This window comes from Aegilops tauschii, chromosome 2 (assembly GCF_002575655.3).
Source record: "Aegilops tauschii subsp. strangulata cultivar AL8/78 chromosome 2, Aet v6.0, whole genome shotgun sequence".
NCBI classification, from domain to species: domain Eukaryota; kingdom Viridiplantae; phylum Streptophyta; class Magnoliopsida; order Poales; family Poaceae; genus Aegilops; species Aegilops tauschii.
In genome coordinates this window covers 588187730-588259818 of record NC_053036.3, presented here as the reverse complement: position 1 = coordinate 588259818, position 72089 = coordinate 588187730, and the positions used below count along the sequence as shown (strand labels likewise).

Sequence of the window (72089 nt, the reverse complement as noted above, 5' to 3'; positions counted from 1 at the left end):
AATCAAGTCAAACAGTAAAAGTTTTCAAACATTAAAACTAAAATGTTTGGGTTGTGCCAAATAATGCATAGGTATTTATGGTGGAGAAATCACATTTTTATAAAATGTTAGACTACTCTAAAATGATTTAAACACTAGCAAAAACAATTATTTAAACGCTTTAAAAAATTTAAAACAAATGAAAACTACTTTATTTAAAGTTCCCAACTTAATGTGGTTGTGGTATAATTAGAACTACCAATTTAGGATCTATTGCACTAATTAATAAAACTAAATAAACTTAAGAGATAAGTGAAAACAGAAAAGAAAGAAATAAAAAGAAGATTAACAGGAAAAGTAAACAAAAGATAAAACGGAAAACAAAGAACCCCCCACCCCCCGGGCCACGGCCCAGTTGGCCTAGCGACCAGGTCGGCCCACCCCGCGCCCCAGCCTACTAACCCCCCAGTCCACCCGACCGAAACCCTAACCGTCCCACTTCTCCTCCTGATCCCCCACTCTCCCCTCGCGCCCCCTCCTCCTGGTCCCGATCTGGATCGGGAGCGTGCCGTCGCCGTCGCCACAGCAACCGACGCCGCCTGTCCCTACCTCGTCGCTGGACCTAATCGCGCCTCCCGTCGCTGGAGCCACGTCGCCACGCCGATCTTCGCCGCTGCCTGGACATCGCCGGAGCTGCCCCGCCGTCGTCCCCGTCCTCCTCCTCAACCCCCGCTGTTGTTTCCCTACAGCCCCACGGTGAGGCCCTCGGCCTCCTCTCCCCCCCCCCTCCGCCGCGACTTTGCCCCGCAGCTCCCTGCTCCGATCGTCGCCGCAACACCCGCCCGCGCCTCCCCGGTGCCCCTCTGCCCCCTTCGGCCACCGGCCCACACCACGCATGTCGCTCCCTCGCCGCGCCACCCTGCTCCGGCCACGACCGCGGCCGCCGGCGTCGCATCGCGCGCCTCCCCCCTCTGCTCGCTGGTCGGAGCGCCCGCTCGGGTGCCCAGCCGGGCTCCGCCCGTTAACCCGGCGCCCAGCGCCCACACCCGTCTGCCCACGCGCCCGCTAAGGCCCCCTGGGCCAATGACAGGGGGGCCCCAGCCCCCTGAACGTTTTTAAAAAAAAGATAAAAAATTAGTAACTAATTAATTAACTTAATTAATCCCGCTTAGTTAAACTAATTAAACTTAATTAACCTAAATATCTAATTAAACTAACTAATCTGTTAGTTAGGGCAATGTGTCAATGACAGATGGGACCCACATGTCAGCTTGACCCAGTCAACACCTCTGTTGACTGATGACATCATGATGATGACATGCTGATACAGTAATGCCATTTTTGGATTAAATTAATAATAATAATTTGTAAATTGATTTAAATCTTTAAAAATGAATATAAAATAAACCATAACTCGGATGAAAATGTTTTGTACATGAAAGTTGCTCAGAACGACGACGAATCCGAATACGCAACCCGTTCGTCAGCCACATGTCCCTAGCATAGCAAACGTGCAACATTTCACCTCTGGTTCATTTGTCCGAAAACGTGAAACGCCGGGGATACTTTCCTGGATGTTTCCCCCCTTCGTCGGTATCACCTACTACCGCGTTAGGGCACACCTAGCACCGTGTATTGCCATGTTACGCTTTGTGATGCTTTGATTGCTCTGTTATTTATTGTGTTCCCCCTCCGTTACTTCTTTCTGGTAGACCCCGAGACTGTCGGCGACCCCCAGCTCGACTACGGAGTTGACGACCCCTCCTTCTTGCCAGAGCAACCAGGCAAGCCCCCCCCTTGATCACCAGATATCGCCTATTCTTCTCTCTACTGCTTGCATTAGATTAGTGTAGCTTGTTACTGCTTTCGGTTAATCCTATTCTGCTGCATAGCCTGTCATTGTTGCTACAGTTGTTACCCTTACCTGCAATCCTAAATGCTTAGTATAGGATGCTAGTATTCCATCAGTGGCCCTACACTCTTGTCTGTCTGCCATGCTATACTACTGGGCCGTGATCACTTCGGGAGGTGATCACGGGCATATGCTATATACTTTATACTGTTACATTATTTATGATACTGTTCGGAGATGGGGGCTGAAGGGGCAGGTGGCTCCATCCCGGTAGAGGTGGGCCTGGGTTCCCGATGACCCCCGACTGTTACTTTGTGGCAAAGCGACAGGGCAGGTTGAGACCACCTAGGAGAGAGGTGGGCCTGGCCCTGGTCGGCGTTCGCTGATACTTTAATTAACACGCTTAACGAGATCTTGGTATTTGATCTGAGTCTGGCCACTGGCCTATACGCACTAACCAACTACGCGGGAACAGTTATGGGCACTCGACGTCGTGGTATCAGCCGAAGCCTTCTTGACGTCAGCGACTGAGCGGCGCGCGCCGGGTTGGACCGCGTAACGCAACTTCCTTTGTAATGGAGGTTGCTAGGTCTGCTCTCCGGCCGCCCACGCAACATGCACGTGTGCAATGGGCGATGGGCCCAGACCCCTGCGCGCATAGGATTTAGACCGGCGTGTTGACCTCTCTGTTGTGCCTAGGTGGGGCTGCGACGTGTTGATCTTCCAAGGCCGGGCATGACCCAGGAAAGTGTGTCCGGCCAAATGGGATCGAGCATGTTGGGTAATGTGGTGCACCCCTGTAGGGAAGTTTATCTATTCGAATAGCCGTGTCCCTTGGTAAAAGGATGACCCGGAGTTGTACCTTGACCTTATGACAACGAGAACCGGATACTTAATAAAACACACCCTTCCAAATGCCAGATATAACTCGGTGATCGTTCTCACACAGGGCGACAAGGAGAGGATCGTCGGGTAGGATTATGCTATGCGATGCTACTTGGAGGACTTCAATCTACTCTCTTCTACATGCTACAAGACGGAGGCTGCCAGAAGCGTAGTCTTCGACAGGACTATCTATCCCCCTCTTATTCTGGCATTCTGCAGTTCAGTCCCCCGATATTGCCTCTTTACACATATACCCATGCATATGTAGTGTAGATCCTTGCTTGCGAGTACTTTGGATGAGTACTCACGGTTGCTTTTCTCCCTCTTTCCCCCCTTTCCATTCTACCTGGTTGTCGCAACCAGATACTGGAGCCCAGGAGCCAGACGCCACCGTCGACGATGACCCCTACTACACCGTAGGTGCCTACTACTACGTGCAGGCCGCTGACGATGACCAAGAGTAGTTTAGGAGGATCCCAGGCAGGAGGCCCGCGCCTCTTTCGATCTATATCCTAGTTTGTGCTAGCCTTCTTAAGGCAAACTTGTTTAACTTATGTGTGTACTCAGATATTGTTGCTTCAGCTGACTCGTCTATGATCGAGCACTTGTATTCGAGCCCTCGAGGCCCCTGACTTGTATCATGATGCTTGTATGACTTATTTTATTTTTAGAGTTGTGTTGTGATATCTTCCCGTGAGTCCCTGATCTTGATCGTACACGTTTGCGTGTATGATTAGTGTACGATTGAATTGGGGGCGTCACATATCTTTTGAGTATGACCTTATAGAATGCTCTTTGCGCTTCACTTAAATCCTTTGAGTATGGTTTTATAGAATGCTTCGTGTGCTTCACTTATATATTTTGAGCTTGGATATTGGTTAGTCTATATTAATTGTAGAATGCTCCATGAACTTCACTTAGATCGTTTGGAGTATGAATAATACTATCATCTAAAGCGGATTTGGAAGAGTGTCGACTTTACTTAGTAATGATTCCACTATTTCGGAAGAGGTTCCAATTGATTATGAGAACAAAGTTGCTATCTATGATGATTATTGTGATGACATGTATGCTATAAAGAATAATGTTAACCATGAAAATTGTCATCATGATTTTAATTATCAAATGGATTATGCCTCACATGACAGTTATTTTGTTGATTTTGCACCCACTATTCCAAAGAAGAAGAATTTTGCTTATGTGGAGAGTAGTAAAATTTCTATGCTCGTAGATCATGAAAAGAATGCTTTATGTGATGGTTATATTATTGAACTCATTCATGATGCTACTGAAAATTATTATTTGGGAGGAATGTTGGGGAACGTAGTAATTTCAAAAAAATTCCAACGCACACGCAAGATCATGGTGATGCATAGCAACGAGAAGGGAGAGTATTGTCCACGTACCCTCGTAGACCATAAGCGGAAGCGTTATGGCAACGCGGTTGATGTAGTTGTCCGTCTTCACGATCGACCGATCCTAGCACCGAAGGTACGACACCTCCGCGATCTGCACACGTTCGGCTCGGTTACGTCCCACGAACTCACGATCTAGTAGACTGTCGGGGAAGAGCTTCGTCAGCACGACGGCGTGATGACGATGATGATGAAGCTACCGGCGTAGGGCTTCGCCTAAGCACTACGACGATATGACCGAGGTGGATTATGGTGGAGGGGGCACCGCACACGGCTAAAAGATCAATGATCAACTTGTGTGTCTATGGGGTGCCCCCTCCCCCGTATATAAAGGAGTCGAGGAGGGGGAGGGGCCCAGCCTCCTAGGCGCGCCCCAAGGGGAGTCCTACTCCCACCGGGAGTAGGATTCCCCCCCCCCTTCCCTAGTTGGATTAGGAGAGAAGGAAGGGGAAGGAAGGAGGAAGGAAAGGGGGGGCCGGTGCCCCTCCCAATTTGGATTGGGCTTGGGGGGCGCGCCCCCTCCTTTGCTCCCTTCTCCTCTCACCCACTATGGCCCAATAAGGCCCATATACCTCCTGGGGGGTTCCGGTAACCTCCCGGTACACCGGTAAATGCCCAATCTCACCCGGAACCATTCCGATGTCCAAATATAGTCATCCAATATATCGATCTTTATGTCTCGACAATTTCGAGACTCCTCGTCATGTCCGTGATCATATCCGGGACTCCGAACAACCTTCGGTACATCAAAACACATAAACTCATAATATGATAGTCACCGAACGTTAAGCGTGCGGACCCTACGGGTTCGAGAACTATGTAGACATGACCGAGACACGTCTCTGGTCAGTAACCAATAGTGGAACCTGGATGCTCATATTGGCTCCTACATATTCTACGAAGATCTTTATCGGTCAAACCGCATAACAACATACGTTGTTCCCTTTGTCATCAGTATGTTACTTGCCCGAGATTCGATCGTCGGTATCTCAATACCTAGTTCAATCTCGTTGCCGGCAAGTCTCTTTACTCGTTCCGTAATGCATCATCCCACAACTAACTCATTAGTCACATTGCTTGCAAGGCTTATAGTGATGTGCATTACCGAGAGGGCCCAGAGATACCTCTCCGATAATCGGAGTGACAAATCCTAATCTTGATCTATGCCAACTCAACAAGTACCATCGGAGGCACCTGTAGAGCACCTTTATAATCGCCCAGTTACATTGTCACGTTTGGTAGCACACAAAGTGTTCCTCCAGTATTTGGGAGTTGCATAATCTCATAGTCATAGGAACATGTATAAGTCATGAAGAAAGCAATAGCAATATACTAAGCGATCAAGTGCTAAGCTAACGGAATGGGTCAAGTCAATCACATCATTCTCCAATGATCTGATCCCGTTAATCAAATGACAACTCATGTCTATGGCTAGGAAACTTAACCATCTTTTATTCAACGAGCTAGTCAAGTAGAGGCATACTAGTGACACTCTGTTTGTCTATGTATTCACACATGTACTAAGTTTTCGGTTAATACAATTCTAGCGTGAATAATAAACATTTATCATGAAATAAGGAAATAAATAATAACTTTATTATTGCCTCTAGGGCATATTTCCTTCAGTCTCCCACTTGCACTAGAGTCAATAATCTAGTTCACATCGCCATGTGATTTAACACCAATAGTTCACATCACCATGTGATTAACACCCATAGTTCACATCGTCATGTGACCAACACTCAAAGGATTTACTAGAGTCAGTAATCTAGTTCACATCGCCATGTGATTAACACCCAAAGAGTACTAAGGTGTGATCATGTTTTGCTTGTGAGAGAAGTTTAGTCAACGGGTCTGCCAAATTCAGATCTGTATGTATTTTGCAAATTTCTATGTCTACAATGCTCTGCACGGAGCTATTTTAGATAATTGCTCCCACTTTTAATATGTATCCAGATTGTGACTTAGAGTCATCCAGATCGGTGTCAAAGCTTGCATCGACGTAACTGTTTACGACGAACTCTTTATCACCTCCATAACCGAGAAATATTTCCTTAGTCCTCTAAGGATAATTTTGACCGCTGTCCAGTGATCTACTCCTAGATAAAAATTGTACTCCCTTGCCAAACTCAGGGCAGGGTATACAATAGGTCTGGTACACGGCATGGCATACTTTATAGAACCTATGGCTGAGGCATAGGGAATGAATTTCATTCTCTTTCTATCTTCTGCCGTGGTCGGGCTTTGAGTCTTACTCAATTTCACACCTTGCAACACAGGCAAGAACTCTTTCTTTGACTGTTCCATTTTGAACTACTTCAAAATCTTGTCAAGGTATGTACTCATTGAAAAAACTTATCAAGCGTCTTGATCTATCTCTATAGATCTTGATGCTCAATATGTAAGCAGCTTCACCGAGGTATTTCTTTGAAAAACTCCTTTCAAATACTCCTTTATGCTTTCCAGAAAATTCTACATTATTTCTGATCAACAATATGTCATTCACATATACTTATCAGAAATGTTGTAGTGCTCCCACTCACTTTCTTGTAAATACAGGCTTCACCGCAAGTCTGTATAAAACTATATGCTTTGATCAACTCATCAAAGTGTATATTCCAACTCTGAGATGCTTGCACCAGTCCATAGATGGATCGCTGGAGCTTGCACATTTTGTTAGCACCTTTAGGATCGACAAAATCTTTTGGTTGCATCATATACAACTCTTCTTTAAGAAATCCATTAAGGAATGTAGTTTTGACATCCATTTAACAGATTTCATAAAATGTGGCAATTTGCTAATATGATTTGGACAGACTTAAGCATCGCTACGGGTGAGAAAATCTCATCGTAGTCAACACCTTGAACTTTCTCAAAAACCTTTTTCGACAAGTCTAGCTTTGTAGATAGTAACACTACTATCAGCGTCCGTCTTCCTCTTGAAGATCCATTTATTTTCTATGGCTTGCCGATCATCGAGCAAGTCAACCAAAGTCCACACTTTGTTCTCATACATGGATCCCATCTCATATTTCATGGCCTCAAGCCATTTCGCGGAAGCTGGGCTCATCATCGCTTCCTCATAGTTCGTAGGTTCGTCATGGTCAAGTAACATGACCTCCAGAACAGGATTACCATACCACTCTAGTGCGGATCTCACTCTGGTTGACCTACGAGGTTCGGTAGTAACTTGATCTGAAGTTACATGATCATCATCATTAGCTTCCTCACTAATTGGTGTAGGAGTCATAGGAACAGATTTCTGTGATGAACTACTTTCCAATAAGGGAGCAGGTACAGTTACCTGATCAAGTTCTACTTTCCTCCCACTCACTTCTTTCGAGAGAAACTCCTTCTCTAGAAAGGATCCATTCTTAGCAACGAATGCCTTGCCTTCGGATCTGTGATAGAAGGTGTACCCAACTGTCTCCTTTGGGTATCCTATGAAGACACATTTCTCCGATTTGGGTTTGAGCTTATCAGGATGAAACTTTTCACATAAGCATCGCAACCCCAAACTTTAAGAAACGACAACTCTGGTTTCTTGCAAACCACAGTTCATATGGTGACGTCTCAACGGATTTAGATGGTGCCCTATTTAATGTGAATGCAGCTGTCTCTAATGCATAACCCCAAAACAATAGTGGTAAATCGGTAAGAGACATCATATATTGCACCATATCTAATAAAGTACGGTTACGATGTTCGGACACACCATTACGCTGTGGTGTTCCAGGTTGCGTGAGTTGCGAAACTATTCCGCATTGTTTCAAATGAAGACCAGACTTCTAACTCAAATATTCTCCTCCACGATCAGATCGTAGAAACTTTATTTTCTTGTTACGATGATTTTCCACTTCATTCTGAAATTATTTGAACTTTTCAAATGTTTCAGATTTATGTTTCATCAAGTAGATATACCCATATCTGCTCAAATCATCTGTGAAGGTCAGAAAATAACGATACCTGTCGCGAGCCTCAACACTCATCGGACTGCATACATCAGTATGTATTATTTCCAACAAGTCTGTTGCTTGCTCCATTGTTCCGGAGAACGGAGTCTTAGACATCTTGCCCATGAGGCATGGTTCGCAAGCATCAACTGATTCATAATCAAGTGATTCCAAAAGCCCATCAGCATGGATTTTCTTCATGCGCTTTACACCAATATGACCTAAACGGCAGTGCCACAAATAAGTTGCACTATCATTATTAAATTTGCATCTTTAGGCTTTAATATTATGAATATGTGTATCACTACGATCGAGATTCAGTAAACAATTCACCTTGGGTGTATGACCATTGAAGGTTTTATTCATGTAAACAGAACAACAATTATTCTCTGAATTTAAATGAATAAATGTATTGCAATAAACATGATCAAATCATATTCATGCTTAACGCAAACACCAAATAACATTTATTTAGGTTCAACACTAATCCCGAAAGCATAGGGAGTGTGCGATGATGATCACATCAATCTTGGAACCACTTCCAACACACATCGTCACTTCACCCTTAACTAGTCTCTGTTCATTCTGCAACTCCCGTTTTGAGTTACTAATCTTAGCAACTGAACTAGTATCAAATACTGAGGGGTTGCTATAAACACTAGTAAAGTACACATCAATAACATGTATATCAAATATACCTTTGTTCACTTTGCCATCCTTCTTATCCGCCAAATACTTGGGGCAGTTCTGCTTCCAGTGACCAGTCCCTTTGCAGTAGAAGCACTTAGTCTCAAGCTTAGGTCCAGACTTGGGCTTCTTCACTTGAGCAGCAACATGCTTGCCGTTCTTCTCGAAGTTCCCCTTCTTCCCTTTGCCCTTTTCTTGAAACTAGTGATCTTTTCAACCATCAACACTTGATGCTTTTCTTGATTTCTACCTTCGTCGATTTCAGCATCACGAAGAGCTTGGGAATCATTTCCGTTATCCCTTGCATATTATAGTTCATCACGAAGTTCTAGTAACTTGGTGATAGTGACCAGAGAACTCTGTCAATCACTATCTTATCTGGAAGATTAACTCCCACTTGATTCAAGTGATTGTAGTACTCAGACATTCTTAGCACATGCTCACTAGTTGAGCAATTCTCCTCCATCTTGTAGCCAAAGTGCTTGTCAAAGGTCTCATACCTTTCGACATAGGCATGAGTCTGAAATACTAATTTCAACTCTTGGAACATCTCATATGCTCTGTGGCGTTCAAAACGTCTTTGAAGCCCCGATTCTAAGCCGTAAAGCATGCTGCACTAAACTATCAAGTAGTCATCATATCGAGCTTGCCAAACGTTCATAACGTCTGCATCTGCTCCTACAATCGGTCTGTCACCTAGCGGTGCATCAAGGACATAATTTTTTTGTGCAACAATTGTTGGGGAACGTAGTAATTTCAACAAAAATCCTACGCACACGCAAGATCATGGTGATGCATAGGAACGAGAGGGGAGAGTGATGTCCACGTACCCTCGTAGACCGAAAGCGGAAGCGTTATGACAACGCGGTTGATGTAGTCGTACGTCTTCACGATCCGACCGATCCAAGTACCGAACGCACGGCACCTCTGAGTTCAGCACACGCTCAGCTCGATGACGTCCCGCGAGCTTCGATCCAGCAAAGCTTCGCCGGAGAGTTTCGTCAGCACGACGGCGTGATGACAGTGATGATGATGCTACCGATGCAGGGCTTCGCCTAAGCACCGCTACGATATGACCGAGGTGGATTATGGTGGAGGGGCACCGCACACGGCTAAAAGATCAATGATCAATTGTAGTGTCTATGGGGTGCCCCCTGGCCACGTATATAAAGGATGGAGGGAGGAGGAGGCCGGCCCTCATAGGGCGCGCCCAAGTGTGGAGTCCTACTAGGACTCCCTAGTCCTAGTAGGATTCCAACTCCCACATGGAATAGGAAAAAGGGAAGGGAGAAGGAGAAGGAAGGAAGGGGGCGCCCCCCCCCTCCCTAGTCAGATTCAAACCAGTGCATGGGGAGGGGTGCGGCCACCCTTTGAGGCCTTTCTCTCCTTTCCCGTATGGCCCATTAAGGCCCAATACGAATTCCCGTAATTCTCCGGTACTCCGAAAAATACCCGAATCACTCGGAATCTTTCCGATGTCCGAATATAGTCGTCCAATATATCGATCTTTACGTCTCGACCATTTTGAGACTCCTCAGCATGTCCTCGATCTCATCCGGGACTCCGAACTACCTTCGGTACATCAAAACACATAAACTCATAATACAAATCGTCACCGAACGTTAAGCGTGCGGACGCTACGGGTTCGAGAACTATGTAGACATGACTGAGACACGTCTCCGGTCAATAACCAATAGCGGAACCTGGATGCTCATATTGGCTCCTACATATTCTACGAAGATCTTTATCGGTCAAACTGCATAACAACATACGTTGTTCCCTTTGTCATCGGTATGTTACTTGCCCGAGATTCGATCGTCGGTATCTCAATACCTAGCTCAATCTTGTTACCGCAAGTCTCTTTACTTGTTCCGTAATGCATCATCCCGCAACTAACTCATTAGTCACATTGCTTGCAAGGCTTATAGTGATGTGCATTACCGAGAGAGCCCAGAGATACCTCTCCGACAATCGGAGTGACAAATCCTAATCTTGATCTATGCCAACTCAACAAGTACCATCGGAGACACCTGTAGAGCACCTTTATAATCACCCAGTTACGTTGTGACGTTTGGTAGCACACAAAGTGTTCCTCCGGTAATCGGGAGTTGCATAATCTCATAGTTATAGGAACATGTATAAGTCATGAAGAAAGCAATAGCAGTAAACTAAAACGATCAAGTGCTAATCTAACGGCATGGGTCAAGTCAATCACATCATTCTCCTAATGATGTGATCCCCTTTATCAAATGACAACTCTTGTCTACGGCTAGGAAACTTAACCATCTTTGATCAACGAGCTAGTCAAGTGGAGGCATACTAGTAACACTCTGGTTTGTCTATGTATTCACACATGTATTATGTTTCCGGTTAATACAATTCTAGCATGAATAATAAACATTTATCAGTAAATAAGGAAATAAATAATAACTTTATTATTGCCTCTAGGGCATATTTCCTTCAGTCTCCCACTTGCACTAGAGTCAATAATCTAGTTCACATCGCCATGTGGTTTAACACCAATAGTTCACATCATCATGTGATTAACACCCATAGTTCACATCGTCATGTGAACAATACCCAAAGGGTTTACTAGAGTCAATAATCTAGTTCACATCGCTATGTGATTAATTAAGGTGTGATCATGTTTTGCTTGTGAGAGAAGTTTAGTCAACGGGTCTGCCAAATTCAGATCTGTATGTATTTTGCAAATTTCTATGTCTACAATGCTCTGCACGGAGCTACTTTAGCTAATTACTCCCACTTTCAATATGTATCCAGATTGAGACTTAGAGTCATCTGGATCAGTGTCAAAACTTGCATCGACATAACCCTTTACGACGAACCTTTTGTCACCTCCATAATCGAGAAAATATCCTTATTCCACTAAGGATAATTTTGACCGCTGTTCAGTGATCTACTCCTAGATCACTATTGTACTCCCTTGCCAAACTCAGTGTAGGGTATACAATAGATCTGGTACACAACATGGCATACTTTATAGAACCTATGGCTGAGGCATAGGGAATGACTTTTTTATTCTCTTTCTATCTTCTGCCGTAGTCGGGCTTTGAGTCTTACTCAACTTCACACCTTGGAACACAGGCAAGAACTCTTTCTTTTACTGTTCCATTTTGAACTACTTCAAAAACATTTCAAGGTATGTATTATTAACAAAACTAATCAAGCATCTTGATCTATCTCTATAGATCTTGATGCTCAATATGTAAGTAGCTTCACCGAGGTCTTTCTTTGAAAAAACTCCTTTCAAATACTCCTTTATGCTTTCCCCGAAAATATACATTATTTCCGATCAACAATATATGTCACTCACATATACTTATCAGAAATGTTGTAGTGCTCCCACTCACTTTCTTGTAAATAGAGGCTTCACCGCAAGTCTGTATAAAACTATATGCTTTGATCAACTCATCAAAGCGTATATTCCAACTCCGAGATGCTTGCACCAGTCCATAGATGGATCGCTGGAGTTTGCACATTTTGTTAGCACATTTAGGATCGACAAAACCTTCTGGTTGCATCATATACAACTCTTCTTTAAGAAATCCATTAAGGAATGTAGTTTTGACATCCATTTGCCAGATTTCATAAAATGTGGCAATTTGCTAACATGATTCGGACAGACTTAAGCATCGCTACGAGTGAGAAAATCTCATCGTAGTCAACACCTTGAACTTTGTCAAAACCATTTTCGACAAGTCTAGCTTTGTAGATAGTAACACTACTATCGGCGTCCATCTTCCTCTTGAAGATCCATTTATTCTCAATAGCTCACCGATCATCGGGCAAGTCAATCAAAGTCCACACTTTGTTCTCATACATAGATCCCATCTCAGATTTCATGGCCTCAAACCATTTCGCGGAATCTGGGCTCATCATCGCTTCCTCATAGTTCGTAGGTTCGTCATGGTCAAGTAACATGACCTCCAGAACAGGACTACCATATCACTCTGGTGCGGATCTCACTCTGGTTGACCTACGAGGTTTGGTAGTAACTTGATCTGAAGTTACATGATCATCATCATTAGCTTCCTCACTAATTGGTGTAGGAGTCACGGGAACAGATTTCTGTGATGAACTACTTTCCAATAAGGGAGCAGTTACAGTTACCTCATCAAGTTCTACTTTCCTCCCACTCACTTCTTTCGAGAAAAACTCCTTCTCTAGAAAGGATCCATTCTTAGCAACGAATGTCTTGCCTTCAGATCTGTGATAGAAGGTGTACCCAACTGTCTCCTTTGGGTATCCTATGAAGACACATTTCTCCGATTTGGGTTCGAGCTTATCATGTTGAAGCTCACATAAACATCGCGGCCCCAAACTTTAAGAAACGAAAACTTTGGTTTCTTGCCAAACCACAGTTCATATGGTGTCGTCTCAACGGATTTAGATGGTGCCCTGTTTAACGTGAATGCAGCTGTCTCTAATGCATAACCCCAAAATGATAGTGGTAAATTGGTAAGAGACATCATAGATTGCACCATATCTAATAAAGTACGGTTACGATGTTCGGACACACCATTACGCTGTGGTGTTCCAGGTAGCGTGAGTTGCGAAACTATTCCGCATTGTTTCCAATGAAGACCAAACTCGTAACTCAAATGTTCTCCTCCACGATCAGATCATAGAAACTTTTATTTTCTTGTTACGATGATTTTCCACTTCACTCTGAAATTATATGAACTTTTCAAATCTTTCAGACTTATGTTTCATCAAGTAGATATACCCATATCTGCTCAAATCATCTGTGAAGGTCAGAAAATAACGATACCCGCCGCGAGCCTCAACACTCATCGGATCGCATACATCAGTATGTATTATTTCCAATAAGTCAGTTGCTCGCTCCATTGTTCCGGAGAACGGAGTCTTAGTCATCTCGCCCATAAGGCATGGTTCACAAGCATCAAGTGATTCATAATCAAGTGATTCCCAAATCCCATCAGCATGGAGTTTCTTCATGCGCTTTACACCAATATGACCTAAACGGTAGTGCCACAAATAAGTTGCACTATCATTATTAACTTTGCATCTTTTGGCTTCAATATTATGAATATGTGTATTACTACAATCGAGATCCAACAAACCATTTTCATTGGGTGTATGACCATAGAAGGTTTTATTCATGTAAACAGAACATATTCTCTAACTTAAATGAATAACCATATTGCAATGAACATGATCAAATCATATTCATACTCAACACAAACACCAAATAACACTTATTTAGGTTCAACACTAATCCCGAACGTATAGGGAGTGTGCGATGATGATCATATCAATCCTGGAACCACTTCCAACACACATCGTCACTTCACCCTTAACTAGTCTCTGTTCATTCTGCAACTCCCGTTTCGAGTTACTAATCTTAGCAACTGAACTAGTATCAAATATTGAGGGGTTGCTATAAACACTAGTAAAGTACACATCAATAACATGTATATCAAATATAGCTTTGTTCACTTTGCCATCCTTCTTATCCGCCAAATACTTGGGGCAGTTCCGCTTCCTGTGGCCAGTCCCTTTGCAGTAGAAGCACATAGTCTTAGGCTTAGGTCCAGACTTGGGTTTATTCTCTTGAGCAGCAACTTGTTTGCCGTTCTTCTTGAAGTTCCCCTTCTTCCCTTTGCCCTTTTCTTGAAACTAGTGGTCTTTTCAACAATCAACACTTGATGCTTTTCTAGATTTCTACCTTCGTCGATTTCAGCATCACGAAAAGCTTGGGAATCGTTTCCGTTATCCCTTGCATATTATAGTTCATCACGAAGTTCTAGTAACTTGGTGATAGTGACCAGAGAACTCTGTCAATTACTATCTTATATGGAAGATTAACTCCCACTTGATTCAAGTGATTGTAGTACTCAGACATTCTGAGCACATGCTCACTAGCTGATACTCCTCCATCTTGTAGCCAAAGTGCTTGTCAAAGGTCTCATACCTTTCGACATGGGCATGAGTCTGAAATAATAATTTCAACTCTTGGAACATCTCATATGCTCCGTGGCGTTTCAAAAACGTCTTTGAAGCTCCGATTCTAAGCCGTAAAGCATGGTGCACTAAACTATCAAATAGTCATCATATCGAGCTTGCCAAACGTTCATAACGTCTGCATTTGCTCCTGCAATATGTCTGTCACCTAGCAGTGCATCAAGGACATAATTCTTCTATGCAGCAATGAGGATAATCCTCATATCACGGGTCCAATCCACATCATTGCTACCAACATCTTTCAACTTTTTTCTCTAGGAACATATCAAAAATAAAACAGGGGAGCTAAATGCGAGCTATTGATCTACAACATACATATGCTAGTACTACCAGGACTAAGTTCATGATAAATTAAAGTTCAATTAATCATATTACTTAAGAACTCCCACTTAGATAGACATCCCTCTAATCATCTAAGTGATCATGTGATCCATATCAACTAAACCATGTCCGATCATCACGTGAGATGGAGTAGTTTTCAATGGTGAACATCGCTATGTTGATCATATCTTCTATATGTTTCACGCTCGACCTTTCGGTCTCCAGTGTTCCGAGGCCATATCTGCATATGCTATGCTCGTCAAGTTTTAACCCGAGTATTCTGCGAGTGCAAAACTGGCTTGCACCCGTTATATGTGAACGTAGAGCTTATCACACCCGATCATCACGTGGTGTCTCGGCACGAAGAACTTTCGCAACGGTGCATACTCGGGGAGAACACTTGTACCTTGAAATTTAGTGAGAGATCATCTTATAATGCTACCGTCAATCAATGCAGAATAAGATGCATAAAGGATAAACATCACATGCAATCAATATAAGTGATATGATATGGCCATCATCATCTTGTGCCTTTGATCTCCATCTCCAAAGCACCGTCATGATCACCATTGTCACCGGCGCGACACCTTGATCTCCATCGTAGCATCGTTGTCGTCTTGCCAACTATTGCTTCTACGACTATTGCTACCGCTTAGTGATAAAGTAAAGCAATTACAGCGCGATTGCATTGCATACAATAAAGCGACAACCATATGGCCCCTGCCAGTTGCCGATAACTCCGTTACAAAACATGATCATCTCAAAAATATAGCATCATGTCTTGACCATATCACATCACAACATGCCCTGCAAAAACAAGTTAGACGTCCTCTACTTTGTTGTTGCAAGTTTTACGTGGCTGCTACGGGCTGAGCAAGAACCGTTCTTACCTACGCATCAAAACCACAACGATAGTTCGTCAAGTTAGTGTTGTTTTAACCTTCTCAAGGACCGGGCGTAGCCACACTGGTTCAACTAAAGTTGAAGAAACTGACACCCGCCAGCCACCTGTGTGCAAAGCACGTTGGTAGAACCAGTCTCGCGTAAGCGTACGCGTAATGTCGGTCCGGGCCGCTTCATCCAACAATACCGCCGAACCAAAGTATGACATGCTGGTAAGCAGTATGACTTGTATCGCCCACAACTCACTTGTGTTCTACTCGTGCATATAACATCTACGCATAAACCTGGCTCTGATGCCACTGTTGGGGAACGTAGTAATTTCAAAAAAATTCCTACGCACACGCAAGATCATGGTGATGCATAGCAATGAGAGGGGAAAGTGTTGTCCACGTACCCTCGTAGACCGAAAGCGGAAGCGTTATGACAACGCGGTTGATGTAGTCGTACGTCTTCACGATCCGACCGATCCAAGTACCGAACGCACGGCACCACCGAGTTCAGCACACGTTCAGCTCGATGACGTCCCGCGAGCTTCGATCCAGCAAAGCTTCGCCGGAGAGTTTCGTCAGCACGACGGGACATGACGGTGATGATGATGCTACCGACGCAGGGCTTCGCCTAAGCACCGCTACGATATGACCGAGGTGGATTATGGTGGAGGGGGGCACCGCACACGGCTAAAAGATCAATGATCAATTGTTGTGTCTATGGGGTGCCCCCTGGCCACGTATATAAAGGATGGAGGGAGGAGGAGGACGGCCCTCATAGGGCGCGCCCAAGTGTGGAGTCCTACTAGGACTCCCTAGTCCTAGTAGGATTCCACCTCCCACATTGAATAGGAAAAAGGGAAGGGAGAAGGAGAAGGAAGGAAGGGGACGCCCCCTTCCCCCCTCCCTAGTCCAATTCAGACCAGTCCATGGGGAGGGGTGCGGCCACCCTTTGAGGCCTTTCTCTCCTTTCCCGTATGGCCCATTAAGACCCAATACGAATTCTCGTAACTCTCCGGTACTCCGAAAAATAACCGAATCACTCGGAACCTTTCCGATGTCCGAATATAGTCGTCCAATATATCGATCTTTACGTCTCGACCATTTCGAGACTCCTCATCATGTCCCCGATCTCATCCAGGACTCCGAACTACCATCGGTACATCAAAACACATAAACTCATAATACAAATCGTCACCGAACGTTAAGCGTGCGGACCCTACGGGTTCGAGAACTATGTAGACATGGCCGAGACACATCTCCGGTCAATAACCAATAGCGAAATCTGGATGCTCATATTGGCTCCTACATATTCTACGAAGATCTTTATCGGTCAAACTGCATAACAACATACGTTGTTCCCTTTGTCATCGGTATGTTACTTGCCCGAGATTCGATCGTCGGTATCTCAATACCTAGTTCAATCTCGTTACCGGCAAGTCTCTTTACTCGTTCCGTAATGCATCATCCCACAACTAACTCATTAGTCACATTGCTTGCAAGGCTTATAGTGATGTGCACTACCAAGAGGGCCCAGAGATACCTCTCCGACAATCGGAGTGACAAATCCTAATCTCGATCTATGCCAACTCAACAAGTCCATCGGAGACACCTGTAGAGCACCTTTATAATCACCCAGTTACGTTGTGACGTTTGGTAGCACACAGAGTGTTCCTCCGGTAATCGGGAGTTGCATAATCTCGTAGTTATAGGAACATGTATAAGTCATGAAGAAAGCAATAGCAGTAAACTAAAACGATCAAGTGCTAAGCTAACGGAATGGGTCAAGTCAATCACATCATTCTCCTAATGATGTGATCCCGTTTATCAAAGGCTCCTGCCAGTTGCCGATAACTTTAACAAAACATGATCATCTCATACAACAATTTATATCTCATCACGTCTTGACCATATCATATCACAACATGCACTGCAAAAACAAGTTAGACATCCTCTACTTTGTTGTTGCAAGTTTTACGTGGCTGCTACGGGCTAAGAAAGAACCGTTCTTACCTACGCATCAAAACCACAACGGTTTTTCGTCAAGTATGTGTTGTTTTAACCTTCAACAAGGACCGGGCCTAGCCACACTCGATTCAACTAAAGTTGGAGAAACTAACACCCGCCTGCCACCTGTGTGCAAAGCACGTCGGTAGAACCAGTCTCGCGTAAGCGTAGCGTAATGTCGGTCCGGGCCGCTTCATCCAACAATACCGCCGAATCAAAGTATGACATGCTGGTAAGCAGTATGACTATTATCGCCCACAACTCACTTGTGTTCTACTCGTGCATATAACATCTACACATAAACTTGGCTCGGATGCCACTGTTGGGGAACGTAGTAATTTCAAAAAAAATCCTACGCACACGCAAGATCATGGTGATGCATAGCAACGAGAGGGGAGAGTATTGTCCAAGTACCCTCGTAGACCGTAAGCAGAAGCGTTATGACAACGCGGTTGATGTAGTCATACGTCTTCACTATGGACCGATCCTAGCACCGAAGGTACGGCACCTCCTTGATCTGCACACGTTCGGCTCGGTGATGTCCCATGAACTCACGATCCAGTAGAGTGTCGGGGAAGAGCTTCGTCAGCACGACGGCGTGATGATGGTGATGATGAAGCTACCGGCGCAGGGCTTCGCCTAAGCACTACGACGATATGACCGAGGTGGATTATGGTGGAGTGGGGCACCGCACACGGCTAAAAGATCAATGATCAACTTGTGTATCTATGGGGTGCCCCCTCCCCCGTAAATAAAGGAGTGGAGGAGGGGGAGGGGGGCCTCCTAGGCGCACCCCAAGGGGAGTCCTACTCCCACCGGGAGTAGGATTCCCCCCTCCCTAGTTGGATTAGGAGAGAAGGAAGGGGAAGGAAGGAGGAAGGAAAGGGGGGGCCGGCCCCCTCCCAATTCGGATTGGGCTTGCGGGGGCGCGCCCCATCCTTTGCTCCCTTCTCCTCTCTCCCATTATGGCCCAATAAGGCCCATATACCTCCCGGGGGGTCCGGTAACCTCCCGGTACACCGGTAAATGCCCGATCTCACCCGGAACCATTCTGATGTCCAAATATAGTCGTCCAATATATTAATCTTTATGTCTCGACCATTTCGAGACTCCTCGTCATGTCCGTGATCATATCCGGGACTCCGAACAACGTTTGGTACATCAAAACACATAAACTCATAATACAATCGTCACCGAACGTTAAGCGTGCGGACCCTACGGGTTCGATAACTATGTAGACATGACTGAGACACGTCTCTAGTCAATAACCAATAGCCGAACCTGGATGCTCATATTGGCTCCTACATATTCTACGAAGATCTTTATCGGTCAAACCGCATAACAACATACATTGTTCCCTTTGTCATCGGTATGTTACTTGCCCGAGATTCGATCGTCGGTATCTCAATACCTAGTTCAATCTCGTTATCAGCAAGTCTCTTTACTCGTTCCGTAATGCATCATCCCGCAACTAACTCATTAGTCACATTGCTTGCAAGGCTTATAGTGATGTGCATTACTGAGAGGGCCCAGAGATACCTCTCTGACAATCGGAGTGACAAACCCTAATCTTGATCTATGCCAACTCAACAAGTACCATCGGAGACACCTGTAGAGCACCTTTATAATCGCCCAGTTACGTTGTGACATTTGGTAGCACACAAAGTGTTCCTCCGGTATTCGGGAGTTGCATAATCCCATAGTCATAGGAACATGTATAAGTCATGAAGAAAGCAATAGCAATATACTAAAGGATCAAGTGCTAAGCTAACGGAATGGGTCAAGTCAATCACATTATTCTCTAATGATGTGATCCCGTTAATCAAATGACAACTCATGTCTGTGGCTAGGAAACTTAACCATCTTTGATTCAACAAGCTAGTCAAGTAGAGGCATACTAGTGACACTCTGTTTGTCTATGTATTCACACATGTACTAAGTTTCCGGTTAATACAATTCTAGCATGAATAATAAACATTTATCATGAAATAAGGAAATAAATAATAACTTTATTATTGCCTCTAGGGCATATTTCCTTCAAGGAATACATGCTTATAGGAGTTGCAATAATATCAAGTTTCCTCTCTATGTGCTTAATGTTTTGAAGTTATACTTGTTTTTCCTTCCTATGCTAGTTGATTCTTGTTCCTATAAATTATGTGCTCACAAAATCCCTACGCATAGGAATTGGGTTAGATTTAAAAGTGCTAGCCATATTCTTTATGATGCTCTCTTTATGTTTCAATTCTTATCTTTTATGTAAGCATCATTGAAATCATCATGCCTAGCTAAAAGGCATTAAAGAAAAGCGCTTGTTGGGAGACAACCCAATATTTACCCTTACTGTTTTTGTGTGTTTACATGATTAATCTACTGTAGTAATCATGTTTTATAGCTTTTGTTTCAATAAAGTGCCAAGTAAGACCTTTGGGGAGACTTGGGTGAAAGTTAATGTAACTTGCTGTAAAAAAACAGAAACTTTGCGCTCACGAGATTAGCTGTCATTTTTTACAGAAGAGTGCTTTTGAGTTGATTCTTTTTGCATAAGATTAATAGACAAATTCCTCACGTCCACCAGTTTATTTCATAATTTTTGGAGAAGCATAAGTATGGTTGCTGTTCAGATCATTACAGACTGTTCTGCTTCTGACAAATTCTGTTTTCATTGCATAGTTTGCATGTTTTCTAGTTTCTATGGCTTATATTTCTCAATATAAATTGTAGAAATGATATGGTACAGTAGGCATTGTGTGAGAACAATTATGAACCTTGTCTTTGACAGTACCAAAGTGAATGGTTTACTCTTTATCATACTAATCTATCTCACGAAGTTCCGTTAAGTTTTGTGTGATTGAAGTTTTCAAGCTTTGGGTGAGATATCGATGTGAGGAGAATAAGGAGTGCAAAGACCCTAAGATTGGGCATGCCCAAGGCACCCAAAGGTAATATTCAAGGAAGACTCAAGCGCCTAAGCTTGGGGATGCCCCGGAAGGCATCCCCTCTTTCGTCTTCAAAACTATCGGTATACCTTACTCGGAGCTATATTTTTATTCGTCACATGATATGTGTTTTGCTTGGAGCGTATTTTCAATTTTTCTTGCTGTTTGAATAAAATCATTGGATCTGAAATCTTGAATGAAAGAGAATCCTGCCATGGCTAGTTAATTATTTGACTACTCAGTGTTCTTCACTTATATCTTTTGGAGTAGCTTGTCATTTACTCATGCGCTTCACGTATATCCTATGAGTAAATGGTTGAATGAATTGAATATCATAAATCTGAATTTATATACGTTTCATATGCTTATAACATGGGGAGTAATGACTTCACACATAATAAGTATAGGTAGTAAACTTATTGAAAGGTAGCAAACGCAGAATTGGTCACTTGAACAATTCATGAAAGAATATTGAAGGAAGAGAGATTTCACATATAAATATACTATCTTGGACATCTTTTGTAATTGTGAGCACTCATTAAAATATGACATGCTAAAAAGTTGATGTTGGACAAGGAAGACAACTTAATGGGTTATGCTTTCCTATATCTGCAACGTTATATTGTCTTGGATCATCCAACATGTTGAGCTTGCCTTTCCCTCTCATGCTAGCCAAATTCTTTGCACCAAGTAGAGATACTACTTATGCTTCCAAACATTCCTTAACCCAGTTTTTCCATGAGAGTCCACCATACCTACCTATGGATTGAGTAAGATCCTTCAAGTAAGTTGTCATCGGTGCATGCAATAAAAAATTGCTCCTTAAATATGTATGATCTATTAGTGCGAAGAAAATAAGCTTTATACGAACTTGTGATAGGGAAGAAATAAAAGCGACGGACTGCATAATAAAGGTCTTTATCACAAGCGGCAATATAAAGTGACGTTCTTTTGAATTAAGATTTTGTGCATCCAACCATAAAAGCGCATAACAACCTCTGCTTCCCTCTGCGAAGGGCCTATCTTTTACTTTTTTCTTCTACCCTTATACAAGAGTCATGGTGATCATCACCTTTCCTTTTTACACTTTTTCCTTTGGCAAGCACTTTGTGTTGGAGCGATCCGGATATATATATCCACTTGGATGTAGGTTTTCATAAATTATTATTATTGACATTACCCTTGAGGTAAAAGGTTGGGAGGCGAAACTATAAGCCCCTATCTTTCTCTGTGTCCGATTAAAACTTTGAACCCATAAATATCACATGAGTGTTAGCAATTGTGAAATATTAAATGATAGTTGAGTATATGGAGTTTGCTGAATCAAAGCTCTTACATAAACCCTTCCCGAAAATAAGATGAATTGCAATTGTTTGATGACTAAGAGCTCGGTTTGTTAGTTTTCAAGAAAGTTTATGATCTATACTTTAACATGTGAATACCTTGTTACTTGAACACGAGAAGTTTCATGAGTTGAGCTACTGTTATGATATATAATGATGCTAGAAAAAGTGATTGGAACTATCATTGATCAAACTTATGCACTTGCTAGCATTCACACTTCATAAATTATTTCTTTTATCATTTACCTACTCGAGGACGAGCAGGAATTAAGCTTGGGGATGCTGATACGTCCCCAGCGTATCTATAATTTATGAAGTATTCATGCCATGTTTACAATAGTTTTATATGATTTTGGTATGATTTGATTAGAACTAACCCGGACTGACGCTGTTTTCAGCAGAACTACCGTGGTGTTGTTTTTGTGCAGAAATAAAAGTTCTCGGAATGCGATGAAAATCAACGGAGAATTTTTCTGGAAAATATAAAAAATACTGGAACGAAGAGTTACCGGAGGGGAGGCCCGTGGGCCCCACGAGGGTGGAGGGCGCGCCCCTATGCCTCGTGGACTTCCCGTGGGGCCCCCTGACTTGTTCTCAACGCCAACCTCTCCTATAAATACCCAAACCTCCAGAAAATAACCTAGATCAGAAGTTCCGCCGTCGCAAGCCTCTGTAGCCACGAGAAATCAATCTAGGCCCTCTCTGGCACCCTGCCGGAGGGGGCCATCATCACCGAAGGCCATGGAGGAGGATCCCAGAGGGGCCATCATCGCCATGAAGGCCAAGATCCAGAGGGAGAACCTATCCCCATCCAGGGGGAGGCCATGGAGGAGGAAGCACAAGGGGGAGAACCTCTCCTCCTCTCTCTCGATGGCGCCGGAGTGCCATCGGGAGGGGAATCATCGCCGCGGTGATCGTCTTCATCAACATCACCATCATCATCACCATCCTCATCTCTTTTACGCGGTCCACTCTTCCGCACCCCGCTGTAATCCCTACTTGAACATGGTGCTTTATGCCACATATTATGATCCAATGATGTGTTGCCATCCTATGATGTTTTGAGTAGATATCCTTTATCTTTGGGTTGATTGATAATCTAGATTGGTATGAGTTGTATGTTTTATTTTGGTGCTGTCCTATTGTTCCCTCCGTGTCGGGCAAGCGTGAGGGATTCCCGCTGTGGGGTGTTGCAATACGTTCATGATTCGCTTATAGTGGGTTGCTTGAGTGACAGAAGCATAAAGATTGTGCAACACGATTGTGCAACACGATTTTTTCCGGATATAAGCTTCCTTGCGCCCGAAGTAGAGCTCCAACCGACGTACGAGGTGAGCACAACCCACCACCACGAGTCAGGCTCCTCTGGCGCGCCCTGGTGTCTTGTGGGCTGTGTGGGCCTCCATTTGCGGTGATTCCAACTCCCAAAAATCATATATATTCTAAAATAATTCTCCGTAAAATTTTATTGCATTTGGACTTCGTTTGATATGGATTTTCTGCTATACAAAAAACATGCAAAAAATAGGAACTGACACTGGGCACTGGATCAATAGGTTAGTCCAATAAATCATATAAAAAGGTGCCAAAAATATGTGAAAGTTGTATAATATTGGCATGGAACAATAAAAAATTATAGATACGACGGAGACGTATCAGCGGGCTCGTAGGAGATGAGTGCGGGGGGAAGGGGGGTCGGGCGGGGGAGGAGGTGCGGGGGGTTCTCAGGCACGAGGAAGACGACGACCAAGTCCAGCACAAACCGTTTTGACGGGACTATGATTCAACGGTCCTGAATAATCTGTGCAGGGGCAGATCTAACGGCTCGCGTGGTGACCGGGCGAATCTCGTGCCAGTCGGCACAGAGTGTTGCCCAAAAAAATATGCTTATTTGGAACTCCAGTCATAAAATATGTGATTTTCCTTAGAAAAGAAACAAATACTTCGTATGTGATTTTGTGCAATTAACTCATGTTTTCATCGAATGTTTCAAAAAAAAAAACTCATGTTTTCATCGATGTTCCACTATGCAATTAACTCTCGTTTCTCCCCCTAAAAGGAAAAACTCTCGTTTCCCGAACGCAATTCGCGTGAGCGTCAGCCAATCGTCATGACACCCCTGACGAATCGAAAGCGCCGCCCCTCGGCCGCGGCCGCGCGCAGCGACAGCGGCAGCAAGCGCCGCGACGCTCGGCCATCCCCGCCGCCACCCCGGAATCCGAGTCCCCCTACGCGTCTTCCTCGTGGGCGTCCCTTGCCGAGGACCTACTCGACCTGATCGGGTGGCGGGTGCTGACCGGCGACCTGCTCGACTACGTCCGCCTCCGCGCCGCCTGCCGCCAGTGGCGCTCATCCACCGTCTCCCCGGGCGGCCGCAGCCTCCACGACCCGCGCTTCTACCCGCGCCGGTGGATGCTGCTGCCCGAGGGCCACGGCCTCCACCCCGGCCACACCAGGCTACACGGGTACATCCGGTTCATCAACCTGTCCACCGGCGCCATCGTCCGGTCAAATCTCCCGATCTTCAGCGACCACTGCGTCCTCGACTCCGTCGACGGGATCCTGGTGCTGAAGCGGGACCACGACACCGCCGTGCGCCTTCTCCACCCCTTCACCGGCGACATCGCGGACCTCCCGCCGCTCGCGTCCCTCAGGACGATGCTGACACCCGGACAGCAGCAGATATTGGACTGGTCGTTTTTCAGGACCATATGCGCGACCTCCTTCACTGTGAGCGCAGATGGGGTCGTCACCGCCATGATTGCTCTCTTCTATTTAGGGCGGGTAGCCTGTGCCACCTCCATGGACCAGCAATGGAGGCTCTCGACATGGAGCGTATCAAAAAGCTGGAGGCCAATGTCGTTCCAGGGCAAGATATACACGTTGCACTGTGACACATTGGACAGTGAGCTTCAGATTTCCCAGATTGACCTGCCGGGGCTCGGGGAGAAGGAGGATTTTGGTGATCTGTTGTGTTATCTACCGGAACCAAAGTTGATCGCCACATTTCCGGCAGGCAGACTTCACATGCCTTACCACCTCGGAGAATGCGACTCAGAGATCATGTTGATTGGGCGTGAAGAATGTAGGCTCTCTTTTCACATTGGGGTTTACAGAGTAGCTGACATTTTGGCAGACAAGATTACACCAGTAACAAGCATCGGAGGAAATGCTTTGTTTGTTGAAGACAGGGTTCTGAGTGTGAGCAGTAGAGTGCACCCAACCATTGTGGCTGACGCCATTGTACTTCTCCATCAGAAGGAAGTATATCTTGGGCAATACCACCTTGCTAGTAGGACATGGTTGCCAACAGCAGATGGAGGTCTCAAAGGTGCTTCTGTACCCAGTCCTTGTAGCCTCATTTACCATATTTTCACATGTTGCTATCGTATTCTTTGGTGAGTTGTTATCCCCCTTTTTTAATTACTTAATTGCAGCCTTTTGTGGTACTTGGTGAATAATTGTTTTAACACATAATATATGCTTGTAGGAACAAAGGACAAATTCTTTTTCAGGGGACGCTTCAACCTATTTGGAGGGTGAAGAGAAAGGGGCGACTTGGGGTGAGTATGACCATTTGCCTCTTCCTATTTTTGCTAATGATCCATTACTCGACCTTTTTATAGCCATAGCTAGCGAATTAATTTGGTGATATAGAAGAAACATTGGTTTAAATTAACCTCATATCAGTAGGGAAACTTTATCTTATGACCTTTGATTAGATTTGAGATATGCAATACCATTCGGGATTGCACAAGCATTTCTCGATTGGGATGCGCAAGTCTTTATATGCTGCTACATTCTTGTTTGTATATACAACTAGTGAAATAACAGTCTGTTGATACTAGCTACAACTACAGTCATTGGAAATATAGGCTTTTGCAAACACCATTTGTGATGTGGATTGTGCAATCAACTTTTGTTTAGGCACTGAATTAGCATGAAGGTTCTTCTAAAAGTTCTTTTTACAAGAAATCAGGAGAGGCTCCGACTGCATTGTATTAAATTCAATAGGGGTAAAATACTTACTATGTGAAGAGGACTTTCAAACCTACATATCTGAAATAAAACCCGATTTTTTGAACTGGTCTAAAAGAATCTGAGATCTACTTTGAAATTGAAGTCGGGAAGTACCGATAAGGACCATGTTGTTGAATAACTTGCTGATTCTCTGCTTTCAAATGCAACAGTGTTGAGCAAGCGTGAAAACCTTGAAGAAGAAGGGCTGCTGAAAGGTTTGTTTCCCTGATGTATCATCTATGTCGTGCAAAGGTGTAGCTGCCAAACAGATGTTGCTGAAGCCTGAAGGTACACCTAGAAAACAAGTGCCATGACATCTCCTCTGTTAGGCAAACCAAGCATTCAAAGGAAATGCTAATGTTGAAACGTCTTCGTTGAATCATGTTTCGGGCGTTCAGTCTATGAGATACAAGCAATCAAGAAATTTTCCTTTGGTTTTCATCGTACGCTTCAACACAGCGAGCTTCGCTGGCGGCACTGGGCGGACCCATGCCCCCACCCAATTTCCGTTTTATTAGCTTTGAAGCCCATTTTTTACTAAATGGGCCCCCAGCTGACAAAGCAAGTGTGCCTCCACTCTCACTTCGGCCCCCATTGAAATTTTGGGCTGGTTCGCCCCTGGGCGGCAGGAGGGTGCTGCGAGAGTAGCAGCGGGCTACACGCGGGTAGTCGTCTCCCTTGTTTCTTCCATCGAGTGCAGGGAGGAGAGGACGGCCTAGACACGCGAAAGAGGACAGGAGCGTTGACCCCGTGTGAGGTATTTACCCCAAACCATCACATTTGGTGTTAGGGTAACAACTTAGTACTCCCTTGGATCGGTACAAACTTCTTCTAAAACAGCGATAATTAATATGGATCGAAAGGAGTATCATATTTCAGATAGGGCGTGAGGAATCACCAACATTACGCCTAACGACTAACGAAGAGCGCTGATTGTGTGATAAGCTTGCAAAAATAGCGAAACTGGCAAGTTGGATCTACCTGTCAGGTTAACGTGGTGTGCTTGTGTGGATAATATGCTGAGTTGGACGAGCATCCCACCTATCAATGATTATGTTTTTCTTTCACTTTTCCATTTTATTTCTTCCTCCTTTTCTCGTCTCCTTCCTCTTCTTCCATCTCATTTTCTCCTTTTCATCCACCGCTGCCACTTCTTGCATGTTCTTGCAAGCCACCGCCCAATCCAGCGAGGGAACCGTCGCGGTGTGTCCCCACAGCTGCCTTCGATCTCCGGATCCCGTCGGCTGTCTCCTTCTTCTCTTCCTCGAAAATCGGATCCCCTCCTCCATCCGTCGAATCCCGTTTCTAAGCAGCCATTCGTTGTGCCGTTCTTCCTCGGCAGCCCACCAAGCCCCCTTAACCCCTCGCCACTCTCCCTCACTCGTCATGATTGTAGTCGTCGCTAGGTGGTCTACGGATCTGAATGAATTTTTTTTTATTTCTGGTATTTGTTGTACTACCATGATTGATGACTAGCAAACATGCTCATGCATCGCAATGGGAGAAAATTACATGTGACATGTCATAGGAGTGGGGATCCACCGCGTCCGGCCATAGACTAGTTTTACCGTAGCCTGATATAGTTTAGTTAAAATATGTCCGAAATGTAAATGTTTTTGACTGATTCGAATGAAAATCATTCGGTTTGCATGTAATTGTGTGGTTTGTTTAAACTTGTTTTGAAATGTATGCTGATAGCTTTCGATGGCCGGCTCCCGTGGACGGATGCGGTGTCTGGTTTACGGGTCAACACTGGAGATGCTCTAATTCCTTTGTTACCTAGGATAAATAGGTCATATCTCATCTGAGATTAGTTGATTCTTAAAGCTGCTTGATGATTCTCTTACTATGGATGTATATAAATCGATGGAACAGGATGCAAGAAAGCAATGTGAGACTATTTAATTTGTTAAACAAAGCTAATTTACAACACTCTTTTTTCGAGGCAGCTACTTTACAAGGGACCTCCTATATGCCACTCTTTGCGGCAAGTAGTCGCACAGGGGGCAGTCTAGTTGGGCCGGCCCATGGCGGTGCGAGGGTAAAAATGATTTGCGGTAAGTGGGGTTCGAACCTGTGACGACGCGCTGCAGTGTGCTCGATCGAAGCCACTACGACCACACTTTCCGCCAGATAAGCATCGCGAAACTAAAAGAACTATCGAATAATCAAACTTAAATCCCGTTGAAAAGAATCACGAACAAATTTTGAAATTTTCTGAAACCATGAACTCATCTTGAAATTTGGGCACTTTTTCCAGAAAGATGAACATTTTTTAATTTTGAAAAAAATCTGAAAATGGAACAAATTTTTAACAGGTTTTTTTAGAGCACCAACACTTTAAAAAAATTAAGAACAATTTTGAAATTCCCGAGAAAACTCAAAATTGCAAAAAAAAAATTACATGAACAAACTGCTGAAAACCGGACATTTTTCGAAAACTTTGTACATTTTTTACAAAACGCGAACAATTTTTTGAACTTAAGCTGGCTTGGCTGGCTGTGGCCTTTGGAAAGCCCCACCCAGGAGCAAATTATAAACTGTGTACCAGGTCTAGTTCGGCCCAGCAATCGAATTGTTTTTTTCTGGACGCACTTATGCATGTATGTGGGTTCATTATAACAAAAATTAGGGGTATTATATAAAAGTGCATGACAGATCAAGTTTTTTTAATGACTTTTTCTTTAAATAAAAAATATTCTTTTTTATAGAAGGCCAAAAGTTGGACGCGGACGACCACGGCGGGTTCCTCTGCTTCCGGCTGAACTCGCCGCCTGGCACGGCGAGACCCCTCCCCTACATCGGCACCAGAGCGCGCCCATGGAGCTCCGGAGTGCCCTGCCGGAACTCGATGCTCCTCCTTCAAGTACGTGCATATCACTCTCCGCGTCCCAGTTCCTCTGTTTTATTCCCCACGCCACCTCCTCCTGCGCGAGTCCATCTACACGCATCAGGCGCCGAGTCTCCGCTGCGCCACGCCGCCGAGATCCGCCGTCTTCGATGCGGAGGAGGAAACACCGCTCCACCTCTGGGCGCATCGCCGGCCACCTGCCACGATGTCGTGCAAGTCCAACTCTGGGAAAGCACGCAGGGAATCACGATCTTCAAGACAACGCCCTCAGGAGGGGAAGCGACGTATCACCGCCATCGTCTGGTCCTGCACCGCAAGTCCTGGGCTTTCACCCGAAGAAAGTGACCCGAGAGCGGAGGAAGTCGGAGAACTCCACAACGGCCCCCCAGGAGGAGAGCGACATCCGCAGACACCGCGCCGTCGGCTTTCGTCCGGAGCAACCCTACCTCCGCACCCTCACGCTGCCGGACGAGGATGGGGGAACCCCAGCGCCGCCAGCATGCGAACCCACTGGCCCAAGCACCTCTTGCGCGGCGGCGGCGCCATCACCACGCACGACCACCAACCTCACCGCCGGCCGAAGCTAACGGGCCAAATCGGCCGAGCCCACCACGGCCAGATCTGAAACCTCGGGACGCCGTCGCGTCGAAGCAGCCACGAGCAGCCGGCAGCCCATCACCTGCAACAAGACGAGGACGCCGCGCCGGGCAGCCGCCACGCCGGCCGGACACGCCGAGGATGAGACTCCCACCACCACGGGCTCACGCCGGTAACCTAGGCCGCCGAGCGCGCGGAGATCCCCGCCGCCACCGTCCTCCGGTGCGGACTTCGCCCGGCGGACTCATCCGGCGGCGGCGGGAGGGGGGACGTGCTGTAGAGGGGAGTGGCGGCGGCGTACCTAGGGTTCCCCCGAGCAGGGGACGACGCGGGGGTCGGGATGGACCAGGTCTTTCTACTCCTTCTACTCCTCTATTTAACTACCAAAACATGTGATCTACTCCCTCTCTTCATTTTTTATAAGACATTTTAGACACTTCAGGCAGTGCCCAATACAGTTCAAGGTCAGTTGTCTTATAAAAAAGAAGGGAGGGAGTATGTCATAAAATTTATATCTCTAGATTCATTATTGAATGAGCTTTCTAAATATTTTTGTGTGTGACATATAAGCACATGTTTTGCTAGTTAGATCGACGACCTAAATTTCTGTGCCCAACTTGTATTCCCATCCGGAGGGAGTAGATGCGGTTATGTGCCCGAGCCCTGAGGGTTTCGATAAACTGTAGAATATTGGCTGTGGGGACAAAAGTTGCTCTTCTCTTTGGATAGTGGGCTATCCGATCGAGTTAGATTATGCAATGAACTGAGATAGATTCAGCTTGGAAATCTTGAAAAACACTGAAAGTACATCTGAGTTGGTGCTTTAAGAGATTTCCTAGCGGTCACATGCAAAACTTTAATGGCATGATGGATCTACAAAATTTGATATCAATGAGCCCAAATGCTCTGCGGAGAGGGGGCGGAGAGCTTCATCAGCTGAAACAAAGGCTCAACCCTGCGGAGAAGGTGACATTTGTCAAGATGCCCCAAAAACAAGACAAGACTTTGAGCTTGACAAACTTCCTGAGGTATGTTTGGGAATAACTCCATGGTTATTAACTTCTGGCGCTGGATGCATTTGGGCGCAGCACTCCGATGTATACCTCTTATTATTGATCAACAATCTTGTGCATGGTAAATTCGCTAACAACAATTAAATAAACTTAAGTACTATTTTATCTTCAATGCAGGTCTTGATGCAACACACATGTTTCAGTTAACACTATATATAGTTTTGTTGTTGATTCTAAGTGAGGTCAGTGTTAGTGCTAGCTATAACCTAACTGCTAAACTTGTCAACAATGCTACTGCAGGACATGCTACATCATATACATTCCCTCATGCCTATACAAGACGCTGGTCGTGCTGCCTGTGTATCTAGACGATTTCTGCGTTCATGGAGATGCTACTCGAGTCTCAAACTCAACATACAAACACTTGGATTGACTGGCGATAAATCTGAAGGAAGTGAAATGTATTTCATCAACAAAGTTGACAAAATTCTTAATAACTATTCTGACAAGGGGACGAAGGTGAAGACACTAAAACTTGATCTTGGGCCTTGTAGCAGTGTGAGTGCCTCCTACCTAGACCGGTGGCTCAAAACTGCTGTCAAATCTGGGATCAAAGAACTACGCTTGTGGCTATCTCCTTCCATGAAGGAAAAGTACTGCTTCCCATGTTCGGTTTTATTTGATGAGGCGGCTACAAGTTCGATCGAGTCCCTCTATATCTCCAACTGCACTTTTCATCCCATAGGAACACTTGGCTGCTTTAGAAGATTGAAAAGTTTAGTTCTGTGCGGTGTTCGCATTACTGAGGAGGGACTACAACAGTTGCTCTCAAAATCTTTCAGCTTAGAACGGTTGGAGGTCGTTTCGTGCAATGAGATAATTTGCTTGAAGATACCTTGTACACTGCAGAAGCTCAAGCTCCTCAAGGTTGGAAGGTGTCGAAAAATTGAGGCGATAGAGATCAGTGCCCCAAATCTCTCCTCTTTTCACCATTATGGGTTCCCGCCAGAGATCTATATTGAAGATTCTGCCCAACTTACGGAAATATATTTGTCATCTTTATATCCACCCGGAATTCTCGCTTACAGTCGTGCGAAGCTTCCATCTATCGCCAGCAATGTCGAGAGGCTTACCCTGGTGTTCTGCGGTGAGGTATGTTTTGGGTACATTTTGAGAAAATTATATTTAGAGGTATCAGTAGACTAGCGTGTAGTGGTTATATTGAATAACAGACTTTGTTCTTCAGAATGTCAACACGCCGATGCTTCATGAAAAGCTCCACCACCTCAAGAGTTTGGAGTTTGAATTTCACGGCTCAGGAGCCTGCTCCCCTGTCTATGATATCTTCTCTCTGGTTTCTTTTCTTGATGCTTCTCCTGCCTTGGAATCTTTGATCTTGCGTGTAAGTCACTATTCATGTCTTCTTGAGCTATATATACTATCTATGGAAAACCTGGGAGCATATCTTTCATCTTTTAACTATTGGTTATCAAAGAACAATGATATTGATGATGATGTAGAACAATGATAGTAATGCTGATGCTACATCATCATTTGCAGGTAGCACGAAACGCCATAGACATAGTAGATCATTGTGATGCTGGGGACGATGTATACCTAAAGGGGAAATCAGCATACCAGCATGACAGCCTCAAACGGGTGACGATCACGGGCTTCTGTTCAGCCAGGAGCCTGATTAGGCTTGTGATCAGCATCCTTGAGAGCGCTCCTTCACTCGAGCGCCTCACGCTGGATACGACACCCCGTGGCTGCGGTAGGAAGCTTGGCGATACTAGCATATGCACTGCCGCAAAATATAGGAGTAAATGCTGTTGGATAAGCGAGAGATCCCTCGAAGAGTCTAACAGAGCTGTTGAGGCTGCAGGTAGATACATCGCTGGGAGAGTTCCATCGGCTGTTGAATTTGAGGTCCTTGAGCCCTATAGGCGATGCCATGCTGGCAACCCGGTAGATGATGTGTTAAATAAAAGTTAGTTCACTTAACTCTCGAGTTTGGAGCTTGGCTCATTTGACCCCCAACTATGAATTGAAACCATACACGTGTGACCCTCGAAAGTTTCAAAACTAATGCGCATAGCCTGGGTTATGTGCAGTGGTTTTGAACGATTTGTAGGGTTCGATGTCCGCAGCATGCTTCCTTTCCTTGTCTTCTTTGCTGTCGAGGAAAAATATGGCCACCACCCCCGTTTGTACAGAGGGAGTATGTAATTTATGCAGAGGCAGCTGGTGCACGCTTCCTAATCAATGGGAGAACATGTTTTTACTTGTTAAGATAGCTGTGCCACTATTCTCTTGGTTCTAACTATACAACCGAATCTTCGTTTCTCATCAAGGCGCTGTCATATTTATACTAAGAAAGAAGGTAGATTTTACAGAGGTGACCTGATGGTTGTAGATCCCAAACAATCAAACATAGTTTTTTTTAGGATCACAATCAAACATAGTTGTATAGTAATTGCACGGCCTGTTTGCGAGATTACCTGATGGCCACTTTTTCCTTGTTTGTGAAGAAAGCTGTTTATTGGTCAAGAAACATACTGTAGTCTTTACAATAACTCAAGAGCTTGGCAATAAAGCCAGCTTCAAGATCTTCACTAAAGTCGCTACATATAGGATCAATTCGGTAGCTGATGGGAGGCCGGAATATCCTAGATGGGTCGTATCTTGCATGAAACTGTACATGAGTTGCATAGAAGGAAAATGAATGGGGTGATCTTTAAAATGGACTTTGAGAAAGTCTATGATAAAATGAAATGACCTTTTTTGCTACAAACTCTTCGTATGAAAGGTTTCTTGCCCAAGTGGATATCTTGGGCTGAGACTTTTGTCTCTGGGAGGAAGTGTGGCTATAAAGGTAAACTACATCGGACCTTATATTCAAACGAAGAAGGGTCTTCGACAGGGTGATCCCCTATCCCCTATGCTCATCAACATCATAGCTGACATATAGGCCATTCTAATTGATAGAGCCAAAGCAGATGAGCAGATTAGTGTAGTAGTGCCACATATAGATGGAGGCCGGTCTATTCTACAGTATGCAGACGTAACATGAAGATATTACTCTGTGCATTCGAGCAACTATTAGGTCTTAAGATTAATTTCCATAAGAGTGAGTTATTCTGTTTTGGGGAGGTCCAGATATTTGGTTGTGCCTCCGGTAAATTTTCATTAACGTGTTTAGGTATTCATGTTCATTATAGGAATGACAAATGCTGAATGAAAAAGGGTATTAGAGCGGTTCGAGAAAGGATTTTGTAGTTGGAAAGGAAAACATATTTCTTCAGGAGGTTACCTTACACCGATTAACTCGGTGCTTAGCAGCCTTTCCTTGTATATGATGTCCTTTTTCTCTATAACAAGGGGTGTGCTTAAAAAAATTGATTAGTTTCACTCTAGATTTTACTAGAGGAGTGATGATCAAAAGAAAAAAGTATCGATTGGTTAAGCGGAGCATTTTGTGCTGCCATATAGAGCAAGGGGGGGGGGGTCTAGGAATTCATTATTTGGACATAAAGAATGTTGCCTTGCTTAGCAAGTGGTTGTTTAGCCTACTGACAATTGATGGAGTGTAGCAACAGTTGATAAGTACTTATGTAGTAAGCCCTTATTGGAAGTCCACTGAAGAGCTGGAGATTCGCACTTTTGGGCCAGCGTCATAAAAGTGAAGGGAGATTTTCTCCGCTTTGGTACTTTCACGATAAAGGATGGCACCCAAATCAGGTTTTGGGAGGAAAAGTGGTTGAGTACCGCTGCGGGAACAATGCCCAAATCTTTGCTACATTGTAAGGCACAAAAGACTATTGTGGCAGAGGTCATCCAAACTTCCCCCTCATATATTGGATGTAATAAGTTCTTATATTACGGGATGGAAGGAGTAGCATGAATAGTTAACTTTCTCTGACTTACTAATATTCTTCTCACACATGAGCAAGACGCTTTTCGCTGGAACTTAACCCCTCTCCAGGCCTCCCTCTTTTCTTTTGTCTTGTTTGTTTGGGCTTGTTGAGCCGTGCCCTCAGCAGAACCTTTTGTACTTCTTGTTGTGAGACTTGGGTGTGTGAGTTGTGAACTGGTCCTTGTATGTTGTTCTGTGGCGGTTTGCTTTATTTATAAAGCGGGGCGAAAGCTTTTTTCGGTAATGGGGGGTTCTCGGTGAAGTCTCATTATCTTGCTCTTGTGCATTGTGATGTTCCCGGTATCAACAAAGGCCTGTGGAAAATTAGGGTGCTGCTCAAAGTTAAGATATTCCTTTGATTCTACGACACGGAGTAGTTGTAACAAGGGATAACTTGGCTAAACAAAATTAGCAAGGCAATGAAAAACCTTTGGTTGATTGAATTTATCATTCAATCATCGTGGACATTACTGAATCTTACAAGTTTTGGCAAAGCATACATTATTACATCTTTTTCAATATGGTCAAGTTATGTTTGTACAGCTGGCCTAGTTAGTGGTTGGTTATTTACACCTAAACTATGCTGAGGGATCAGGACGTTAGAATGTGTTTATGCGAAGGTTATCTGAGCAAGACACGATAAAGGAAGATGCAAAATGTGGCCAAGTCTACCAGCGAGTGCAGAGATGTGTTGTCAGGTGTCTGCTTGTGAGCATACTTACCACACTACTTGTGACACCACCAAAAATATCTGACTTCTCCAAGACTGCTCCAGGGATTCGTGAATTGCTTATATCCATAGAAATAGACACTTCACAACCATTTCATCATCGATGATAACATTGGTAATCGTACCCAGCGCTGACATGTCTACATAGAACTAGAAGAAACGACAGCCTCCGCTAAGACGACAAAAGAAAGTGGGATTTTCTCTCCTAAAAACTCTTCATCCCTTCTCCTATGAATGTGTACTACAGGCTCTTTGTACAAACAGGCGCCGCCGCCATAATATATAATCGCTAACTATACAATTGGTGTGCAACATTTTCAGAGGATACCGAAACATTCCACTACATCGGCGTTGTGAATGCCCGATAGCACAGGATCACCTATGCGGCTGGGTGCGAGAACGCAAACCAGGTGCATTCAGGGAGGGCATCAGCAGTGATATCTAACACTCATGCGGTCAACCGGGTGTCGGCTTTCTCTTTTGATATCCTCTCTTCCTGTATTTCCTCCAGTTCATCGCCCTCGCTCCGCTTGCCTGCTTGCTCCTTCCAATAAGAAATCAACTTCTTCAACCGCATGATTTCTTTGGGGGAAACGTGCTTGCTCGTGTCATTAACAATGCAACGTACTCGTGAAGCATACCTACAGCAGTCAAAAAAATGTTAGTCAACAGCTGGAAAATGTCGCAGAAGCTATGCACATGATGCAGGATATAAAGCATGTGATGCAAGGAAATTCAGTCAAGTTTTCGTATCCGCGAAACAATCTGAGGGATACAGACAACGATGGCAATGAAAAAGAAATACAAAAGAGTAAATAAGCAATGGGAAATCCGTACATGAGTGAGTTGTGAGTCTCCTCCAAGTTTGATTCCGCTGGTGAAACATTCACGAACATCAGGGTTTTTGCATTGCCTCCAAGTGAATCACTCATAAGCATTGTCAACTTATGGTTCCGGTAAGGTATATGTTGTCCATCAGAAGATAAAGCACCAATAACATCAGCCAATGCAGAAAGGGATTTATTGATGCTCTGTGCTTCTTTTAATTGTTTTCCTGCTGAACCGGACTTTTTCACCCTCTCAGAACCAGCAAGATCCACAAAACTTAGCTGTTAAGGAATGCCAATGTCAGCAATTTATTAAGAACAAATAAATTAATGCATACTCCCTCCGTCCGAAAAAACTTGTCCCAAGCTTGTCTTTTAAATGGATGTATCTAACACTAACTTGGGGTTAGATACATCCATTTGAGGGACAAGCTTTTTCGAACTAACTTTCTAGTGAAATAATTATTTCAAATGAAACAAAATGAAAATTATGAAACAATAATTTGATTATGAGCTAGACTAATTAGGCAAGCCTAACGAGACCACATTTTCTGAAAGAAATAAAACGAATTCCATTTGACCAGAAATGGTGACTGCAAAGACAAAACATATAGGAGAGCAGAAGTTTGTTCTTTTGGGCAAACAAATGTCATAATCACAAGGACTTCAAACTAAGCAAATTGAGCCTTAGCAGTTATGGTAGTTAAACTATGTCTACATAAGAGTAGTTTTCTAGTTTTATTCCCGAGTGAAAGTTAGACTATTTTTTACAGCAAGCATACATAGTTCTACAAATGTAAGAAGTGTTCACAATTGAAGGTAGACTATCAGAACATGCAAATCTCTGATAAGAATAACAGATTAAAAAAACAAGCTAGGACTCAACAAAAATTATGTGAGCTTTTCAAGTTCATCCTGTCATACCTTTCCTCTTGCATAAGATTGAGTTTGGAGATTGGTGCTTTCAATAATTATTGAAAGGATTAAATGAGATCTTGAGCTCTCATCATTCATATTTGTTCCAGCTGTGTGTCTTCTCTCAGAACCTCTTGTGATTATAGTTTTCAATTCTTCAAAACTTGAAATGTTTACAACTGTGACATTTTCAACAGTAACAACTCCCTAGAAAGAAAAGCACAAGTTAACTAGGTGCATAGAAATATAAACATCTACCGTTCATGAAAGAAATGCTTCCGCATGTTAACAAAGGAAGTGACTCCACACTCTACACTTCCCAAAATAATTGTGCAGGTGGCAACGATGAGTTTGCCTAACCACCACTATTACTCTCAAACTAAAATTATTTAGAATGGTGCAGCTTTATTATGGAGGCATATGAAATACTCATCATTACCAATAAAAAAGGATTATAGGATGACCATTAACTCTAGCGAGCTGTATGAAAAATGGGAAGTAAATGCAAAGAAGGAAAGAGCTTGTATACCTTGGAATCCTTTTTTATTTCTAATTTTTGTCGCATAGCATTTTTGGGCAACAACAGGTCCACAAGATTATCTTGATAAAGTTCCACCATATATGCCTGGACGTTATATGATAACGATTAGTCGACAAAGGATAACTAAACAATGTGTAATTGTCAACATTGGAGTGCCAACAGTACAAATCATTTCTTCAAGATTGAAAATTATATTTTGTAGAATAGTCCAGAAAGGAGATGTTTTCCAGGCCATATGAAACCATATAAAATGCACATGAAAAATAGTTCTTACCTTCAAGGAAAATGAATACTTGTTGCCATCACGCTTTATCACCCTAAAAAGTTCTGACGTAGCCCTTGGAGTAAGACCAGGATTGTTGTCTGAACCATATATTGTAAAAGTCTTCCCGGAACCAGTTTGACCATAAGCAAATATACAAACATTATATCCATCAACAGCTGATTGTACTAGATACTGCACCATGTTCAGCAAAAAACAGAGGTGAATAATCTCAGATGCACAATTTATATTACGATAGAAAGAAAACCTAAATTTAGATATATTTTACCTTAGTGTCCTCGAAAACATCTTCTTGAGTAGTATATGCATCAAAAACACGATCATATATATGTTGCTTTGACTTGTCATCTTTCCACGGATGTGCAATTGTAAATTCATCAGGACTGCAGACAATATTCTTATCCTTTAAAGAAACCTCCTTGTCGTTTAGAGGACGCAAGCGACAAAAAACTCTTATTTTTCCTTTCATATCTGTGAAGAGTTGCAGCTCCATTTATAATCAAGTTATTGGCAAAATACCACAATAGCTACATTTGTGTGAATACTTCTATTCTACCATACCTTCAATTGTGTTATAGTAACGTTTTCGCAAAACCTGTTCTTGCTTATAAAGACTTTCAAGCTCAACCAACTGTGTCCCTTGCCTTTTAAGAATCTCAGCGGTCTGTTGGTTCTTTCTGTCCACATCCTGAAGAGATGCACAATGGAAGTATGTGAATTTCTACAGAACCTAAAAGAGACTGAATGTGGATATTATGTCTTACACATACCGCTTTAAACTCTCTTAACTCATCAAGCTCCTTGAGAGTATTTTGCAATGAATCCACCTCGGTATTTCTCAAGGCGAGAGTTGATTCAGCAACATTTAATGACTGTGTTGCACTTTCCAATTTTTGCTCCAGTGTAGCTGTATGAGCTTTTAACTTACGACATTCATCCTCATAAACTCTTTGCATTGTACTTTTCTGCATAGTTAAAGTACCAAATATTTTCAGAAATATGAAGTGAATAAAGTATTCGCTGCGAGACCAGGAAAAGGAAAGAGGAAATGTTTGATGATTAAACAAAAAACCTCTTCACTTTTTGCTCTCTCAAGCCTTTGAATCCTCTGTTCGAGCATATTCCTTTCCATAATTAACTTCTTTGATACTTCTTTTGATGCAGCAAGCTCTTTTCGACATGATTTCAACTCCTCCTCGAGCTTAGTCAACATCTTTTCAAACACAAGATAAACAAATGAACCATGAAATATTTGCAACCATAAGTTTGGCCACAGAAGTTAGAAGCATAACATACCATGCAAAACTCAACCCTAATGTACATGATTTTTGTAAAATACCTCAATGCCACTGTTGACACTGCCTACGGTCGTCAAAGTATCTCTTTCACAATGATTTCCAGATAAGTCCATTTTGGTATTGTTCTCTTGGCCCTGACCATTTGTTAATTTGGTCTCCAGTCTATTTTTCTCCACCAATGCAACCTAATAAAATTGCAAGTTAGATGATCCAAACAATTTAAGTGCACAAATTGCATATCACCATACCTGCAAAGAAGATTCCTTTTCATCACATAGGGATTTCAGCCTATCCCGCTCACTTGTTACTTCTTTAATGATATGTCGTTCAGATTGTAAGGTATCTTTTAGCCCTTCCAATTCTTCTTGCATCTCTCTTTCTTGTTGTGTCTTCCTCTGTAACTCATCCCGTAACTGACAATAAAAAGGGACCATTAGAACTTAGATGATCAGTTATGTAAAAGATGATGCCATTTTCTCCAATATGTTGCAAGACAAAGGTTAGATTTCAAAAACATCAGCTAACTGGAATTTTATTCTTTCTTTATGAAAGAAGTCATGTAAACTGAAAGGGAACTGAAAATTGCAGATACACTTGGGCACATTACAAACTTGTGCATAACTAGCCAAAAAAAATCAAATGTTTATTAATTACATGCATGGTATTACGATCCTTTTGACCTACTGGCGGTTCGTTACATTTTTCAATCCAATTGCAATGAAACGATCCAGATTTCAATGTAGCAGTGTAGCACTAACATGGAAAAAATTCTGGAATGCTTGCACAACGTTTACCAGGTAACAAGACATTTCTCACAAAGTTCTGAACTCACCTGGTCTGCTTTCTTCTGAGACTCATCAACTACTTTTGACAGTTCTTGGACACGTTTGTCATACATTTCAGCATTTGGTGGCTTATCTGCTTGAGAAACATCATTCTGAGAAACCGTGCTAGTAGCAGAGCCAGACCGTGCTTTTGAATATCTGCGGAGCATCACATCATTTATATGTGTTTGAAGTGCTACACATATTTCTTCACCCTAAAAATATAAATACTTGGTTATTTTGACCCAGTTGACAGCTTTATAAGATTATGCTGATGTACTATCTCCTGTGAGGGCTCAAAATACCTGCTTGGTTTCAAACTGAAAGATATGAAGGACGCCAGCAACTCGCATCTTAAAGAAAACAGCAGTATTGCTGCTCCCAAACTGCATTATGTCTCTCAGCTCTGCAGAATGTAGGTATTCCTTAGGAACCGGACGAAAAAAGTGGACCTGCGTTAAAGCAGAATTACAGGATTAGCTTCAATTAGGAGGAGATATACAATTTTCATCATAAGAAAAAGTATCTTACCCCTCGTTTGTTGATTCCCAAAATGATTCTTCCAGGTAGAAGTCCTATTGGGTCATCAATTTTCCGAACGCTGAAGAAAACTGAATTGCCGTACGGAAGAGTTCTTAAGATTCTGAGAAACTGGTTCCTTGCATCATCTTTTGACAAGTGTTCCTGGATGCAACAGTGAAATACTTAGATAATTGAGGTATCACATGTGCTTGCCAATGTAGATTGAGAGAGTGGAATTTTTTATTTCACCAGGGCATGCATCAAAATTAATTCATTGAGAAATTCACAAATAACTAAAATTTAAAAAAAATATAGCTTTCTTATGTGTTAGTACATTGTGATGCATCACAAATACACTCACTGTTATGAATAGTGCAGGGCATGGAGATGAATAAGAAACATATGTTGAAAATTAAGTGCACAAATTTGTGTGATGTCATGCATCTACAGTTGATACTCAATAGCATAAAGTTGCACGGCTAGATGAATACCATTAACTGATAGCGTGAGATGATGTCGAGCTCCCAGTCTCGCTTTGCTCTAGTAATTGCAACTTGCCTAGGTAGAAATCTCTCTAGAAGAGATATCCATTCACTAGCAAAAAGACAAAATGGCATCTCAGAAAGAAATATGATGAAATAGTATTACGAAAAGACTATGGAAAATCGAAATAAGAGATAGTAGAGCCTTATAAATTACGTACACGCAGGACTCAGGATTGTCAATGAATCCAATCTCAACCAATATTTGCAGGGCAGTGAGTTGTGCAGCATCATCCCTGCCTACTGGGTAGTTGCCTAGAATATAATCATGTTGTAACTGCAGAAGAAGGATATTAATCAGTGCAATGTTAGATTACCTGCATAGCCTACGAACTGTAAGCACTTCAACGGGCTACACAAACCAGTACCTGGACATATGATAGCTGAACGAACATCGGATCAGTCACAGCCTCATCAGACTCACGAAAGAGGCGTTTCTTAAATACAAGTTTGCAGTGCAAAATTTCTCCTTTGTTGCGATCCTTGGCTGACTTGAATTCAGATAGCAAGTCCCCGATGTACTTGTTATCGTCTAGCCCAATGTATTCCTCTGCATGCCAGAAATAAATAAATAAATTTAAATCTTGACTGAGCGGGGGGGGTGCAACTTGAAAGTAAAAAGAAATACCGTTGCCAACTTCTGAAGACTTTGATCCATTAACAATCTTTCGGCATTCAAAAAGACTGAAACTGGAATATACTGAAAGTTTGATAATGCCAGCAAGTTCCTGTCATAACAGGATATTTTGTTACTTACGACTTCAAGTTAACAAAAAAACAATGTACACACAAGCTTGAAGCCAAAACTTATAATAAGAAAAAAGTCCAATAGAAACACATATGCTGGGATGTGATAGTATGGTTGCATATCCACTGTTTGGTCAAACAATATTAAGGAACAAGCAAAGTAGCCACAATGGCTCATATGTACGACACACAGCACAAAGTGAACACCTTTGCAGGGTTGAGCAGCCGTGCATTTACCTTATGGAACTATGGGAGCTGAAGAAGGTGCCTGTGAGTTGTGACTACTTACTTCCCGGAGTGTCGAATGGTGATGAAAACAGTCGTAACCATACTGACACCCTACCTACAGCCTAATTGTATAAGGTGGTTAGGCTCAGCCATGAGGTATCTGAAATTCTGAAACAGAGCAACCCTCCAGACTGTGTATACACCTAGTAGCAATGAGCTACATACAAGTAAATCTAGCCAGAGATGCTGTGGCACAGGTTCTATTTTAAGTATGGTTGAATGGTTCCGGCAAAATGTACGTTCAATCTACGAATGGACAGCTTGTATTTAGTGCATACTTGTGTATAGCACCTCTATAAATATAATTTGAGAGAAAATAGTCATGACCAAAGAACTAACAAACCAAAATCAATTAAATGAACCACCCTGTGCACACATTCTAAGAGGTAAGTTTGAAAGTATTGACAATCCAGGCCCATTACTTGGTTAATTCACATCGTCGTTATACCAAAAGCGACAGCTCAAATCACAACCAAAGTTGCATACACGCCAAGCAATCTTCTATATATGACTAGGTACATTCTTCTAATGAACCATTTGATACATATCAGTTCCAAACCCACATTAACTTAGGAGAAATGCAGATACCTCAACAGCATCGGCAACAGTTGTTGCCATGTCGTAGGTGATCTCTTCAAATGTTTCATCCAAGAAAAAGACAATTGTTGTAAGCTTCCGGCTGGTTAAAAGAGCCTCTATCTCCTCCCGCGCGGGAATTGCAACCCGTGGGCCTGCCTTAACCGAGCGTTTTAATGCATTTAGTGTGTTCAGTGCTAGAACTCGAACATCTGAATCCGTTGTGGCTCCATGAGCAATATAGTGAACATACTCAGACAAGTATGCCCCGATATCTTTGCTTGGTGGCATGGAAGATGCACATAAATACATTAGCTCCCAAGCTCTTATCAACCAACTCCTGCAAGAACAACAAAATTATGATCCCTAAAATAAATCTGAAGCTAGCAGGTGCTTGTACTATATGAGAACCGCATTACTTACCGATCAGGATTGTTACGTGTTTGTTTTGAAATCTGCGCAAAGAGCTCATCTCGAAGTTCAGACCGCTTCAAAGTATGCTTATAAAGCTTTGCAACAAGTTCAATTCTTTCTTCCAAACTTATTATTGCGGGTGAATCGACGCCCATGTACTTTAATATGACATGGAACAATTTAATTGAGCGGCTTACAAGGTCGTTAGGTACTTTCAGTAATGAAGTTGGAATAGGATCCTGCGAAAAGAGAGCATAGAAATGCTAAATTAATAAAACAAAAATAAGCAATTTCATGCTCAGAAATCAGATTGCTGCAACATAATCTCGTACATGTAATGGGTTTCAATAACATTACCTTTTGGAAACACAACATATCTTCCAAAGTGAACTTCTCACGAACTTGCGGACCCACTGATTTTTTAATAAAAAAGCCACGCTTTCCAGATGATTGAATCTGTTTTTGCATTGCCTTGAGAAATCCCTCCACCTGTTATATTTCAACACTAAATTTAACATGGGACAAAATGTGACTATGGGAACCATATTCGTGCTTACTGCTTACTAACTGATGCTGAATAACTGTGACATGCTATTAAACCTGATCCTACTAAAATGTTTCGACACAATGGTTAACAAAAGTTGCCACTGAGACAGAAAATAAGAGAAATGTACAGAGACCCAGCCCAATAAAATGGTGGCTGTTAGCCTGTTACTGTTCCTTTGAATGGAGAGTACTGTAGGACTAAGTAGGTAGAGGAAACTCCTTTTTTCTGGTAGTTTAGAAGAGAATTCAAGCATGAAAGTTATGCAACTTATCCCTTAGTCTAAAGAACCCACCCGCCCCACACACACAAACTAATTTATAGAGAAGAACAAAATGGTACCCTGTCCCACGCATCAATAGAATAACGTGTTATGCGTCGATGCTAAAGTTAGCATTTCGTAAACTAGCAGAAGATTTCTCCCTCCCTTTCAAAATTGCCATGACATATATCACGTCACTGGGTAAAGTGGTAAGCTAGAATCAAGGAGACATGCACCTGGAACCTGTCGATTAGCGGGATTGCTCCAGCAAGCTCCGGGGGTATGGACATGGACAATGTCGATGGAGTACTGAAAAAAAGTAATTCACAGTGTAAATATCGATCCCACTGTATGTTACTATCAGCTAACCAAAAGAATGCGTGCAGAATGTGACAGGAAAGACAAAACAGAGAATGTTGAGAACTGTCTCCAATTGGAAATAACCATTATAAGTATTGCAGTGCGGTGGGTCATGATTACGAGCCCAACAAACATAACCGATTGTAGCTACATTAACCCTGAATAAATAAACAAGTTCCCGTCTGAACCCAACCTTTCTCCCCTTTCCACCAGTCTGGGAAAATTTTCTGTTATGAGACAAGCTTAGAAAATTCAAATCCTGGGACGAACAAACTCACCATAAGGCATATAGCATGCGTAAGCAGCAATATCCTACGATAGTTGTGCCGGAATCGAAACAGGTTCAGAAAGTAGTACTATTATTCCACCAAGCAAAATATACTAACAACCGAAGTAGCTACAGGAGACGGGCAGAGAGCGGCTTAATTCGTGAAAAAAAAAAAAGGTGCACGGGACGGCGAAGGAGGAGGCGACGAAGTAGCTACTCACGGCGGCGCGAAGTTGTAGCTGCCGTCGCTGTCGTACCCGTCGGCGCCGTTGGCGCCGGCGGGCGCCGCGGGGCCGTGCAGCGGCGTGGCGGCCGCGGAGCCGTTGACGGAGCCGCCGAGCCCGCCGAGCTGCTGCGGCGCGGCCGACGCCATCCTCGCCTCCTCTCCGGCGACGGCGGAGACGTGCGCTGCCCCTCGGTCAGGCCCGAGCTCCCATCCACCAATCGCCGCCGCCGTGCTGGAGCTCAGATCCGGGGGCGCGGGGAATGGCGGGCGGTGGCGCCGGCTCCGAGCTCCGGCTTCCAGCTCCGCGGAGGCAGCGTGCAGCGTCGCGCGAGCAGGTCGGGGAGAGGTGAGGCGGCAGATCCCCCGCAATGCTTGCGGCGGGCGGCGGTAATAATGACTAAGCGCGCGAGGGAGGGGAGGGGGAGATGACCGGGTCGCCGCCGCGAGCGCGTGCGCGTCCGGCAGCGGCCGGCAGGGCGAGATCCGAAAGCGAGCGGGGAGGAGGCGGGGGTGGGGACGGGGAGAGGAGAGGGGAGGGCGTCACGGGGAGGAGGAGTGGAGTAGTAGTGGCGAGGAGCGAGGGAGGGAGGAGGCGGATTAAAGAAATCACGCGGAGGCGCAGCTTAGAGGAGAGGAGCTTTTTGGGCAGCTGCGAGCGAGGGGAGAGGGGAGGGAATTACTGCGCGTTTTGATTTTCGCGCTGCGTTCCCGTGCGCGAGGGGAATGCCAATAATTCCAACACGGAGCACTACATATTTTTAGTGGGAATTTAGTACAGTACTGGTTTTTAAAAATATATATTAAAACGTACTCCGTAAACTAATATAAAAGCGTTTAAACGCTCTCATATTAGTCCCAAAGAAATGGGAGTAATTTGTAAAGTGAGAAAGAAAAGCGACGTGCCATGGCCGAAATGACCAAAGAAATGGCATCCCAACAACCCATTTTGAATGCAGAGTCTTCTATTGATATATATTTGCAAGAAAATTTACGAGTTTACGTCACATTGATCATTCTGTCTGGTCAGGTGGCACATCGTTTCTGCTAAATTCCCAGTCCCCTTTGTGCCTGGCCCTATTCTCCGCTCGCCGGCTCGCACCTCCCCCCCCCCCCCCCCCTCCCCCGCCCCCGCCATGTCCCGTGTCGGCTATCACCGAGATGCCGACGCCGGCTAGCCTGTCCCCATCACGATTTTGCCTGATTGCATGGCATACTCCCCTCCCCGGCTCCCCTCCAACATGCAAAGTGTACGCCACACTAGATGTAGCCGGCAAGGCATCCGCAGTCCACACCATCGCTGCCTCCTCCGCAACGCCAATCGTAGCAAGTTGGTAATGTACAATTGATCTTTCTGTAATTCTGTTTAGAATTTATGGAGACATGAATAATTGATGCATACATTGCTCCTACTTTGATTGACATTGATGTCAATGATGTCCATGTCAGCCATACAACTGAACCTACATACGATTGATGTCAATCATGTCCATGTCCCTTGGATTAGGCAGAAAACAAAATCGTGAACTAGAACGTTTGGTACTTGTCATTCTTGTGCACTTGTATCAGGTTTTATTAATTTTTTGGGACTGTGCATACCATCCGTTTTATCGCCGGCTAAGCCACTGGTGTGGGGTGGAGGCGCATTGACCGTCCATGCGCCATCACGATCCTCGGTACGATCAGGTCGTCTATGATACCAACATATGATACTGTTGACTACGGATATAGTATCATACACTTATATCACATGCATGATACTCCCTCCGTTTTTATTTACTCCGTGTATTAGCTTTGGTCAAAGTCAAGCTTTGTAAACTTTGACTAAATTTGTAGACAAAAATATTAGTAGCATATACAATAACAATTCAATACCATTAGGTTCATTATTGAATCTACTTTCACATCGTATAAATTTGTTATGATATCTGTTTATATTTGTTTCTGTAAACTTGGTCAAACTTTAAGAAGTTTGACTTCAGTCAACTCTAATATGGAGAGTAAATAAAAACGAAGGGAGTAGTAATAGATGATAGTGGCCGTTACGCGCCTCATAAGATGGCGTATCTGGGATTTTAGTTTTGGATGGACCTTACCCGTCCAGCCCCCCTGCTAACTAACTCCAGCTGTCATCCGAGGGGCGGTCATGCATGTTGTAGCGTGTAAAATGAAATGAAAATGGTCGCATTCGCAGCGTATCCTTGTCCCTGCCGGTGCCGGCCGGCAGCAAAGTTAATTCCGTTTGTTAGCATGTGGCGCTAGCTATGCCATCCAGCCCATGCCGTCCTCGGCTTAACGCGAAAACTTGTCTCACGCCTGATTGCTTGCTTGCTCGCTTGCTTGAAGGCGACGCGTTAGATGTGAGCGCGCCTTTTGGCGAAACGTCGCGCTACTGCTACGTGTACTACCGACCCCGAATGGATCCAGTCCATCAGATCAGATAGATACTCCACCCACCGCAACCCCCTCCTCTAGAGCCTACACTCACTACTCAAACCCCCCTCTCTGCGCCAAGCTAAACAGCTAGCTACACGACTTTTTGTATACGGTTGCTGCGGCGTGAAGCTTGGAGCTACGGAGCCATAGCCCACAGATTTTGGTTGACGGTACAAGTAAATTTGAAAAGACACAGCATTACTATCTATCTTGCGCATCGTGTGGGTCGACGGCGTCCGGCGGCTTCCCGTGCAAACAGCCGTACGCACCGTCCGTCCCCATGGCGCGCGCGGTCCCCGGTTCCAGTTTTCAGATCAACGAGCACATGAACGTGTAGTAGGTGTCACAGCAGTGGCACCGGGCGGCGCATTGTTCCGCTACACGGCTCGGTACGCGGGTGCGTACGTTACGTACCCAGACGGGGGTCCCGCCGCCACGTGAAATACGCCAAAAGGGAGAGATGGTCCCGTCTAGAGATAATTCCGTTTTCCTTTCCAAATGCATCTGGATCAAAGTGCTAGTAACTGGTAGTATACCGGTATACCGAAGAACCACTCTGGGGGGCACCGGGGTCGCCTATTTAAATCCTAGCACTACAACCGTCAGTGAGATGATGATATTGTTCAATAAATATTTTATTTTTTTTATTTTTTATAAGAAAAGAATGAACGAATATATAATAAAATAAATAAAATAAAATAACCTGCGTGAGATGGGTAGATCAGGCGTGGTGGTCGACCGTGGCCAGCGACCGATTCTACTACCTTTTGTCCGTTGTACTGCACACCGTCATCACAGTCACAGGCACCTCGGATAAACAAGAAAAACAGTACGGAACGAGATCTACAGATCAATCTAGGCAGCGGCATCCTCCCTTTTTGTTTATCCTGCTCGCCTGTTGGCATCCTTTTGGACGCAGGCCTACCACGTGGAGAGAAAAGCCAGGGCGACAGCACCGATGTGCGCCGAGAGCGAAAGCCATCCATCGGGCAACGACATCATCATCATCATGCTAACAAGTCAGTGCTAGTAGTAGTAGTACCGATGGAACTGCCAAGAACTAGTTCCGGGTCATCATCGCTGCCGTCATGATCTGGGCTACAACATACAGCTCGTGTGTCGCAGCATGCTACTAGTACTCTAGTATACATGGTTAACTTGGGGACGGCGGCAAGTCAAGGCGACAGCTCAGGAGCTCACTTCAAGCTTCGCCAAGGCAGCTGCGGGTCTGTGCTAGCTGGACACGCCAACCGCTGGTGTCTGGCCGGCCAGCAACGACCGGTCGCACTGGTGGCAGTTCGGGTGCGTAGTAGCCCATCTCCAGCCTTTGACCCCAACGAACCATCGGTTTCTGTTCGGGTTTTGTCCGTTTGAGTCGGCAAGATAACACGCGCATCCGCAAGCGGGTCGTCCGGTCGTCGATGCGCCCAACCGGCCGCCGCATCCTAATATTTGTCTGCTTTTGAACCCGAATTTAGACTAAATAGGCATTGCAAATATTCTAAAAAACGATATATACTGCAATAACGTCCACAAAAGTCTCAAGACTGCACATTCAAACTAAACTTGAAATTAAAATGACATAAAAAATAGATTGGATGTCGCCCGTCTTCAATAGCCGTCGTCTTCCTTGGTGAGGTCAATGTAGGGCGGCGGCTGCCACAAGCGGGCAGGCGGCACCTGCGACTGCTGCCAGGCGAGAGGCACCTGTACCACTTCCGGCCGTGGCGGAGACGGAGACCATGCCTGGGCGCACACCCACGAGGGCGGCACGAAGACATACTTGGACATGCACGACATAGTCTCCATCCACGACCACGACTGGCCCACCAATGCCGGGTTCCAGGCCGCGGCAGTGAGCTCCTCCTCCTCCTCCAACGCGTCCTCCACGGCCTCCTCCTTGAACCATGGCCTCCAGCTCCGGTATAGTGACATCGTCGACCGCGGAGAGGGCTATCATCTCTTCGAGGCCCTCCCATTGGTCCTTGTCGTGGGTACGGACGAAGTCCTCCATCACCCGCCTCATGAGCTCCTCCTCCTCCTCGACATTCATCAGAGGGGATGATGGCGGTGGCGGGGACGGCGATGGGGAGGGCGTGGGCGCCACGCCGTGAACTCGCGCACGCCCGCGCGACCGGGGCGAGCTGAGAGCGCGCCCGTGGCGGGCTCTAAGTACAACTGCCGCTGCAGGTCGTGCACGTCCCGGAACCACGTGTCCCAGAGAGGCGGGTCTACGACGTACCTGCGGTCTTGACTAGGTCGGCTGGCAGGAGGGTGCGGCGGCGGTAGATCTCCTCGCGGCGAACGCGACCGCTCAACGGGATCGGAGATAGGGACACACGATATGTCGAGAGGTGCCAATTGTTGAGGAGGTGCACGTCGCTCCACGGCAGCGGCGTGCCCGTCTCCCAATACCTCTGGCATATCTCGGCCTTCACGTACGGCCGTTGCCGAGGCGGGCCCATCGGCGAGGAGATGTCGAATGTGGTGGCCGGAGGACGACCCGGCCTCGTGCTCATGCTCCCCCTTGTCGGGGATCCACTCAGACCATGGCCGCTGGCGAGGAGGTGGAGGAAGGAAGTGGAAGAGCGGCAGTCGCGCGGCTACTGTTTGCGCGTGTCGGGGCTCGAGGAGGCACGCGGCTCCGGAGGTGGAAGTTTGTGGACTGGTCAGTCGACAACTTCCATATTAAAAAGGACGACGCCCTGGTGGCTGGGTCGCTGGCAAGTGGGTTCGTCCCACACGTGCGTCTTGAATGTGGGCGGTGGGAAGTCGGTGGGCGACCGACAAGCGGGCTCAAGGTGGACGAGGAGCGGGAGCGTGGGCGTCCGTTCGCTGTCTGTCTGGACGCAACCCGGAAGAAAGTTTCCTCCGGAAATAGGTAGAGCTGGACACCAAACGAACAGAATTTGATGATGGAGTCGCATGCTGGGCTGTCACATTTGTCCGTTTGGACCAAAATAAACACACGCGGACCAGATAGGGTCCCGCGTTGGAATTGGCCTTAGTATTATCCAAGTTTTACGTTCAGTTACTTTAGACTTGGTCTTGACTTCATGGTGATAAATACGGATTGGAGTATATCTACTAATAACTTAACAGAAACTATGATGATTTTTAGATTTTTTTTTGAAACTATGATGATTTTTATAGCAAATTCGGAAACTATACACCCTAATGCAGAAAAATCAAAAGTATCACCCCGTCGGTCTCATGTTGGCCGAAGATAGACTTTTCGGCCAACCGTTGGCCAAAAAGGACTTTTCGGCCAACAGTTGGCCAAAGAGTCCCTCTTCGGCCAACACCTGCTCTACTGTTTTAGAAAATTCATATCAATTAGGATTTTTAGTATTTTAATTTGATTCTTTTTGCATTAGATTAGAAATTTTATGAAGTTTCTGTAGATATCAAGTTTGACTAGATTAGAAAGTTTGAATTTGAATTTCGTGAATTTGCTCAAATCACTAGATTGCATATAATTTGAGCTAGGAGTATTTTTTCAGATGATTCTTTTTGCTACTGGTTCTTTGTGACTTTGTTTATCAGTAGTAATTAATTGGCGAATTGTATAATTATTTAAGATTAGGTTTTATGAAACAGTTCTGTTTTAGTGTTTTATAGGTTTTATGCCATTTCTTTTAATTTTAATTGCTTTAAATTGTTTTCTTTAGTTTTTTTGACATATTCTTTTTGTTTCTGTTTAGTTATCAGTAGCTATTTTATTTGTAGTATTTATTTGTATTTTATTTCTTTTATCCTACTAGAAAACTTGTTTTGAGCTTCATAGGAGTTTATATTTAAAAGTTCGTTATAAATCCTGTACAACCATTGTCGTTTTATACATGAAAAAAAAATACTTTTCCGCAATCTTTTTCCCTCCATTTTCTTTTCCGCCATCTTCTTTGCCGCCATTTTCTCCCGTCATTTTCTTTCCCGCCATTCTCTCCCGCCACACTAAGGAGTGCTGCATCGACGGAGGATGACTATGATGCCTTCATGTGGAGTGTGAAACACTGTGTGAGAGAATTCATAAGTGTGAAACACTCTCCGATGATGATGACGAAGTTTCAAACACTTATGACTTCTCTCAGACAGTGTTTCACACTTTACCAGCAGCACCAACGCAGGAGACACAGTCCGTGTCAGACGATATTATCTACGGTCGTGGACAACATGAGGCTCGTTTTATAAGTTGAGAAGTGAAGATGGCGAGAAAGAAGATGGCGGGAGAGAATGGCGGGAAAGAAAATAGCGGGAAAGAAAATGGCGGGAGAGAATGGCAGGAAATAAAATGGCGGGAGAAAATGGAGGGAGAGAATGGCGGCAAATAAAATGACGGGAAAGAAAATGGCAGGAGAAAATGGCGGCAAAGAAAATAGCGGGAGAAAATGGAGGGAAAGAACGACGGGAAAGAAAATGAAGGATAAAAGAAATAAAATACAAAAAATACTACAAATCAAATATCTACTAATAACTTAACAGAAACTAAAAGAATATGTCAGAAAAATAAAGAAAACAATTTAAAGCAATTAAAATGAAAAGAAATAGCACAAAACCTATAAAACACTAAAACAGAACTGTTTTCGTGAAAACCTAATATTAAATAATCCTAAAATTCACCAATTAATTACTACTGATAAACAAAGTCACAAAGAACGAGTAGCAAAAAGAACCATCTAAAAAGAATACTCCTAGCTCAAATTATAGGCAATCTAGTGATTTGAGCAAATTCATAAAAATTCAAATTCAAACTTTCAAATCTAGTCAAACTTGATATCTACAGAAACTTCATAAAATTTCTAATCTAATGCAAAAAGAATCAAATTAAAATACTAAAAATCCTAATTGATATGAACTTTCTAAAACAGTAGAGCCGGTGTTGGCCGAAGAGGGACTCTTTGGCCAACTGTTGGCCGAAAAGTCCTTTTTGGCCAGCGGTTGGCCGAAAAGTCCCTCTTCGGCCAATGGTAGGCCGAAAAGTCCCTCTTCGGCCAACAGGAGGCCGACAGGGTGATACTTTTGATTTTTCTGCATTAGGGTGTATAGTTTCCGAATTTGCTATAAAAATCATCATAGTTTCAAAAAAAAGTCTTTTTTTTCAGGGAATGCTAATCGTTAACGAAATGGAATGGCTAATATATGTATTACGGCTCCCTCTGTAGCCCCCAAATGGCCAAATGGAAAGGTGGGATTGACACCGGAATATGGCGTGGACAGGGACTCACGGCCGGACAAAACTCATGTACAAACGCTGTGGGGAAATGCAGAAAATGACGTGCCGCGTGCCGGGCGTTCAATGACGATGCCGACCCCAACCAGGAGTCCAGGATGCGCCGACAGCGACGTTGTATCCGACTTCCGGATGCGACACTACTCCACATGATTCAATTCCTTCCGCAATATATGTATTCCGGCTCTCGTTCGCAGGGAAAAAAAATTGATTCGGTTCTCTTCCCTTCCCATGGATGTGATGCCCTCTTGATTTGTCTTGGCATTTTAAATTATCACACGGTACATGCGGCAAAGCTATCTCTGACCTTTTTATGCCAATTGTTTATTTGGTTTCAAGGGTAAAGTACGATTTTTTGGAGGTCTGGTATTCGTATGTTATTTAATTTTTCTATCTATATGATTGAAGCTAATATAATCTTTTCATAACTAATACAGTCTTTGTTCGCAAATATATTATGTTTTGGATATTTTAATATGAACTACATACAGACGGGAATGAATGAACAAACACATTAAAATGCGTCTATATACATTCGTGTCAAAAAAAGTTCAAATATCTCATATTTGTGAATGGAGAGAGGAATTTGATGAGCTAAACAAACGGTTGGAGAATTTGGTGCCACATCAGCTTGACCGGTGGTACCCACGGGTCAGTTTTTGCGTCAAACGGCTCTAATTGACCGATCGGCGTTTTTTGCAAACCGTGAGCACAATATCGATGGGGTTTTGCAAAAAAAAAATGAAACATGGTGGTTTTTATTTAGGGTCCGCAAATGTGGTGGTTTTTGCAATTTGCTCATCATATTTGGAGTAAATTCAAATGTGATGCCTTTTTATCAATTATCTCATTCGTCCGCCCAACGTGTAATGCCAAATATTTAGTTTTTCTTGTCCTAACTTGGTTGATAGCCAAAAACATTTTTTTTATGAAACTTGCCCACCTATCTCACATCGCCTTCACAACTCTTTTTTGACAAAAAAAAGTCAAGAAAGGACCAAGGAATCTCTAACCTTTTTATGCCAATTGTTTGGCAAAATTGGTAGGGCATGATGGAGCGTGAACAATCATAGCATAGATTGTCACAATACCTAGCCGTCACTACCAAAGGTCTCCTCTACGCCGCCGCCTCGGTACTCCTCCTCTCCCCTGTTCGGTGCCCTCATTGGCGGCAAGAGGAGTGGAGACTCGTATGTTTCATTTTTCTTTCCTTGGGTTCTGTTTTCTTGGCGGCATCGACGAGGTGGTGGCGGCGGCGGGGGGGAGGGGGGGTGGTTGGAATAAGGTCTCTTCGGCCTCTTTCTACCTCGATAAAGCTCGATTTGGCACCTACGAAGAGCCTGCGAGACTTTGTGTTGCAAGATCTGTTGTCCCTGCGAATGTGCACCCAGTCCAGTGGTGGGAGCGCAATGGCGTGCTCCCGCTCAGGTGCGGAGTCAATCCCTGTGGGGGTCACTTAACCATCCTAGTTAATTTCACAGTATTAGATTGTGTCTCACATCATTCTTTCTTAGTTAAAAAGCCACAGGGGCTCCTCCCTTGATGGTCTCGGTTTTTTTAAACATATGTTGGCTCTCTCTGGATATTGGCAGTTGGTGTGTCTATCGAGGAGAGCAAGCGACATCTTCTTTCATTTTGTTTTGTGCCATGGTCTAATTTCTCTTAGTCTTTGGACGGATGGTGATGGATTGCAAGCCTGTGTTACATGGGTAGTACTTCAACCGATGTTTTTTCAGTGATTTCTAGATCTTGTTTCAAGGGCGAGTTACTATTGCAGTCCTTATAGCCTGGTATGGAAAGAGCATCTGTTGGTGTCTCTTTCATTCAATGTTGGTTCAATGCAATTTTCAATCTCCGGCCGGTGGTATACAATCAGATGAAGAAGAATGCAAGTATGATATTTATTTCCTGTTGGTCGTTTTGCGTCCAGTTTGTCTTTCCATTATACTAACTATTGTTTTGCCTTATAATTATGTATCTTTTCTCAAGATTTTTTTAAATCCTATTGACAACATGTCAGGCGTGGGAGGCTACGGGGATTAGACATCCTCTCCTTGTTAACTAGGTGATTTTCCCGCATGTTGCGGCGGGAAATTTGAAGATTAATTTCAGATGTATTAAAATGATCTAAATCGAGAGTTACTATCTTTTAATGTAGAAATATTTCATACTTCCACGCAAAAAAAAAGAAATATTTCATATTTGCATCATGTGTGAACAAAGAGTATGAACGCGGTTTGCATGGGGTTGCAAAATAATGTTAGTGGACCCTGACATGACACACCTGATGAGATGGAACACCGCATGTTAAGAAAATTAGACTTAGTGAGGATCAACTATATAAGAATAGATATCCTCCCCCGTTTGATTTCCATGTCGCCCCTCCTCTTCGAACAAAATCTTACCACCTCCTCCCGTAGACATGATTTTGTAGAACTAATCCGTAGTTGTGGCAAAGCTCCTTACACTTTTTTTTTCCTTAAAAAACTTTCTATCTACTCATCTTCAATTATAACAGTACAAATAACATCAGAGTTAATAAATTTTACAACCAGATACATACTTACAATGTCTCGTTGCTTAAATTACAAGGTGCAACTCAACTAGGGAGTTTTACATTATATTCTGTTAGGGCATTTTCAAGGCGGACCCGCAAACCATCCGCATCCATTTAGACCGCGGGAGCCATCCAACGCGGGCCTGTATCGGTCCACGGGATAGTCTGGACGCGATTTTTTCCGCAAAACGGAGACAAATATGGGGGAGCTTTTTGGGAGTCCGGACACGCGGAACATAGGAATCCGACACCCCAAGCCCATCCAAAACCCTTCCCGAACACCGCGACTCCATCCTCTCCATTTTCTTTCCTTCCTTCTTTCTCTCTTGTCATCGCCGCCGCTCCACCACCCCGGCCACCACGCCACACCCTGCCGGAAATCTGCTTATCCTTCACCTCCGGCGCTCCAGCAGGGCTCCCCGCCGCTTCTCCTCCGTTTTCGTTCACCCCCTGTCCTCCGAACTCCCCACCAGGTACCATCCTCTACCGTGCCCGACAACTGCCCGATGAATCGCCGGAGCTGAAAACAGTTGTCCCTTCTTCTTTTTAGCAATGGATTTCGATTTGGAGTACATATATGAGCAGTATGTTGAGTCGTCCGACGGCTCATCGGACGAGGAGGAGTATGATGCGGCTTGAATTCCCCAAAGAAGAAGGGATGATGCAGAACAGCTACGGTAGGTATCTCCTTCAGTGATGAGACCAAGGTTATCGAACCAGTAGGAGAACCACGCAACACTATGTAAACAGTACCTGTACACAAAGAACAAATACTTGCAACCCGACGCGTAAGAGTGGTTGTCAATCCCTCCCGGTTAAAAGATAAATCGGTTTGTAGTAGATTGGGTAAATAAATCTCGCGGAAACGCAAAATGAAATAAATTACAAAAAATTGCAGCAAGGTATTTTTGGTTTTTTTGTAATAATAGATCTGAGAATAAAAGCGAATAAAAATAGATCTCAAAGCAAATATGATAAAGAATAGACCCGGGCGCCGTAGATTTCACTAGTGGCTTCTCTCGAGAAAAATAGCATATGGTGGGCAAACAAATTACTGTTGGGCAATTGATAGAACTTTAAATAATTATGACGATATTCAGGCAATGATCATTATATAGGCATCACGTTCAAGATTAGTAGACCGACTCGTGCCTGCATCTACTACTATTACTCCACACATCGACCGCTATCCAGCATGCATCCAGTGTATTAAGTTCATGGAAAAACGGAGTAATGCAATAAGAACGATGACATGATCTAGACAAGATCTATTCATGTAGGAATAGACCCCATCTTGTTATCCTTAATAGCAACGGTACATACGTGTCACATCCCCTTCTGTCACTAGGATTGCGCACTGTAAGATCGAACCCATCACAAAGCACCTCTTCCCATGGCAAGAAAATCGATCTAGTTGGCCTAACTAAACCAAAGATTCGAAGAAGAAATACGAGGCTATAAGCAATCATGCATATACGAGATCAAAACTCAAATAACTTTCACGGATAAAATAGATGTGATCATAAACTCAAAGTTCATCAGATCCCAACAAACACACAGCAAAAAGAGTTACATCAAATAGATCTTCAAGAGACCATTGTATTGAGAATCAAGAGAGAGAGAGAGAGAGAGATAGACATCTAGCTACTAACTACGGACCCGAAGGTCTATAATGAACTACTCACACATGAATGAGGATGATGAACCCCTTCGTGATGGTGTCTAGATTGGATCTGATGTTTCTGGAACTTGCGGCGGCTGGAATTGTGTTTCGTCGACTCCCCTAGGGTTTTTGGATTTTCGAGGTATTTATAGAGCAAAGAGGCGGTGCAGGAGGCGGCCGAGGTGGGCACAACCCACCAGGGCGCGCCTAGGTGGGTAGTGCTCCCCTCGGAGCCCCCCTCTGGTACTTCCTTGGCCCATCGTGTGTCTTCTGGTGCAGAAAAATCTCCAAAAAGTTTCGCTGCATTTGGACTCCGTTTGGTATTGATTTTCTGTGAAGTAAAAAACAAGCAAAAAACAGCAACTGACATTGGGCACTATGTCAATAGGTTAGTCCCGAAACATGATATAAATTTGTTATAAAATGATTGTAAAACATCCAATAATGATAATATAACATCATGAAACAATAAAAAAATTATAGATGCGTTTGAGATGTATCAGAGTACTCCGATGAGACGACAATGATGTAGGCGGTCCTTGAAGACGCGGAGCATGCGGAGGAGCATGTTCTCAGTTTCAAGGGCTCGATCAATGTTCATCGAGTTCTCAACCGCAACAAGGCCCGTGATAATTTGACATTGATGGCCGACTACTTTGCCCCAGATGCACTATTTGCTGACCATTTTCACCGGCGTTTTCGGATGCGCAAGACTGTCTTCGATCATTTGTACCATGGAGTCCGGTCCTACGATGACTACTTCATCCTGAAGAAGGACACCGTGGGAACGATTGGCTTCTCTGATTATCAGAAGTGCACGGCCGCACTCTGGATGCTTGCATATGGCACGACCGCTGATTCGTGGGACGAGTACCTATGGATGTCTGAGCGCATGAGGAGATGCCATGGTCAGGTTTGCAACTGCCGTGGTCGAGGTGTTCGGACCTCGGTACCTGAGAGAACCAACTATGGCAAACACCGAGAGGCTCCTGGCAATCTCAGAAGTAAGAGGGTGGCCAGGTTTGCTTGGATCTCTTGACTGCATGCGTTGAAAATGGAAACTGCCCGAAGGCTTTACAAGGGCAATATCAAGGTCATGCTAAAAAGCCCACCATCATTCTTGAAGCAGTTGCATCACAGGATCTTTGGATTTGGCACGCTTTCTTTGGCATGCACGGGTGTCACAATGACATCAATGTGCTGCAACGATCGTCGTTGTTTGCGAGGCTGACTGGAGGAAAAGCTCCTCCTTGCCACTATACTGTCAATGAACATGAGTACAACATGGGCTACTATCTGGTTGACGGTATCTATCCTCCATGGGCTACCTTTGTCAGCACCATCTCAAACCCAGTTAGCCAGAAAAAGGCTCACTTTGCCCAAAGACAAGAAGCAGCTAGAAAGGATGTCGAGTGGGCATTTGGAGTTTTGCAGGCCCGTTTTGCAGTTGTTCGTGGACCTGCTAAACAATGGGATCCGGAAACCTTGTGGGATTTGATGACATATTGTGTGATCATGCACAATATGATCGTCGAGGATGAGGGTGATGATGCTGCCGCAACTCTGGAATTGAGAACATGGGTGATCCTATCCAACTTCCGGACTAGAATCCGGCCACATTTGAGGAGTTTATTCAAATGCATCAGCAAATTCGGCATCAACCAACTCACGAGAAGCCGAAAGAAGATCTGATTGAGTATCAATGGGCGGTGAAAGGGGACAACAATGTTGGGATGTAATATTGAAACTTTTTTAAATTTGAACTAGTGTTGCATGCGGCTATTTGAACGTCTGTACCCTTTGCATACTGCTACTTGATCGTACGGACTAGGAAAAAAACCCGAAAGGCCGGATGTATGCGGCTACGGTTGGATGACGTTCTCCCGCATCCGGTGTCCACAAACGGATGCGGGAGAAAATTTATGGGTTGTCGTTGAAGATGCCCTTAAGGGCTTTAATGCAATTTTTGGAGTGCTCGAATTCGTGTTTTTAGTTGAATTTGTGTTATATTTCTTTTGAAAAACCATTCTATCTATTCATCAACTGTCACGACAGTTCAAAGAATGACAGAAGTAACAAAAGTTACATCAGTTCATAGACCACCTAGCGACGACTACAATCACTGAAGTGAGTTGAAGACGCACCGCCATCATTGCCCCTCACTTGCCGGAGTCGGGTAAACCTTGTTGTAGTAGACAATCAAAAAATCGTTGTGCTAAGACCCCACATAACCAGCGCACTAGAACAACAACCATTGCCGATAAAGATAAACATAAATAGAAAGGATCCAACCCGTAGACACACTAAAACAGACGGACAAAGACTACATCCAGTCGAGGTGCAACGAAGACCAACACCGACTACCGCTAGACACAGTGCCGGGACGTAGCATCTCCAACCTACTACTCGACAAGAGGCCCCAACGGGGTTGCATTGCTATCCCAAATGAAAGTCAAGATTATGATGTCGTGTCTTGGGTTTATAGTTCTGAAAAAGAAAGAAAAACTCAAGTGAGCTCATTGTCTCGCGCGTCCCATGATGGAGAGTACATCATGCTCCGAGGACACCTCGGATAATTCCGACTCTCCGTGCGTGCGGTGCGGTATTTTCGTCCAGGAAACAGCGCGCGTCCGTGCATGCATGATGCGAGCACGCACGCAGGAATCCCCGCACCCTCTCCCCCTAATCATGTCCCAACCACTGTCCGTCCCGGAGGACAATCACGTCTCAATTCTTGACCCCTCAGTCCCTCACGACACACGGCGTGTCGCGGGGCCGGGGCGTGAGCGCTCATGGCAAAGGAAGGACGCATTAGTGGGCGTCACGTATTTTGGCGCGTCTCCGCGTGAGTGAATGGCTCTCGGCAAAGGCAAGGAAGGAAACGGGCCAGCAGTTCCTCCCTCCACGCTGCCTCCCGCGCGTCCGTCGGGTCACTTTTACTCCCGTCAGAAATGAAAAACCTTCACGGGCAACACCTACGTGCTACAGGCCTACAGCACAAGACAGCAGCAGCAGCGCTGCTCCTGTTCGCACGCACAGTCGTCAGTCCTCATGGGCGTCTTTCTTAGGCCAACTCCACCGCACGACCCTAAACAGACGTTCAGATCGACCGGATTTCGTTCCATTGGGACGGTAATGGGTTCGCCCATGTTCGCTTCTGTCCGTTGGGTCATGGGTGCGCTCAACGTGCGGCCGCACCCCAAATCATGTCTAGGGTGGACGTGATTAAAAAAAACATAAAAACTAAAATAAAATACCGAAAAAATAAATAAAAGCAAATATAAAAACATAAAATATAGATTAACCATCACGGCCACAAAACGGCCCAGTTCCACGGTTCACATTGCCATAATTAACATAAAAAAACGCCGCCCGCACGCTCCTGCCGTGCTCGTCGATGCCGTCGCCGTCGCGGTCTTCAGTGGCCGCCGGTGTCGTCGTCGTCGCTGACGAGGTCGACGTAGTCCGGCGGCGTCCAGAGGTGGGCCGGCGGTCTGTGGTACACGGGGCCGGGCTGGAAGGCGGGAGGTGCCTGCACTGCCTCCTCCCGTGGCAATGCGTCCCGCTCCGGTGACCGCGGCGGCGTGGGGCACCAGTTCACGCCCCCCACGGTGTCGACCATCTCCGGAGCCGTGCATGACCAGCTCCACTGCTGGCCCACCAGGCCCGGGTGGAACGCGACCACCGGCTCCTCCTCCATCACCTCCTCCACCGTCACCATCTCCAGCTCGGGGATGGCGACGTCGCCGGCCACAGAGAGGGCCATCGTCTCCTCGAGGCCCGGCCATTGGCGCTCATCGTGCGTGTTTATGAAGTCCTCCGTGACACGTTGCATGAGCCAGGCCTCCTCCTTCGCTGTCATGCGAGGAGGTGGAGGTGGCGACGGAGATGGGGAAGGCGACGGCGTGGGCGTGAGGCCGCGCACCTCCCGACGTGGCCGCCGCGACCCCGACGCCGTGCCGGCGAAGTAAGAGGCGCGCCGCACGTCGTGCTCGTCCTGTAGCCACGTGTCCCAGAGCACGGAGTCAGGGGCGTACCTATCGTCGTAGTAGAGGTCGTCGGGGAGGAGGAGGCGGCGGCGCTCGATCTCGTCGCGGCGCGCACGGCTGCTCACTGGGACCGGCGGGATCGGGACCCAGTCGGTGAAGAGGTGCCAGTTGTTGGGGAGGTGGACGTCGCTCCACGGGACCGGCATCCTCGTCTCCCAATAACGCCGGCATACATCGGCGTTGATGTACTACCGGTCGCGCTCGCCGGCGGCCCTAGGGCCGATGGTGAATGGGGCAGGCGCGGGGGCCCAACGCGGTGGCGATGCGGCCTCCGCTTTCACGGAGCCGTGGCGACGTCCCGAGGAGGAGCCGGCCTCGCGGTCGTGCTTTCCCTTGCGGCCGTGGTTCCATAGCCCCATGGCTGCGAGGCAGCCGACCGGCGAGTTCGAGGACGGGGAGAGGATAAGCTAGGGTTTGGGGGTGTTGGGTTTCGTGGAGGCAGTAGGCTGGAGTGGGAGTGTGGACGACGATCGGTCCACGGCCTCCCCATTAAGAAGGACGGCGACCGTTCGTTGGGTGGATGACAGGTGGGGCCGCCCGCGCGTGCGCATTGATGTTGGCGGGTGGGAGGTAGGTGGCCGCCGGCCATGCGGCCCCGACGCGGACAAGCGACGCGTCTGTTTGCTGTCTGCTGGGGCCCAAACCCGTCGCATGTATGCGCTTCAAATGGGTCGGCCCGGACACAAAACGGACCAGATGGGTCCAGGCCGTCGCGCGCTGGGCCGTCTGGTTCGTCCGTTTTACCCCAAATGGACGGGGATTTTTGTCCGTTTTCTGTCCGCTTTCGACCCATCCCCGGCCCAAGTTTGCGCCCGCTTTTGGGGTGAAACGGACAGCACGCGGATGGGCGGGCCGTCTGCGCGTGTCCTCCCCTGGCCCGCCAGTCAGTGGCACATGGACGCTTTTTCTATCCGCCCCCTCCCTCCCTCCGGCCGCACCCCCTCTAGTCGAAAGGCTAGAGATGAGACTAGTGCACTTGTTGCTAGATTAGAGGCTAGACATGAGACTAGAAGCGAGGAAGCAACCTCTACTTCTTTAGACTCGAAGAAGAAAGAAGCACGCAAGATCGAGCCTCCTCCGCAGATCAACAATGAATGCATCGAGAAGGCACTAATCCAACTTACAAGAGCTGTTATGGAAGTTAGATATCTTCTAAAATGTATTCTTATGGTTCTTGTTTTTTTTATCTTGCTTTTCAAGTCAAAATTTGATTATGTATTTCCATGTATCAAAAATGAATGATTAAAAAAATTAAGGACTTGCAAAGAAAAATGTACGCGGACAGGATGCGGCTGGGATGCATCCGTGCGTTGGGCGCACGGCCACCGCATCCCAGAAACTGCCCGGATACGACCCCATTGTCCTACCCAAATGAGCCGAATCCGGATAAAACGAATATCTATTTGAGGTCGCGCGGTGGAGTTGCCCTTACGTATTGCAGGCGAATGATGCCAGAACCGGCATTGGATCCGCTAAACCGAATCTGACTTGTCTGACCTTCCGACCAGTCTGTAGATAATCCAACATCGAGCAAAGCAGAGCCATCACCGTAACCAATTATCAACAGTGAAGAGAAAACATGGCCTAAATTTGCCATCATCATAGAAGATTTTTTTCCAAAGCAGTTTCTGCATTTCCTAAATTTGCCATCAACCAGAGAACAAATTCTCACAAGCAGTTTACGCATTTGCCATGACCCATAGATCATTTTTTTAAGTTGTCGATTGTACTTTGTCTTCGTAAATTTGCCATCAACAAGAGAATAATTTTTTTAAAGTAGTTCCTCTGAGATCCCTTCCTTTCCCGAGTGATATTCATTATAATCGCCCTGGCAAATACTTATATTACCTCACGGTAAATCCATTAGCCTTGCCATGGCAAAAATAGCAAATTGTACTATTTTTTTTTGCCACGGAAAACGAAAACACCATGTCAAAATACTTACACTAGATGATGGTAAATCCATATATTGTTAGCAATACAACTTTTGTTCCATCGCATTTCTGTAAAGATTTTTGCCATGGCAAGCTTAAGAATAACTTCAATAACTGTTTGGCAAATGTAGGTATTCCTTGAATTTGAGCATGGAAAATTTAATGTTTTTTTCCATGTCATTTTTAGTGTAGATGCCATGACGAATTATTTTCTGAACTTACCCAAGTCAAAAAATTGTACATATCGTGGCATATTCCTTCTGTATATAGCCTACGACAAATCTCTTATATTCTTTGCCATGCGGCCATTATAAACATGTTTTTGTTCCACAAAATTTTCTTTATATATGATTGTTCTATCCAGACACGTGGCATTTTTATGCTCTATATCCAGGGGCATGGCAATATTATAGTATGTTTGTTTTTGCTTGTGTTTTATACATGATTTGCTTTGTACGACATGATTTTTTTTAAGAGCATGTCAAGTTTCATTATCTAGATCATGGCAATTTTAATTTTATTTTCACGACAATTTTATTATTTTTATCATGGACATATTCTGTATGTGATTTTTTTGACAAAGAAAATATAGAGCACGTCCATTTTATTAATAAGAGCATGGAATTTTATTTTAACATGCAATTTTAATATTTCCACCATGTCAACTTTTTTACACATTTTGATTTCGCATCATTATCATCAAAAACTAAAGACTTGTTGCCATGACAATATAACTTTTGTTGTCATGGCAACTTAAATTATAAATATACGGTAATTAAAAATACATTGTCTTTTTGTTACATTTCTTAGTCTACCATGGAAACAATTCTGTGCGCCTTTAAAAATTAACATGCAATTTTCCCACGGCATATTTAATTATTTATTGAACTTACCATGGTAATATTTCAGACATACCATGGCAAATCTATTTTTTTGCCATGAGTTTTCTACAGTTCTTTTTTGCCAAAGATCACTGCAATTTTACTGATTTTTTGGGTTTTGGACTGTTTTTTTTTTCAGAAGCAATAACGCTTTTTGGGGTGGCCCGTAAAAAATGCCTGATGGGCCGTTGGGTCGCGCTGGTGGGTTCCCCAAGCGAGCATTCGCTTGCTTTTTTTGGTCGGTTGCTTCGTAAAAAGGAAAGCGCCCTTTTGTACAGGGGAAAAACTGAAACCTGAGATATTTTAAGTTCTTCTAGAAAAAAGATATTTTAAGTCTTTTTTTAGAAGATATTTTGAGTCACTTGTATTTTGTATTATTTCCCATGTTTTTAACGAGCACACGTTTCCGAGTCGGATTACTGCTTCTGGATCTTTTAAGCCGAGTCGGACTGGGCTGAGGTTAAGGCTCGCAGGGTAAATACAAGCATAGAGCACTCCGATCCCGTCTTCCGTACAAACCCTAGTTCCAATCTGATCGAACGAAAATCGCCGGAAGCAGCCCTTGATAACAACCGAGGCGATTGCCGATTGGTCCAGTAGATTATCGGAAGATTTCCGTATCCAGATCAGACGAGACTCCATGGCCGAACCAATATCCACGGGTAGAAAATGGGCCATTAGTCCCAGTTTGCAAAGGCCTTTAGTCCCGGCTGTGCAACCGGGACTAAATATGCGCGACTAAAGACCCCCCTTTAGTCGCGCCTCTTACGAACCGTGACTAAAGGCTTTAGTCCCGGTTCTCATGGCTAACCGGGACTAAAGGCCCGTCCTTTAGTCCCGGTTCTCGTGGCTAACCGGGACTAAAGGCCTCCTCCGCAGGTTTAGGGTTTTAGCCCCCCTAAACCTGGTTTTTTTGCAAATTTTTTTAATTTTTTAATTTTCAAATTTCTGAATTATTTTAACCTCTAATATCTAATCACCACCCCTCATCACTGCTCAATTTAACCTCTAATCTCTAATCACCCCTCATCATTCCAAATCATCTAACTTTCCGGACGGTCACCCATCCTCTCACTACTTCAGCCTGAGCACGCTTAACTTCCGGGTTCTATTCTCCCTCGTTTCCAAGTCTGCACTTGTTATTTTCCTGACAATATTAGGATGTCAATTCTATTAACCCTCCGGAATTTAGCTTGAGCATGAAGTGACACATTTCACTGTTTGAGTTTGAAACTATTGTTTTAAAAAACAATAATTATTTAGTAACACTAATATTTCTGGAATAATTAGTTTGACCATTGTTTGACCACTGTTTGACCACTGTTTGACCAGATTTGACCAAAATTTAAAAAAAAAACTGAAATAATTATTTAGTAACACTAATATTCTAGAATAATTAGTTTGACCATTGTTTGACCACAGTTTGACCATAATTTGAAATTTTTTGAATTTTTTTGCCTCTCCAGATCTTAAAAGCCCCGTATCTTTTTTTCTGTTAGGTTTTTGAGGATTTTGAAAATGTTTAACGGGGTTCCCCTTGTTAAAGTTAAATTCGGATGTAACTTTTCGAGTAGATGATTTTTCATATAAAAAACTTTTTCATCCGAATTCGTATGCAAAAGTTATGCCCATTTTAAGAAATTCCAGAGAGATTTTGCAAATAAAGTCGAAATTCATATTTGTTAATTTTCCCAACAACTAGACCACATATCACATGGAAAACTTATTTTATTTTTTTGACATTTCCATCATTTTCTTTTGGTTTTTCTAAAACTGAAAAGGCGGTCGGGGGGGGGGGGGGGGTAGAGTTTGATGGGCCCTTTAGTCCCGGTTGGTCTGGCCAACCGCGACTAAAGGCCTTCGGGCCAGCCTGAGGACCTTTAGTCCCGGTTGGCCAGGCCAACCGGGACTAAAGCCCCTCCCGTCCGCCAGCTGTCGACCGAGCGCGCTGGGCCCAGATAGTTGGTCGCGGGTCTCCTCCCGAACCGCGACTAAAGACCCTTTTGGTCGCGGTTCGATTATTTTAGGGACTAATGAGGGCGTATGGAAGCCTCTTTTTCTACTAGTGATCTTCCGACTGATTGGAAGTTGACGAGGCAGAGGATGAGATCGACAGAGTCCAATCTCCTGTCCTAGATGTTCAGCTCAATAAATTGGACTTGTCCGGATCCCAATTGGACGGCGGGGAGAAAGTCAGGGCCAAATCCTCCGCGGAGAATCATGTTATTGGTCCATTGCCTCCTGAGACGGAGATGGAACGGGGATCCGCGAAGCAGCAGCAGTCTCAACTTCTCCATGGCCATCAAACCCGGAAGATGGAGGTTGAGCTGTACAAGCAGAAGCTGATGAACGACCTCGTGATGGACGATATCGACGCAGGCAAATCAGCCCAACAAATAGCCATGGAGGAGGAGATGGCCACCGAGGAAGAGAATTTCACTCTCAAGATGTGTGTCTGGGAATCTATATATGGATCCATGGGGTGCGGCCGCTATGAAGACACGAGTGAGTTGACATGCATGCATTCTTACTCAGTTTTGTTTAGCTAGCTACTCTTTTTTTTACCTTTGATCGATCGACCTTCCTTCAGTAAGCAGCAAGGGAATAGATTTGCCTTTTTTTTTTTTTGCTTATCTCACATGCTTCACTTTGGTTCTTGCATGCAGCGCTATTGAGTTCCATGCATTTCACACACTTGACACCTATACCCCGCTTAGTCGATGGCGTCGTCGCAAAAACCTTGCAGATCTTCTCCATCAAACTCGCAGAAATCAAAGGCGGCTTTAAGTGGCCATTGTTCGTGTACGGTATGGTTGCTGCCTGGGACCCCGTCGATTACAACCGCAACCTTCTCTTCTGGCGCAATAGCACAATGAGCCAAATAGTCTCGAAACACGTAAGTATAGTATCTTTGCTTTTTGAGGATTTTCTTTTGGGGATATCGCTGCTGGCATATGACCGCCCAGCTTGGTCATCTCCTCTTGTTGATTAGTAGTAAGGGGTGATTGACTAATGCTTGCAGGATCCTTTTCTGCGCTTGACCGGGCCGTCTCGTGCGATCGTGTTCAACGATCCTGTTCAATTTGAAATTCAACTAAGAGTTGAACATAGATCAATGCCTCGAAATAGAGCATTGATCAGTGCGACACATACTTCCCGCGCAGGTCTTCCTGGTGAGCAGACCATTTGCTTTGAGAACACCTTCTGCAAAATAGAGTTATGTATGGAGCTGGTCCTGGAGTCAATCCAGGCTACAATCTGCAGTGTCCGTGTTGTCAAACAAGGGAGACGGCAACGTGTTGAACATCGTTGCCGAGTAGCTTGCTTGACAACATCGTACTCCAAGCATGTTAATGATGCTCCATGTGGTGAAGTCGTGCTGCTTGATCCTGGTAGACATGCAACACCACAGGGTTCAGACGGTTACCTTGATCTGTCGAGGCGTGTGGTCTCTGTAGAAAGGGAAGGCCTCCTGGACGTTGTTGTAGAGGCCTACTCATCATCCGGTGTTAGGACCGCGCAAGGACACGTCTTCTTGGCCGCTAAATGTTTTGGCTTCAGTCAAAAGAAATTTAATGTCGATGATGCTGAGCTGGAGGTTACCGTTGCTTGGTCCCTCCTCGTCAGAGACAAGTCTAGACTCTTGAGACCTGTGATGATTTGAAACCTCCGAGTGTTTACCGGAAGATGCCGGCTGGACAGGACCAGTGAAGGCTTTGACGATGTGCGTGTCCGCTCTATATCTAGAATGTCCAACTATTCGTTCATGTATGGACTATAACTTGGGTTGTGTGATTTGACTGTGACTTTAAAGTTAGCCTTGTGTTGTTTATGCACATTTCCTTCTTCCTTTTGCAAGGAAAGTGCAGAAATGGTTTTACATGGCTATTCAGACCAAAACTGTCAAAGGCGGTGAAGCGATGATGCCTATCGGGCCAAGTGTAGGTTGTCTTTTCCCTTAGCAGCAAATGTCTGTCAATTCCAACCATATTCAGGCAAATGGAAGAGATTGTCTCTGAACCAGCAAATGAAACAGTTACCAACCTGTTATGACCGGCATATTAGGGGCTTAGCCTAGTGGGTTGTGGCCCAAGTTATATTATCGTTATTAGGGGCTTAGCCCAATTATCTTATCATCTTATCGTTATTAGGATCGTTTGCTTAGGAGTCAACTAAACCTCTCTATATAAGGAGAGGGGATGTATCAATCTAATTAAGTAAGAAGCAATCATTATTTGCTCGGCTTCCCTTAGGGAGCCGGGAGACCTAACCCTAGCCGCCTCTTGTGCCGCCGCCGCCTCTTCTCCATCACGCAAGGACGGCGCCCAGCCGCCGCCCGCCGCGCCCTCGTCCTCGTCTTTCTCCATCTTTCCCCTACAATCTCCGCCCTAGAACCGGCAAAACCCTAGCTCCTAACACCTTGGTATCAGGTAGCTCGGTTCCGATCATGTCTGCACCACCACCCAACCCGCCGCTGCCCGTCACCACCGCGCCGCTCCCCGTCACCACCGCGCCGCTGCCTCTATCCACCGCGCCGCTGGCTCTCCCCACCGCGCCGCTGGACTCCACTGTCGGCGCCTCCACCGACCAGACGCCACCACCCTCCACCGCGCCGCCCGTTGCTGTCTACTCGCCGGCGGAGATGACCGGGATCCTCAACGACCTCGTCACCGCCGTCCAAGGCATCCGACTCTACCTGGCCGGGCCCTACGGGCAGCCGCCGTCCTTGCAGCCGGCCGCCACGACCGGGCCAATCGCCCTGCCCTGGTACGCGGCCACCACGGCGTCGATCGGGCCTCTACACCACCACTGGCCCGGTCAGCCGCCGCTCACCGTCGCCCCCCACTGGCCGCAGTGGCCGGCTCTGGCGATCGCCGCGCCCCCGACGCCTCCCGGGTCCGGCAGCCGCAGCCCCAGCTGCCGGCCCCACCGCCACCCGCTGCCGCGCCTCAATGGCCATAGTGGCCGGCCCCGGCCCTCGCGGCTCCTCCACGCCACCCGGGTCCGTGCCGCCGCAGCCACAGCTGCCGGCGCCGCCACCGCCCAGCACGGGGCCCGGGTCACCCTCGCAGGGAGGCGTACCGATCCAGCAAGTGCGCTTTCCGCCATCGCCGTCCCCAATACTGGCCTGGCTGACCGGATCATCGCCGCCACCCATCTACACGTCGGCTGGAGACCCGCCGGCACCCACTCTGCAGTTCGGCGATCCCTCTGGCTCGGCGGGGCACTCCACGGGCCGAGGCCATACTGACCCGGCGCCCCAATCCTCGCTGCTTCGCACCTCCGAGCCAGTCGGCCATGGCACTCCGACTCAGACACCACCGCGGTTTGCCAAACTGGACTTCGCCACTTATGACGGCACGGAGGACCCCCTCAACTGGCTCAACCGGTGCGAGCAGTTCTTTCGCAGGCAGCACACCCTCGCCTCGGAGCATACCTGGCTCGCCTCTTACCACCTCCGCGGCGCGGCACAGACCTGGTACTACGCTCTCGAGCAGGACGAGGGCAGCATGCCCCCTTGGGAGCGCTTCCGCGAGCTCTACCTCCTTCGTTTTGGGCCACCGATCCGCTGGAGCCGCCTGGCAGAGCTAGGCCGCCTTCCCTTCACCTCCACAGTTCAGGACTTCGCCGACCGTTTTCCATGCCCTGGCATGCCACGCGCCGGGCGTGACGGCACAGCAGCGGGCCGATCTCTTCGTCGGTGGACTTCCGGATCACATCTGCGTGGACGTGGAGCTTCGGGGACCCCATGATCTCCAGACGGCCATGTACTACGCCCGCGCGTTCGAGCGCCGCGCGGTGGCCATCCAGCAGGCATCACCGTCCCGGGCCGCTAGGCCGCTACCCTGGCCAGATGTTCCTGCGCAGGGTCGGCCTGCTCAGGCTTCCGTGGCACCCTCGCCGCGACCACGGCGCGCCTGTCCCGCCGGCTCACCTCGGCCGAGCTACTCGAGCATCGCCGCCAAGGGTTGTGCTTCAACTGCGACGAGCCCTACACGCCCGGCCACGTTTGCCCGCGACTCTTCTACCTGAAGGTTGTAGACTACATTGAGGAGGACGCCATCACCGCCGACCTGGCTGCCCCAACTGTCGCGAAGGTGTTTGACGCTGGTTGATCACCTCGAGGAGTTTAGCAAGCGCTTCCCTACCTTACAGCTCGAGGACGAGCTGTTTGTGCAGGCGGGGAGGAGTGTTATGACCGGCATATTAGGGGCTTAGCCCAGTGGGTTGTGGCCCAAGTTATCTTATCGTTATTAGGGGCTTAGCCCAATTATCTTATCGTTATTAGGATCGTTTGCTTAGGAGTCAAGTAAACCTCTCTATATAAGGAGAGGGGATGTATCAATCTAATCAAGCAAGAAGCAATCATTATTTGCTCGGCTTCCCTTAGGGAGCCGGGAGACCTAACCCTAGCCGCCTCTTGTGCCGCCGCCGCCTCTTCTCCATCACGCAAGGACGGCGCCCAGCCGCCGGCCGCCACGCCCTCGTCCTCGTCTTCCTCCATCTTTCCCCTACAATCTCCGCCCTAGAACCGGCAGAACCCTAGCTCCTAACACAACATATACATTGTTCTCTGACTATTGCTATGACTACAAGTGTCTACATTATGATTTCTTCATGATACAGTCCAAACTCAATCATTGCAATCCTTGATGTTTCCTTGCTGGATTATCGCTTGGTTGCATTCGATCAGATTCAGACAAATTGAAGAGCTAATCTCTGAATCAGCAAATTAAACAAAACTTGAGAGCAACCTTGTGTTTTTTCTCTTTTTGCGGGAAAAAAACTTATATTACTCAACTGGCGGGGTTACAATCAGCATGGCATTGTTTTGTAGCCTCATCAGGCCCTGATCCTAACCAAACCACAGTACAATCCTACCATAATTTTCCATAATATGGCTTAGAAAATTTTGAGCGCACGGTACATGTATAACCTTGACCTGCACATCATATGTTTTCGACGAATCAGTCAATTTAAAAGCGAAAGCTCTGTCTAGATAGACTGTATATCTTGTTGGCTAGATTGGCCGGTGCCCAAGGAATTTCTCAACCTGAACTCTTGTGGGCCCTTAACCTCCCTGCCACGTTTCTATGTGCTGGGGAACGTAGCATGCAAGTTCAAAAAATTTCCTACGCTCACGCAAGATCTATCTAGAAGATGCATAGCAACGGGAGGGGGACAGTGTGTCCACGTACCCTCGTAGACCGAAAGCGGAAGCGTTTGACAACACGGTTGATGTAGCCAAACTTCTTCTCGTTCCGACCGATCAAGCACCAAACGTACGGCACCTCCGTGTTCTGCACACGTTCAGCTCGATGATGTCCCTCGAACTCTTGATCCAGCAAAGCGTCGAGGGAGAGTTTCGTCAGCACGTCGGCATGGTGACGGTGATGTTGAAGTGATCCGCGCAGGGCTTCTCCTAAGCACTACGACAATATGACCGGAGGCGTAAACTGTGGAGGAGGGTGCCGCACACGGCTAACAGATGTTTGTGTGTCCTCTAGGCGCCCTCCCTCCCCACATATATATAGGTTGGAGGGGGGAAGAGGCAGCCAGGGGGGCGCCCAAGTAGGCCGAATCCTACTTGGGGTGCCACCCCAATTTGCCCCCCTCCTTGTTTTGGCACTAGGAGAAGGAAGGAGGAGGTGGCGCCCCCCTTTCCTTTCTCCCTTGCCTTCCCTAGGGCTGGGCGGCCTGGTGGAGGGGCGCACCAGCCCCCTGTGGGCAGGTCTGTCCCTTCCTAGGCCTATTAAGCCCATATAGATTGCCCGGGGTTGCCCGGAACAACTTCCGGTGACCCGATATGTACCCGGTACCCCCGGAACACTTCCGGTGTCCAAATACTATTGTCCTATATATGAATCTTTACCGCTCGACCATTTTGAGACTTCTCGTCATGTCCGTGATCTCATCTGGGACTCTGAACAACATTCGGTCACCAAATCATATAACTCATATAATACAAAATCGTCATCGAACGTTAAGCGTGCGAACCCTACGGGTTCGAGAACTATGTAGACATGACCGAGACACCTCTCCGGTCAATAACCAACATCGGAACCTGGATGCTCATATTGGTTCCTACATATTCTACGAAGATCTTTATCGGTCAAACCGCAATGACAACATACGTTATTCCCTTTGTCATCAGTATGTTACTTGCCCGAGATTCGATCATTGGTATCTTCATACCTAGTTCAATCTCGTTACCGACAAGTCTCTTTACTCGTTCTGTAATGCATCATCCCGCAACTAACTCATTAGTCACATTGCTTGCAAGGCTTATCATGATGTGCATTACAGATAGGGCCCAGAGATACCTCTCTGATACTCGGAGTGACAAATCCTAATCTCGATCTATGCCAACCCAACAAACACCTTCGGAGATACCTGTGGAGCATCTTTGTAATCACCCAGTTATGTTGTGACGTTTGATAGCACACAAGGTATTCCTCCGGTATCCGGGAGTTGCATAATCTCATAGTTAAAGAAATATG

The 72089-nt window shown here is 45.3% G+C and overlaps 3 protein-coding genes across 3 annotated transcripts; 2 read left to right on the top strand and 1 right to left on the bottom strand.

Moving 5' to 3' along the window:
* Nucleotides 1–24294: 24294 nt before the first annotated feature.
* Nucleotides 24295–26730, top strand: LOC120974206 (uncharacterized). Its single transcript, XM_073507442.1, has 4 exons — nt 24295–24319; nt 24412–25675; nt 25768–25840; nt 26468–26730. The coding sequence occupies exons 1-4, from the start codon at nt 24295–24297 to the stop codon at nt 26471–26473; spliced, it is 1368 nt and encodes a 455-aa protein (XP_073363543.1). The 3' UTR covers nt 26474–26730.
* Nucleotides 26731–35452: 8722 nt separating this feature from the next.
* LOC109745638 (kinesin-like protein KIN-14I) lies at nt 35453–45453 on the bottom strand. Its single transcript, XM_020304753.4, has 23 exons — nt 44837–45453; nt 44224–44296; nt 43539–43670; nt 43191–43420; nt 42780–43107; nt 41785–41884; nt 41525–41706; nt 41318–41433; nt 41106–41208; nt 40624–40776; nt 40398–40544; nt 40101–40307; nt 39517–39681; nt 39310–39453; nt 39043–39183; nt 38741–38935; nt 38532–38658; nt 38239–38441; nt 37962–38144; nt 37676–37771; nt 37156–37353; nt 36242–36513; nt 35453–36045 (listed from the first exon to the last, which is right to left on the bottom strand). Exons 1-23 carry the CDS (start codon nt 44986–44988, stop codon nt 35853–35855), a joined length of 3840 nt encoding a protein of 1279 aa, XP_020160342.1. The 5' UTR covers nt 44989–45453; the 3' UTR covers nt 35453–35852.
* An 11914-nt stretch (nt 45454–57367) lies between these two features.
* On the top strand, nt 57368–58416 carry LOC109745597 (uncharacterized). Its single transcript, XM_020304721.1, has 2 exons — nt 57368–57637; nt 57796–58416. Exons 1-2 carry the CDS (start codon nt 57368–57370, stop codon nt 58414–58416), a joined length of 891 nt encoding a protein of 296 aa, XP_020160310.1.
* Nucleotides 58417–72089: the final 13673 nt, after the last annotated feature.

Excerpts from the sequence above, each read along its gene's own strand:
- LOC120974206 (XM_073507442.1), top strand. The coding sequence starts at position 24,295 with ATGTTCCACTATGCAATTAACTCTC. Across the intron at positions 24,320-24,411 it reads CCACTATGCAATTAACTCTC|CGCCGCCCCTCGGCCGCGGC; the intron begins GTTTCTCCCCCT and ends ACGAATCGAAAG. Across the intron at positions 25,676-25,767 it reads TGTTGCTATCGTATTCTTTG|GAACAAAGGACAAATTCTTT; the intron begins GTGAGTTGTTAT and ends ATATGCTTGTAG.
- LOC109745638 (XM_020304753.4), bottom strand. The coding sequence starts at position 44,988 with ATGGCGTCGGCCGCGCCGCAGCAGCTCGGCGGGCTCGGCGGCTCCGTC. Across the intron at positions 38,936-39,042 it reads AGAGAGCAAAAAGTGAAGAG|AAAAGTACAATGCAAAGAGT; the intron begins GTTTTTTGTTTA and ends TTAACTATGCAG. Across the intron at positions 36,514-37,155 it reads AATCTTATGCAAGAGGAAAG|CTAAGTTTTGTGGATCTTGC; the intron begins GTATGACAGGAT and ends ATTCCTTAACAG.
- LOC109745597 (XM_020304721.1), top strand. The coding sequence starts at position 57,368 with ATGGCCGACTACTTTGCCCCAGATGCACTATTTGCTGACCATTTTCAC. Across the intron at positions 57,638-57,795 it reads TGAGGAGATGCCATGGTCAG|GCTTTACAAGGGCAATATCA; the intron begins GTTTGCAACTGC and ends AACTGCCCGAAG.